Raw genomic sequence first — 72089 nt, forward strand, 5'->3', positions numbered from 1 at the left:
CAATCTCTTCCCTCTACTCGTAGAACAGCCTGGGGAATGTTCCGGCATCCTCCGGGGGCTCACCCGTACTAATGTATTTTTTTTTTAGCAATTCAACACCTTCTCTCCTTTAATATCAACATGCTCCAGAAATTCAATGTCACTCATATTGTCCTCACCGTCATCAAGTTCCCTCCCATTAGTGAATACAGAAAATAAATATACATTGAGGACATCACTCACTTCCACAGCCTCCAGGCACATTTTCTCACCTTTATCTACCCTCAGTCCTGCACTCACTCCTGTCAGCCTTTTGTTCTTCGCATAATTGAAGAATACCTGGGTGCTTTTCTTCAGCCTACTCGCCAAGGTCTTCTCATGCCCTGTTCTTGTTCTCATCAGCCTTTTCTTAAGCTCCTTTCTTGCCACCCTATATACCGCAAGAGACCCATCTGATTCATTGCTTCCTAATCTTAATGTATGCTGCCTTCTTCCACGTGACTAGATTTTCCACCTCACGTCACCCATGGCTCCTTCACCTTACCATTCTTTGTCTTCCTCACCGAGACAAATTTATCTCTGACATTCTGCAAGAGATCCTTAAAGATCGACTACATGTCCATAGTACATTTCCCTGCAAAAACATCATCCCAATTCACACCAGCAAGTTCTAGCCTTACAGCCTCGTAATTTGCCCTTGCCCAACTAAAACTGTTCCTTTCCTTGCTGATTCTATCCTTTTCCATGATAATGCTAAAGGTTAGGGAGCGGTGATCACTGTCCCCCAGATTCTCACTCACTGAGAAATGTGCGTCCTGACGCAGTTCATTACCAATTCTAGATCTTGTATGGCATTTCCCCTAGTCGGCCTGTCAACATACCGTGACGGAAATCCGTCCTGGACACACTTAACAAACTCTGCCTCGTCTGAACCATTGGAATTAATCAAGTGCCACTCAATATTAGGGAAGTTAAAGTCAGCCATGATAACAACCCTGTTATTTTTGCACCTTTCCAAAACCTGCCTCCCAATCTGTTGATCGGTATCTCTGCTGCTGCCAGGGGGCCTATAGAATACTCCCAATAGAGTAACTGCTCCCTTCCGGTCCGTTATTTCCACCCATACTGACTCAAAAGAGGATCCTGCTGCATGACCCACGCTTTTTGTAGCTATAATAGTGTCCCTAACCAGTAATGCCACCCCTACTCCCATTCCCTCCCCCATCCTTTTTAGAGCACTGAAAACCGGGAATATTGAGAATCCATTCCTGTCCTGGTGCCAGCCAAGTCTCTGTAATGACCACTACATTATAATTCCAAGTTCTATCCAAGCTCTCAGTTCATTACCTTTGTACCTAATGCTTCTTGCATTGAAGTACACGCACTTTAGCCGTTCTACCTTACTACATTTACACCCTTTATTCTGCTTTTCTTTCCTCAAAGCCTCTTTTTATGTTAGTTCTGACTTTATTCCATGCACTATATTTGCATTTCTCGCATGACATTTATCATCCTCCATCTCACTATTTGCTTAAACAGTCTGGTTCCCCTCTCCCTGAAAATCTAGTTTAGCCACCCCCCCCCCCCCCCGAGGCAACACTAGCAAACCTTCCTGCAAGGCTGTTAGTACCCCCTCAAGTTCAGATGCAACCCGGCCCGTCGGAACAGGTCCCACTTTCCTTTGACAAGGCCCTATTGTCCAGAAACATATAGCTCTCCTTCCTGCACCAACTCCTTAGCCACGGATTTAGCTGCATCATCTTCTTATTTCCAGCCTCACTAGCACGTAGCATTGGTAGCAATCCAGAGATTGCAACCCTAGAGGTCCTGTCGTTAAACTTTGCACGTAACTCCCTAAACTTTCTTTGCAGGACCTCTTCCTTCTTCCTATCCAGGTCATTGGTCCCTGCATGGACCACTACATCTGGCTGCTCACCTTCCCTGTTGAGAATACGGAGAACTCGATCCGAAATATCGCGGACCCTGTCACCAGGGAGGAAACAGACCATCGGAATTCTCGATCTCACCCACTGAACCTCCTATCTGTCCCTCTAACTATAGAATCACCTGTCACTGCTGCTCTCCTCTTTTCCCTCGTTCCCTTCTGAGCTGAGAGTCTAATCTCGGTGCCAGAGTCGTGACTACTGCAACTTGTCCCTGGCAGGACGTCCACTTGTGGAATGTGTGAGTTCGGAATAATTATAGCGAAGGTGTTACAGCCCAACTTTAGTGGTTGAGGTCTCAGGATCAGTCACAGAGAGAGTCATTTTCTCTCAGAGCCTGATGTTTGGTGATATATTCGTTTGGAATTTTAATATTGAGGGCAAACTCTTGTCAAGCATGCAGACAAACATTCACCTCCCAGTCTCCACCCAGCTAACGGATATCAGCTGGCAATCGTTTCAAACTCATTAACTTATTTAAACCGAGCTCTCATCCACGGCCCCTTCACACAGAAAACCAGCCACTTCCTAGCAGTTGCTCGTAGCCTTCAGTTATTTTACTGATCTGTTGTGTTAAATATCTATTCTCGCTGGATGTATAGCCCATCGACGCTTGTTAATTTGCAGTTCATTATTAAGATGGTCGCTTACCGCTATATCGTTTTATCGACACAGCCTCAGTATTGAGGAATTCACTTACATTACAAAGACTCACGGGTCATTAAGCCTAAAATGGCTGCCTGTGGAGTATTGTTCAACAGGGGAAACAAAATGGAAGTACATGTGCATATGTTCACTGTGACAGGTGCTCAAGAAGACTGTTGCCAGAGTGGCCTTCATAAGCCGGACAATGTGTACTTGAGATGTGATATGATGTTCATCATCGTCATCAGGTACCAAGTCCAGTTTGAGCTTTGACTGCCATGGCAGTCTCCTGGTTCGGGTCAAGTGGATCAATTGATTTGTATTCATTTCCAGCTCCCTAGCTGCTGTCTCCATCATCAGTTGTCTTTGCCTTCCAATTGCTTTCTTCCCTTCAATGTATCCCATAATTACCGTGCATTCTAACTTCTCTTTCCTAATCACATGTCCAATGAAGTTATGTTGCCTTTTTATGATCCCATACATTATTTCTCTTCTTTTGCTTGCTCTGTTCATGACATTCTAGTTAGATATTCGTTTCGTCCATGATATTCTTTCCATCCTCCTCAAAAACCAGATCTCTGCTGCTTCAATTCGTGTCCTCATGTTACTAGATATTGTCCAGCATTCTGAACTATATAACATAGCTGGATAAACGTAACATTTCAGTACTCTGAGGCGGGGTTGTCATGCCTAGTTTAATGTTGGCCAGTATATTCTTCATTCTTGTAATACTGTATTTTGCCATTCCTATTCTTGTTACTGTGTGCGACTAGAGGTGACTGGAAGTGGACCCACGAGCAGGAGACAGGCACCGTGACATGACACGGAGACGGACTTGGACTCGGAGCCAGGACTTGGAATTGACTTAGACTGGGACTTGACTGGACACGGAGCCTTGACTTGGACAGGACACTCAGAGCCTTGACTTGGACAGGACACTCGGAGCCTTGACTTGGACAGGACAATCGGAGCCTTGACGTGGACAGGACACTCGGAGCCTTCACTTGGACTGGATACTCGGAGCCTTGACTTGGACTGGATACTCGCAGCCTTGACTTGGACTGGGACTCAGAGCCTTGTCTTGGACTGGGGCTCGGAGCCAACAAAACAAAACAACGACAGAGCACTCGCACCCTGGCTCGGAGCCGCGGAAAAACGTCCGGGCCCCCTCAACAGGAAACGAGGTGACAAAAACAAACAATGACAGACCACTCGCATCCCGGCCTATAGCAGCGGTACAAACGGCCGGTCCTGCTCAGCTGGAAACGAGGCGAGAAAAACAAAGAACGACGGACCACTCGCATCCCGGATCAGAGCAGCGGCGAAAAGGCCCGACCCACTCAGCTGGACACGAGACGACAAAAACAAACAACGACAGACAAAGTGTACTTTGACACGGAGAAGGTCGTAAAGACGGTCCCTTATTTTTGGCGGCTCGGAAGACGGATCCTTAATCTCGGCGGCTCGGAAAATCCATCGCCGCCCTGACTCAGGGACTAACCGTCCTCTTGACTCGAAGCAGGAACAACGGATGACAGGCTCTCGATTCGACCACGGTACTACGACCGGCAGGTTCTTGGTTCGACTCATTCCCCGCAGCTGGAACGAGCACGGCCGCACCGCTGAGATGACGAACCAGTAGCGAGCAGATGTAAGACGGCGCTAATATGCTGACCCGTTCGAATAAAGATCAGGTGCCCTAATCAAGGAACCGAGTGGAACGCGAGGAAAAGGAAATTAACTAAACCAAGGAGTTAACCGACCTACGGTGACAATTATTCTTTTGATGTCAATGTCGCACCTGCCAGCTGGTGTCACCCAACTTCCTAAGTTGCAAAATTTCTGTACTTGTTTTATGTATTCCCCGTTTACTCTCAGCCTGCAGATAAGATTTTCCTTCTTTTTGGATGTCTGCATACATTCTGTCCTTTTGCAATTGATATCTGGACCCATTTTTACACTTTCTTCAACAACTTTTGTAATTAACTTTTGCAGTTCTTCCTCTGTATTTGCAATTAACACAGTGTCATCCACATATCCGAAATTATTGATGTTTTACCGCCAACTTTGATTCCCAAGATTTCTCTTATTTCGTTGTAATATTTTTACACATTAAAACAAATCGGGGAGAAAACACACTGTTGTCTAACGCCTCTCTTTATTTTCGTAAACTAACACACTTTTCCGTCTATTCTTAGTAAGATACAAGCTAAAATATGTAAACAATGTGGGTTTGTGAAAGACAAAAGTACAAAAAACGCGATATTGATCTTAAGGATTCTATCAGAACGAGCGATTCAAGTGCAAAAAGATTTGTTTCTTTGTTTTATCGACTACACAAAAGCATTTGATAAAGTGAACCACAATAAGTGATTTGGCTTATTATAGATATTATTTTACATTACCCAAAACATGGGCAATGCTCTATTTGTTTTATCGTGTATAATTTTGTTTACCCTGTTACAGGGCCGATACCATTACATCCGAGAGATGGTAAAGACAATTTGTGAGTATTTTGTCACGACCTGAGGGCATGATTGTTGGGGGAGGCTGGGCAAGCTGCGTCTGTATTACCTGGAGGGCAAAAGGCAGGGGGACGCTGAATAGATGTCCATAAATTCAGAGAGGAGCGTTTACAGGGTGGATGTATTCATTCCTTTCCCCGCGCTTTCATCTAAATTCCATTGAGTAGGCCCAAAGCTACCAAACCGTCCTCATATGTTAACCTCTTCAGTTTCAAACTCATCCTCGTGAACTTCTTCTGGACTCTCTTTCATGACGATACATCCTTTCGGAGATAAAGAGTCCAAAACTGTTGGCAATACTACAAGGAGTATACTGAGCATTATCTCCTTAGTTTTCTATTCAACTTACCTTGAAATAAATATCATCATTGCATTTACCTTATTTGCCGTAAGCTGAAACTGTCCGTTAACCCGCTGGGACCCCATGCATTTCTCAACTTTTCAGCCCCTCCTACTTTTTTCTACCTATGTCGTTGGTACTAGAATGCACCACAATTTCTGGTTGCTTTCCTTCTATTTTCAGGATATTGCTGTCGCATTCAGAAACATCGCTAACCCTGGCAACAGGGAGGCAAAGTACCGTTCGTGTTCCTTTCCACTTTCATAGAATCGCTTCTCTGTCCGCCTAACTGTAGAGTCCCCTTTTTCTGCTGCTTTTCTCTTCCGTTTCCTGCACGTCTGAGCTACAGGGGCAGACTCAGTGCAGAGGAGCTTCCACCAGTACCAGTTCCACCAACCACCCCTACCCCCAAACAGTACTCAAAATGGAGACCTATTGTTCCCTCTCAGCTGCAGTCTCCTGCACTCGCGCACTTCACTGCCCCTCCTTCCCATAGCTCTTCAGGCTTTGACCAAGCAATTTTATGTTGACTTTCATTCCCTTGTTAGCCACGATTGTGTCATGTTGCCTTTAGACTACTTCTATCTTTTTGAGATGTATATATCCTGTGTCTTCCGTATTACCTCAAGAAATTTCAGCAGTTGCTGCGCTGCTGTCATCCCTGTCTGCCTTATTTTTCAGTCAGTTTTAGCCAACTCCTCTCTCACGTCTCTCTCTAAATCCTTTTGCTCCACTGTAATAGCGATATCCTTGATTTTAGCTTCTCATTTTGAAATCTAAAGGTGAATTCGATCATATTGTGATCGCCTTCCCATTAGGGGTATTTTATCTTAGCTCTATAATCAATTAACAACATTCAGTCTTGAATAGCTGATCCCATAACTGGTTTAATCACGAGCTTTACTAAACAGCCGTCTGTTAGGTATTCTTGAAACTCCCGTTCTTGAGATACAACACCAACCTGATTTTTCTACCTACCTGCATATAAAATCCCCCATGGTTATTGAAACATGGCTTCTTTGGCGTGCATTTTCCATTTCCCGTGTAATTTGTAGAACGCATTCTTGCTACTGTTTGGCGGTCTATATATAATATCCATTAAGGTCGTTTTACCTTTGCAGTTCCTTAGATCTACCCAAAACGATTCATCATTTACCGACCTTATGTCACCGTTCTTATGCTTCGATTTCATTTTTTAGCAAGCGAGCCACGCCGCCACCTCTGCCTACCTCCCTGTCCGCCAGTTCGTACAATATATCCTTCGTCTTTAAGCTCCCAGATATTATCCTCTTTCAGTCATGATTCAGAGCTGCCTACATTATACATGCCAAAGTTACTGTGCTGCAAGTACATATCTTAAAGTTAGCGGAGTCAAGGCATATGGGGAGAAGGCAGAATCGAGGGATTGATTGTGGATGACCAGCTATGATCACCGTGAATGGTGGTGATAGCTCGTTGGGCCGAAAGGCCTACTCCTGCACCTGTTGTCTATTGTCTATTATCATCTGCCTTATTACAGATACTGTAGGCATTTAAATATAACACCTTCAGTCCTGTATTCACCCTTGTGGATTTTGCCTGCCTTTGCACGTTGCAATTTCTGATGCTGACTGCACTTTTTCCCCGTCGTGGCAGAGGCCCTATCAGCGGGGGCTGCAAGCACTGTGAAGAGGTTTCTCACACGTCGACGACGGGCATTTAAAAAGAGAGCCTCACGGGCGTTTGGCCATTTCATAGGATCTATCAGCGGGGGTTGCATCGCACTGCAAACGAAATAAAAGTACAGGAGGGGCAAGTGGACTGGCCATTGTTGAGTGTAGGCCAGGGGTGATACATGAAGCGCTGGACTTTGGCTCAAAGGGGGCTTCGGCTCGGAGGAGGCGTTGACTCTGGGTAAGTTTCAGTTAAGGTTTTCCTTTTTGTTTTTCTTTTACTGCACCTGGTAGAATAAATGGCGGTTGTGTATTCTTAATGCCGTTTGTTGTACTCCTGGGCGTCTCAGAGTATCCCAGGGAACTACATCTGCGTGAAGTATATCCGGATGCAACTCCTTGAAGATCGTGTTAGGGAACTGGAGAAGCAGCTGGAAGACATTTCCCGAAAACGGGAGAGGGGGGATATAATTAATCGAAGTTACAGGGAGGTAGTCACCCCGAATTTACAGGAGACGAATAGCTGAGTGACGGTAAGGAGGAATTGCAATATAAATAGGCAGTTAGAGCAGAGCACACCTGTGGGCCTTTCCCCTAAAAAATAAGTATATCACTTTGGATACTCATGGGCGGCAATAAATCTCGGGGGAATGCCGCGGCGACCGGGATGCAGGCACTGAGCATGGGTCCGTGGTGCAGAGAGGAAAGAGAGAAAGAAGAAGGGAGCGTGAGTGATAGGGGACTCAGTAGTGAGGAGAACAGAAAGGAGATTCTGTAGACGTGAACGGGGCACCCGGATGGTATGTAGCTTCCCAGATGCCAGTGTCAGGTAAGTCTCAGATCGCGTCCACAACGGTTTGGAGAGGGGCGGAGAGCAGCCAGATGTCTTGGCAAATATTGGTACCAATGACATAGGAAGGAAAAGCAAAGAGGTCCTGAAAAGAGATTTTAGAGAACTGGGTGAAAAACTGAGAAGCAGGTACTAATTTCTTATTCCTGCCTGTGTCACGCGCCACTGAGGGTAGAAAAAAGATGACTTGGCAGATAAATGCGTGGATGAGAAGCTGGTGCAGTGCGCAGGGGTTCAGATACTCTGGTAATTGGGATATCACTTGAGGAGGTATGAACTTGGGGGGAGTGCTCTCGGAATAGTGGGACTCAGGATAGGATGGATGGTAACAAATTACATATAGCGTGCACTCAGACTGTCAGGAGGAGCACGCAGGTGATGGCACACAGTCGCAGCCAACGGGGTGAATATCAGTACACAAGAGATGCAAAATCAAAAAGGGTAGCAAATGCGGTACTCACTTTGTTGTATCTCAATGCGCGGACAAAATAAATAATATGCATGATTTTGTTGCAGTACTACCGATTGCCAGGTATGATGTTGTGGCCATCATTGAATTCTGGCTGAAGAATAATTGAAGTTGGAAACTTCTGTTGAGGTTTCACGTTGTATCGAAGGAATAGGAAGGTAGGCAGAATGGGAGGCGTGGCTCTACTGGTAAAGAATGAGATCAAATCATTAGAAAGGTATGACATAGGATCGGAAGAGATTGAATCTTTGTGGGTTGAGTTAAGAAACTGCAAGGGTAAAATGATCCTGATGGTACTTATATGCAGGCCTCCCAACAGTGGCTGGGAGGTGGAACACAGATTACTACAGGAAATAGAAAAGGCCTGCCAAAAGGGCAATGTTATAATAGTAATGGAAGTTTTTAACATGCAGGTCAATTTGGAAAATCAGATTGTGAATGTATCTCAAGAAAGTGATTTGGCAGGAGGCTTGTGAAATGAATTTTTAAAGCAGTTTTTTGTTGAACCTAGTAGAGGATAGGCAGGTAGCGTTGAAGAAACTGGTAGGATGCAAGGGGACATACAGATTAGGAGAATGGGCAAGAATGTGGCAAATGAATTTAAATGTTGAAAAATACATGGCCATGCATTTTGGTAGTAGAAATAACTGCGGGAGAAAATCCAACATTCTGAGATGCAAACGACCTTGGGAGTTGTGGTGTAGATCAGCCTAAAGATTAACTTGCATGTTGAGTCGGTGATGAGGAAGGCAAATGCAATGTTTCCATTCATTTCAATAAGTGTAGAATACAGGTGCAGGGATGTGATGCTATGGCTTTGTAAGGCACTGGTGTATTGTGTAACATTCTGAGCTCTTCATCTTATAGGAGACGTGCTGGCATAGGAGAAGTTCCAGAGGAGGTTCATAAGGATGATTCCAGGAACGAAAGGGATATCATACGAGGTAGGTTTGAAGGCTCTGGGTAAGTACTCGCTTGAATTTAGAAGGACGAAACCTGTCGAATGTTGAAAGGCCTCGACTGGGTAGAATTGGAAAGGATGTTTTCCATGTTGGTAGAGTCTACAACAAAAGGGCAAAGCCACAAGAGAAAGGGACGTCCATTCAATACAGAGATGCGGAGAAATTTATTCGGCCAAAGGGTGGTAGATGTGCGGAATTTGTTGCCACCTGAAGCTAATGAGACGAGCTCGTATTTAAGGCAGAGATTCATAGGTTCATCATTGAACATTGCATCAAAGTTATGGGGACAGAACTGAGGAATGGGGTTGAAGAAGAGAAATAAAAGAATCAGCCATGACTGAATGGCGGAAAAGACTCGACGAAGCAAATGGCCTTATTGTGCTCCTGTGTCTTCTGGTCTTATGGCCTCCTTGCTCGGAGTCTCACTACACATCATCTTTCTTTGTAAATCAACTATCTCATCATTACTCCGGTTTCCATCCTATAGAAAAATTAGTTTAATAGCAGCCGTACCTACCTGAATTGACCCCCCTCTGGTCAAGGTGTAACCCGCCAATTTTGGACAGTTCGTAACATCCTTAGGTTTGATTCCAGTCTGTAAATAATGCTGACATCCAATGAAAGGGAAAGCCTGCATTCTATAATTAATCACACATTAGATGGTTCCAAGAATGCTGGAAGCAACTGCAGTGTTGGTAAGCATTGTTTCACCTTGGATGGCCTTCCTTCTCCTTTCACTTACTGCTCCAAAGCATCAGTTCCAGGACATGAGATCCTGATGGCACAAGACGCAGAATCAGCACTTACCAATCAACTTCATAAGGCTTCAGAAGAAAATACGTTCAATACAAAATTGTGGAGCGCATTTGAATGATGACGGACCTGAGTCAATGCTTTAAGGATAGAACGTATTCAGTAAATGGACAAGCACGACGTAATGTTTGTGAAGAGAGAGGTATTGGTGCCAAAGTACACAGCTTCATAAATGTCGTCATGAGATGACAAAGGAAATCTATGGAAGGTAGATCATAGAGTCTAAGCTTTGGAAAGTTATGGAGTAATGTTGCAAAACATTTATTAAACAACACCTGGAGTACTGGGTGCATTTCTAGTTCCCAGAAAATTGGGAACGTTGATCTTGCGCGAGAGAGTCTGCAGAACATTTAACGAGAATGTTGCCTTGGACTGAAGGTCTTTAGTAAAGGAGTGAGATTTGATAGGCTGGTCTTACTTTTCCTGGTGCGAAGATAACGGAGGGGAGATGTGCAATTAAATCAAATCTTTAGCGATGTGACATACGATTGGAAGATGTAATATCTTTGTGGGTCGGATTAAGAAATTACAAAGGTAAGAAAATCCTGATGGAGTTTTGTAGCAGCTTGTGGTTGAACTCATGGGTGAGGAGCAATTCTGTATTGGGTGCTGTGTAATGAACCGGATATGATTCGGGAGCTTAAGGTAATGGAACACTTCAGGCGCAGTGTATCTAGAATTCACCCTGTAATTTCAGAGGGAGAAGCTAAAGTCGGATGTATCTCTACTACCTTGCATACAGAGAAATTCAGTGTCCTGCGAGGGGAGCTGGCCAGGGTTAATTGGCAGGGGCATCAGCAGGGAGGACGGCAGGGCAGCAATGGCTAGAGTTTCTGGGAGCAATATAGAAGGCGTGAGATTGCTAAATCCCAAAGAAGATATTTTCTAAAGGCAAGGTGACACAACCGACGCGTCAAGGGAAGTCATAGCCAACATAAAAGTCAAAGAGACGGCATACAATAGAGCAAACATGGATGGGAAGTTCGAGGATTGGAAAACTTTTTTATCAACAACAGAAGGGAAGTAAAATAAGACTATGGGGAGAATACCAATTATGAAAGTCAGCTAGCCGATAATACCAAATAGGTTACGAAAAGCTTTTCAGATATATAAAGAATAAAGGAGATGCAGAAGTAGTTATTATATCACTGGAAAAAATGACACTAGAGATATAGTAACCGGAGAGAACGAAATGGCGGACGAACTCAATAAGTATGTTGCCTTGGTCTTCACTATGGAAAGCGCTGGTAGTATCCTGGAAGTTCAACAATGTGATGGCGCTGCAGTGAATGCACTTTCTATTACTAGGGTGATGGTGCTAGGAAATAGGAAAGTCTGAAGATAGATAAGTCACCTGGACCTGATGGACTACGACACAGGTTTCTAAAGTATGTAGTGGATGAAAGTGTAGAATATTAGTAATGGTTTTTTAAAAAATCATCGATTCCAGCATGGTTCCAAATTACCGGAAAATTGTAAGTACACTCTTCAGAGGCAGAAGAAAGAAAATTATAAGTAGGCAGCCTGGTCTCAGTGCTAGGGATGATGCTGGAATCGATTGTCAAGGATGTAGTTTCAGGGTACATGGAGGCACATGACAAATTAATTCAAAAATGGCATGGTTTCCTGACGTGATTATTTTGTCTGATACATCAGTTGGAATTATTTGAAAAAATAACAAGCTGGGTACACCTCTGCCTTCAATTATGATGGCAGAATATACTATTAATGGTCGGACTGTTGGCAGTGTGGAGGATCAGAGGGATCATGGGGTCCTGGTCCATATGACGCTCAAAGCAGCTGCACAGGTTGACTCTGTGGTTAATCGTGGAATTGAATTTAGGAGCCGAGAGGTAATGTTGCAGATATATAGGAACCTGGTGAGACCCCACTTCGTGTACTGTGCTTTGTTCTGGTCGCTTCACTTCAGGAAAGATGTGGAAGCCATAGAAATGGTGCAGAGGAGAATTACAAGGATGTTGCGTGGATTGGGGAGCATGCCTTATGAAAACAGGTTGAGTGAACTTGGCCGCTTCTCCTTGGAGGGACGGACGATGAGAGGTGACCTAATACCTAATAGAGGTATATAAGATGATGAAAGGCATTGATCGTGTGGATAGCCAGAGGCTTTTCCCCCGGGCTGAAATGGTTGCCACAAGAGGACACAGGTTTAAGGTGCTGGGGAGGAGGTACAGAGGAGATGTCAGGGGTAAGTTTTTTTACTCAGAGAGTGGTGAGTGCGTGGAATGGACTGCAGGCAACGGTGGTGAATGCGAATACGATAGAGTCTTCTTTCGGATGTGTACATGGAGCTTAGAAAAATTTAGAGTTATGGGTAAACCTAGTAAATTCTAAGGTAGGGACATGTTCGGCACAACTTTGTGGGCCGAAAGGCCTGTATTGTGCTGTACGTATTCTTTGTTTCTGTGTATCTAGACAAAGGTGTTTCGGTGGAAGTATTTTATTAGTAAAAATACACAAAAATAATAGCAATGCAAATATACAGATAATATACGTAATCAGTACTAAACCTAAAAGTGTGCATATAATAATAATCAATAAGAAATAAGCTCTATCGTTGTCTACGGGATAATGAATTGTCAGATGGAAATATAAAGTTAAGTTCAGTTCATGCAGGCTGCGGTAGTTGTTGGCCGCAGTGTTTCAATTGTTGGAGAGAGAGAGAACAGTTAAAGCTATTCACTTGTCAACTTTCCTTTACGATTTTATTCCGTCGATGCGTTGTTGCTGTGGCCATTCACGTATGACCCCTCCGTCCTTTAGATAGACCGTTCTTCCGTGGTGGACTCGTCTCCCAGACAAGGGTGGACACACACACAAGCCCACAACGGTCTTGCTACAAAAGCCCTGTGAGTTAAAATTTACCGACCCTCCGTTCGGTTTCAGGTCTCCCACCCTGTCTCGTTGGGGCTCTGATGTTCACTAGCGTTTCTCCTGGTGCGTCTGAGGGGTGTTACCCAGACCTCACTTTTATCCCCACTCACGGGGTCTCAGGTGTCAATCAGGTTGAGATGATGTAACCTATCAAATCAGCCCATTCTGTTTACCCCCTGAGGGGCTTAAATGAATATAACAGTACCAAGTACACAAACCTTCTCCAAAAGACAATAGCAGTAATCAATGGTTTCGCTCTCTTTTGTTGGTAGGAGACATTCCACTTTGTGTATCTCTGAGTTGTCTCTCTCTCATTAATTTTCATGAGCTTTTATCAATAACTGCCCTGGCAGAGTCCCTTTTGTCTCTCTGACTTCCTTGATAACAGCATCAAAATAGTAGCGATTTGCGATTCTCCAAAAGGGGGGGGGCGGCATTGGCGATTCTGTACCCTTCTGCCCTTCAGCGTTGTTCATTATTCGTAACAATATGGAATATTGCCTTTCATCAAACGTGGGGTTCAGTTTAAAGCTGAGAAGTAATGTTACAGTTATATATGAACTTGGTCCGTCACCACCACCTCCCCCCTACGCTCTCCGGAGTACGGTGCTCAGTTCTGGTCACTTCATAACAAGAAGGATGTGGATACTACAGAAAGGGTGCGGAGGAGATTTACAAGGATGTTGCCTGGATTGGGGAGCGTGCCCAATGAGAAGCGGTTGCATGCACTTGGCCTTTTCCCCTTGGTGTGACGGAGGCTGAAGGGTGACCTGAGAGAGGTGTATCAGATGATGTCTCAGGACTAAGATATTTTTAAGGTGCGTGAAAGCAGATACAGAGGAGATGTCAAGGGGTATCTTTTTTTTACGTAGAGAGTAGTAAGAGGGTGGAATGGGCTGCCGGCGATGGTGGAGGAGAATACCATAGGGTCTTTTAAGAGATTCCTGTATAGGTACATGGAGCATAGAAAAATAGAGGGCAACGGGTAGCACTAGGTAATTTCTAAAAGTACATGTTCCACACAGCGTTGTGGACCGAAGGGCCTGCATTGAGCTGCACTTTTTTTTATGTTTCTATACTTCTCACCCTTATCTGGGTTGAACGCCATCTGCCGCTTCTCAGTCCAGTTTTGCATCCTATCTACGTGACGCTGCAAACTCTGACAGACCTCCAAACCATCCACAAAACACCCAAACTTTGTGTCATCAGCAAATTGCTAAGACAACCCTCCACTTCCTCATCCAGGTCATTTATAAAATTCAAAAAGCGAAGGGGTCCCAGAAGAGATCCCTGGTCAAGGACATTCATGCAGAATATGGCATATCTAAAACCACTCTTTGCCTTCGGTGGCAAGCCAATTCTGGATCCACAAAGCAAGATCCCCTTGGATCCCATGCCGCCTTACTTTGTCAACAAGCCTTGCCTGCGGTACCTTATCAAATGCCTTGCTGAAATCCATATACACTACGACTACTGCTCTAGCTTCATCAACGTGTTTAGTCACATCCTCAAAAAATCAATCTGGCTCGTAAGGCATGACCTGTATTTGACAAAGCCATGCGGACTATTCCTAATCATATTATGCCTATCCAAACCTTTAAAAAATCCTGCTTCTTAGGATCTTTTTTTATCAACTTACGAACCACTTACGACTCACTGGTCTATAATTTTCTGGGCTATCTCTACTCACTTTCTTGAATAATAAATTCCTTTTCTTAAATAAACTTCCTTACTTGAGTAAACTCCCTTCCTAAATCACTCCCAAGTGCACATTCCACTGCTCATGAAGGCAAGCGTGCCAAATGTCTTCTTCAGCACCAATCATAGGGAATGAAGGGATTTTCAAGTTTTTGTGCAACATTCCTTAAAGATTAAATTGCAGGTGGAGTGCAAATATGATGTTGGCATTCGTGTAAAAAGGACTAGAATATAGAAACATAGAAAACCTACAGCACACTACAACCCCTTCGGCCCACAAAGCTGTGCCAAACATGTGCCTACCTTCGAAATAACCAAGCTTACCTATAACCCTCTTATTTTACGATGCTCCATGTACCTATCTAAAAGTCTCTTAGAAGACCCTATCGTATCCCGCTGCACCACCGTAGCCGGCAGCCCATTCCACGCATTCGCCACTCTCTGAGTAAAACACTTACCCCTGACATCTACTCTGTACCTACGCCCCTGCACAATAAACATGTGTCCTCTTGTGACAGCCCTGAAAAAAAGCCTGTGAGTACCCACACGATCAATATCTCTCATCATCTTTTACACCTCTATCAGGTCACCTCTCATCCTCCGTCGCTCCGTTCACTCAACTTATTCTCATAAGGCATGCTCCCCAATACAGGCAACACCCTTGTAATGTTCCTCTGCACCCTTTCTATGGCTTCTACATCCTTCCTATAGTGAGGTGACCAGAACTGAGCACAGTATTCCAAGTGGGATTGACCAGGGTCCTATAAGATGAAATGTAATGTTGTCTTTAATAAAGACTGGTGAGGTTTCAGGTGGAGAATCGTAATCAGTGCTTGGCCCCTTATCTTAGAAGAGATGTACTGAGATTTGGGAAATTTCAAAGGATATTCACTAAAATGACTCCAGGATTGAACGGCTTGTCATATGAAAAGTGTTTAACGGCTCTGGACCTGTATTCTCTCGATTCAGATGTTTCCGATGGTGGCAGAGACTAGGACCAGAGGATGTTGACAAATGGCCGTCTTCTCCCGCTGTTCGTTATGGTGTTATGGTCTTATGGTTCTGGGGAGAAGGCACGAGAATGGCTTTAAGATGAGTTGAAGGAATGGCGGGAAATATTCGATAGGTGGAATGGCTTAATTCTGTCCCTACATCTTATGGACCTATGGCCTGTTTCTGTGCCAAAGAACTGGTTGACTCAGTGACACTGACTCTCACAACACCAGGTACATACAATGCTGAGCCGAAGATATTTATGCTTTTTTTTCTATCATATGCGTTGTGCACAAAGCAAAGTATTGAAATTTTACATTTATTGCCAGTACTTTTATTGATTGCAGACCGTTCAATAAATCCATACATTAACTCAACGCTTCTAATCCTAAAATATCAGAAGATTCATATTGAAACATTTATTTCATTCCAACAAGTGGATAGATTGTAAGTTCGGTGTCCACGACTGCAGCGGGATGTTATTGCATTATTTCAATATAAGTAAATTTGAGAAAGTAACACCAGTTTAGGACTTAAACGTGGAATCGCAGAGCAATGGAGCGCGATATCAAACAGAGGATCTTAGAAGTACAAATATGTAGTTGGTTGACAGCAGCAGTATCAACAGTCAGGATGGTGATAAAAGTTGTTTGTTACGTTGTCTTCCTTCAGATGGACCGCCGCGTATAGGGGTAGAGACATTATGTTGCACTTGTATGTCATTCGTGACGCCATATTTCCAGCAATGTCTCCAGTTTTATTCAGTCTATAACAGCAAAGCTGTGGTTAAACTGAAAACAAAGAATGCAGGCATGTGCCAGCAAGTAGAGGCCCGAGTTTACGGAGCTCGACCTTACAGAATTTCTTAAAGTATGAGAGGCACGGACAATAATTCTACCCAATGTCAAGATAGCCCAATATTAGTGGATATAGATTGCGGGTGAGACGGGAATGATTCAAAGGAATCTGAGAGGCAACTTCTTCACAGAGAGTGTGGGGAGTATATCTAACAAGATGACAGAAGACGTGAATAAGCATGTGCAATAGTATAATTCAAAACACTTGCAGAGGTACATGGAATGGCGCAGTATCTGGGGATTTGGTCCGAACGCAGGCATTTGTGGTTAGCTGTATCGATTGCCATGGCCAAAGGGTCTGAATCGGCGCCGAATTGCTCTTTGAATGAGAGAATCTGTGGTGCAAAAGGCCAGTACATATGGATCCGCATCATTTAAAATTTCCTGTCATCCACTTTACCCATAATGTGCTTCTTGGTGTTTCTCTCCGGAGTGACTGCAATAATAAAACACTTCGGTGCAAAAATGCAGAGCAGCAATCCAAAACTGGAGGCCAAGATTGCAAACACTTCAACCGCAACCGTGTATTTCCCAGGAGAGCTCACAGAGGCCGGAATAAAAGTGACCCAAACCGCACAAAAGATGAGCATGCTGAATGTTATACATTTTGCCTCGTTAAAGTTATCCGGCAGCGTCCGTGCGAGAAAGGCCAGAACAAAACAGATACACGATAACAGGGCGATATAACCCGACGCCGAGTAGAAAGCTGCAGAAGAGCCTGTATCACATTCTAAAATTACCCTCTCCCGGTAATATTTAGTGTTGATCACGGGGAAAGGCGGTTCAACGATGAGCCAAAGCACACATATTAAAACCTGCACGGACACCAGGAGGAAGACACTTAACCTCTGCTGTCTTTGACCAAACCATTTCATCCTGTTACTGCTGGGATGCGTTGCCTTAAATGCCGTCAGCACCAGAATGGTTTTGACCAGAACACAAGAGATACACATGACAAACGAGACACCAAACGCCGTGCGGCGTAAAATACAGGACCAGTGTGACGGTTCGCCAATGAATGTGATCGAGCATAAAAAACAGCAACTTAGCGCAAATAGAAGGAGGAAGCTCAGCTCAGAGTTGTTAGCTTTAACCAGAGGTGTGTCTCGATGTTTAAAGAATAGACACGCTGTCAGTCCAGACATGCACACGCCAACCAGAGCGAGTAACACCAACACCATGCCCAGGATTTCGGTAAAACCCAGATACTCTATTTTCTTCGGGATGCATTGATCTTTCCGATCGTTGGACCAGTACAGGGGAGGGCACTTCATGCAGTCTGCCGAGTCTGTGAAAACCAAACGCGACCATTCCATCATTGAGGGGACGCTTCGGGAATCACTTTGGTTAAACGTTAGATTCCAACATGTATATCTGCTTACCTGTAGTGTTAGTAATTTCTCCATCTGCACAGGACTTGCAGTCAAAACAGCAAATTGGTTGTCCTTTCCTTGCTATCTTTCTTGTACCAGGAGAACAACTTTCGGAACAGACTGCCCGGGGAATCTTGAAGGAAGACACCGACAATATCTTGTTATATGCATGTGGAATGTACACACTGCCGTCCCAATGTGTGGAGTTTGTCTGTGACTCTGTTACTTTTACAGATATACTGTATTTGGAACTTACCCTGATTACCAGTTCCCACAAACACTGCATCTAATGTTCCTTTCAGAGTTGCTGTTGGATACATGTCGAAGGTCGTTTCAAAGACGATTAGCTGATTGTATTCTGCTCTTCCACATTCAATACAGAGGAAGAGCATAATTAGATATTTTCCGCATTACCTTATCTGTGCCTTTCTGTTGTTAATCATTCAACCTTTGGAAAGTTTAGTGCATATTCCCTTTTACTTACACACTTCAGAATTCTACACAGCTGTAACAAATGTTTGTGCTATTGTGTACGATATTGTTCCTGCGGTTACAAAGTTGAAATAACAAGCCAGTCATGTGAAATAAACGCTACTATCATAATGCATGGTGAATTTAACTTTTGGGTAAAAAGGTAAAACCGCCATGAACAATTGTGACCAAAACGTAAAGCTGCCCATTCAGTCTTTTCACACATTTCGAAAGGTTGATACGCAAGTCCATTGCTGCCGACATGTCTTCCCATGGAATCGTTATTCACACCATTCTATTCTCGGGCAATTAGGGATGAACTATAAATGTTGCAACTTTCACAGCTATCCACATCAAAATACGGCTTATTTAACTTTCACTTCTCTTTCTCTTTTTTTAATTTCAAGAGCAGCGAGGTAATTTTGCATTTCTGTAAAATTCTGATTAAATCGTCTTTGCAGCATTGTGTTCATGTCTGGTTTCCTAATTATGGATATCGTGGAAGTTTCAAAGCAGGTATGAAACGAGATTTACTTGACGCTGTCTAGATCAGAAAACATGCCTGACGAGGAACAGTTGACTACACTAAAGCTTTACACTTTGGAGAAGAATGAGAGGCGACTTAATAGGCCTATCTCAGATTATAAGAGGCATTGACAGAATGAACATCCAACGCCTAATCTGAGGGAAGCAATATCCTTTACAACAGACCATTCGTTTGAGATAAATGGAGGACAGTTTACTGGAGAGGTAATCAGAAATAGTGTTTTCACACAGAGACTGGTAAATGACTGGAAAGCACTGCCGTGATTTATGACAACTACTGATACATTGGGGAAAATTAAGCGAATCTTTGATAGGCACATTTGTGAAATAAAACTGGTAAGTTATAGGCTGTTTTGAAGTCAAGACGTAGATTGATTATGGTAAACGCTAAGATTTCCGCACAACGTCGTGAGAAGAAAGACTCTTGCAGTGCTTTATTGCTCTGTGTTCAGTGTTGTAAAAATAAGAAATGCCATCTGCCCATTGTTAAGAATTCCAGTACCTCAAACCTCCATGTTACATTTCTTCCATACGTTATTAGCAGTGCACACGGAGTATTGACTGGTGTGGTGGGTGAAGAGGTGTTAGTGCATCCGCTTTAATACAATGCACGAAAGCCGATACAGTACTACTGAGTCGCAGGCAGTGTGGTGCTGGGCATGGCCTTACATTTCCCACATCAACTGCAAACCCGGTGGAAATTTTCCAGACTTTTCCATGTTAATTGAATTTTATATCAACACTTTAACTGTTCAGGGTTGCTTCCGTATTCATAAAATAACTAGACAAATATAAACCTGTGCAAATTTGAGCAGAGACTTTAAAAGTAAGAGGAACTAGGTATAGCAAATTTTGACAGCATTTTGTCTATGTACTGCATCCTAATCTTCCCTGTCAGGGTTTCCGCTATCTCCCTGTGTTTGAATGATTAATTCATTCGATGTCATCATAAAGTTTGGAAATACCGTGACTGCCCACAACCAGACGTTCTCAGATCGCCAACTGTACGGCAACACGGACGTGATGGCCAGAATAACATGTGCATGGGAAAGCCTTGATTTCTTTAGGAAAGCTTAGTTTTGATATTATGACGTCTATCTTGTGACTAGATATTTTCTGCAAGCTTCTTATAAAGCTTATGTTTGCTTTAAAATATTACTAAATCTGGTTAATGTCATTATGGTTTCTCTACTCCGGAACTTAGTCTCGAGAATTAATCCACTAAATCAACGTGATGACTCGGTTTCTTTGGACTCCGGGTCCCTTCCTTATGTTTAATACATATTAATGCATTTAAATGCATGCAAGTATGCATGTATCCATGTATGCGTATATGTTTGTATGTATTTGTTTTACAGGCGCTGTTGGTTATAATACCTTAGTACTATAACATGGATAATTACGATTTAGCTGTTGTCAAATTTGGCCACTTTCAATAGACAACCATACCTGACGCTTACCACCGCTCCAGACAATCTGATGTAGATTCAGCATAAGTTCTTTACCCGGACGACCTGATCCGTTGTAATATCCAACTGTTTGAACTTCAAGGCTACCGTTTGCATTAATTTTCCAGTTTACAATGTCATAAGCGGCTGTTGGATTGCCTTTCTCATCAAAATGCACCTTCTCTCCAACTTTTGTTGTGAAGTAAATTGACTTCATGTAATGGAGGAGCTAAAAATAGAATTCAAAAGATTGCGTTATGGTCCCTGCATATAAGAAGAGATTTTGTCTTCAAGATTTTATTGCTATATTTGCCTATGACGTTTCCCTCAATGTAACTATCCAAATGTCTCTCATTTACACCTAGCTGGACCACTTCTTCTGGCAGCATATTCCAGATATCGCTAACTTCTTTGTAAAGAAATTTCCTCTTCCCGTCTCTTTTCAGATCTCTCCCTGCTTAGCTGTATCTGTGCCATCTAATTTTATATTCCGTACAGCTTGGGAAAACACTAATGCAGCCCACTTTGGCTATACCTTTCATGATTTCGTAGAGCTCGGTGAATTCACTCTTCATTTTCCAACACTAAAAGGTATGCAGATCCAAACCTTCCCTGTTACTCATGCTCACTGTCTACTTGCGCGCCACTATCAGCTAAATGTCAATTTTATATTAAGGAATAACTTTCCGACCGGCAGGCTCTGCCATTTACTGGACAGGTAATACCCTGGTCTGAATATCAAAATTGCAATAGCCACATTGAAAGGTGCCCACATTATAAATGATGAAGTACAATTCCGTACCTGCCACGGTTTAAAAGTTGAAAGACGTGCACAAGTTTTGTTCGGGAATGGCCCTTTGCCACTTTCACATGAAAGCATGTCGTGAAGCGCATGAGCAAACGCGTAGACTGCTTTATATACAATGTAAGAGTTCCCGTCCATGGTCAAGTCAGTATAGGAATTGTTGATTTGAAGAAGACTCTCATTTCCACTACACTTTGGGAGCCGGCCATTTGAACCGATTTCATTCGTCCCGTTATCGAAACTAGGAGTACACCCGAAGGTGGTCTCCCAGAACTCCACCAATAATGGATTACCGGGAAATCGGGAAGGATGGATTGTGAGCAGGAAGTCCTGCACCCCTGGAATTTCCTGCGCACGCACAGCAGTTCCGATTGCCCCGGTAAGGAAGCTGCGACCACTATCCACAACGACGAAGTCTGCTGTAATCCATGCCTCACTGCCCACCCACTGCACGCCGCTGAGGTTTTGCCGCAGAACCTCTGCAAATAAAATGCGCATTTCGCCAGGTCCGGCAAAGGCCACCACGACCTTTGTGGTCGCCTCCTTCATCACTTGCACTACCCTGGTTATCTTCTCCGGAGAGTCCGTTCTGTGAAATGATTCGGAGAAGGCAATGCAAAGCCCAAATTCTTCAGCAGCTTTGACAAAAGCTCTCATTCCCGAGTTGCCATAGTCATCGTTGCTGCTAACGGTTCCAATCCAAGTCCATCCAAATTTCTGAATGAGATGCACAAGTGCCTTGGACTGATGCTCGTCACTTGGAATAGTTCGCTGAAACGTTGGATATTCGTTCTTATCGTTGAGACATGCACACGTAGAAAAGTAGCTGACCTGCATTCAATCAGAATGTTGGGGTGTTGTTTAATGTGCGAGTGTGACTACGAAATACTTGACAATAAATTGGAGGAAGAACGTTCAAACACTAGAAGGTATCAGTGATAAACCTAATTCACTGTTACTGTTAATTAAAAACAAGTTAGTTCCGTTTACGTCACAGTGACCACTGTAAGTTTAAACCAGATCTTACCAGTGGTATTCTGAAAGAGCCAGTTGTTCTTGCCACGGCGATGGACACCGAGGACTCAGCGCCACCAACGATTCCGGAGATTCTGAGAGGCCCCTCACACACTTTATCGACGTATGTTTCCTCCTGCCCATTCACCAGAGCCAGAGCAACCTTTGTCGCAATCTTGGGGGAACCGCAGTCATCGTAAATCCTGTAACCCAGTGTGATGTTCGGAAGAAGACTCTCGTCTCTGTTTATTTCCTCAATTGTAAAAATCATGGTCTGTAAGAAGCGGAATCCCCTTAAATCAAAACTGAAAATCACCACAGGTTGGATTTGGAACTGGAATTGGTTTACTATATACCAAAATGGAATCAGAGTGATCTTTTCATTTCAATAAAGGTTTTAAACTCTCGTCTATCAATAAATAAAACCGATTAATTAAAACCCACTAGTGTGTTGTAGATCATTTCTGGAAAGATTTCCATGCCGTGTTTTAATAATGCAAAACGAGCCAGGCCCCCGATTAACTATTGTATACAAATGCAAGCACGCCAGTCATAATGAATCGGGATGGCAAACAAGAGGTTTTATTTTGCTCCTTTTATTTGGAATGTTAGACCTTGCACCACCCGTTGTCAATACAGTAGCTCAGAGGGTAATTGTGCCTTTATCCCACCCGCTCACACTCATTTTTTGTTTCATCTGAATCTGAGATAGAGCGAAGTTACCGTCTGAGTCTCCGACTTTTGATACAACAGAAGTTAACGTATCAGTGAACCTGTCGGTGTTCATTTGAGGTCAGGTAAATGTCAGAATAGTAAGTCTATCCCTTGAAGACTTTATTTATTTAGATGTTTCGAATTGCTAAATTATTATTGATACACTGCTACATCTGCAGATAATGGTGCCCTTTATTTTTGACTTAATTGACAATATTCAGGTTTCGTCATGTGAACACCTCGTTCAATAACGCAATCGCCAAAGCATCTTAATCTATAATTACCGGCTAAGTAATTAGGTACACCTGCACAGCGGCTCGATAATGCCTATCACCTGGCAGCGATTCAACGCATAAAAGAATGCAGACATTGTCAAGTGGTTTAGTTGTGTTCAAGCCAAATATCAAAATGGGGAAAAATGTCAACTAAGTGACTTTGACAGTGTGATCTCCCATTTCATGCAAAAAAAACACTGGATAGTTTACTGTGAACTGTGCGATGAACAAAAAAAAAAATCTTGTGCGCGGCAGTCCTGTAGGCAAAAGCACGTTGCTGATGAGAGAACATAGAGGAGAATGGCCAGATTTGTACAAGTTGACAGGAAGGCGAGGGTAACTCAGATAACCAATCGTTACGACAGTGCTGTGCAGATGCGTATCTATGAACTCACAACACTTCAAACCTGAAACCTGGGCCACGGCAGCAGAAGACCTCAGTGTCCATTTTAATCGTTCCAGATTGTACGTAATAGTGTGGCCACTGAATAGATTGGTAACATCACTAACATTAAAGGACATGTATTTTCTTATCTCCGCCGATAGCTCGCAAAGTAAGACGCATGGTACGGATTTCCCCATGTGCATTTACCTCGGAGATCAGTGAACAAAGAATAAAACTTCTCTGTAAAATTTCATCGTGAGTTTCTTCAGCAAAGAATAATACAGTGCGGTTAATCAAAGCCACAACCGGTCATGTAATTAACTAACCTTTTACATATAGTTTCTTCTGTTCTTTTGGTGAATATATTTATCGGCTGGAGACTGTTTAAGTGCACAGTAAATATTCCCCCAAGTACAACGTCACCATCCTTAGAAATGTTGGCAAGTTGGATTCTTTCCCGAAGCCTGCAGTTTAACGTATCTGAATCCAGTGGAAGAGCCGACCCCACGAGTACTCCGAAAACAAAGTGAAACATTGCAGTCATGAAGATGGCAACAATTCACTCTGGTCTTTTGGTGTACTAATGCCGATTCCAAACACGAATCCGACTTTAAATACGGAAGAGGATATTCTCAAAGGGAAACTGCACCTGCCAGGAAAAAAAACGAACATCGCTAGTGAATACAGCTGTTTTGTGACACTGAGATACATCGTATGTGAGAGTTGCCAAGTGATCATTTAAGCTGGAAGGCAAATGCCGTCCTTGATGATAATTAAATGGAGTAAAAAATAACACATAACAAGAATTTAGCCTCACAACAATAGTGTTTTAAGAACATTGATTCGAACAACTCAAAAGAGTCTCTGTGTTGTTTCAACCTCAAAGGTCAATGTCAAAGTAAAATTTATTATCAAACTACTTATATATTACCTATATAGCACCTCCAGATTACTGTTCTGCACGCACTAGAATCAGTACAATACAACTTATGAAAACCTACACATGAACAAATACCGACACACTATCAATTTGCAAAAGAAGAAAATTTGTGCAAATAAAAACATAAGTTGTTTTTGAGTTCCGTAGATTAGGAACACGCTGAAGTGGCCTGAGAGGCCGTCTCGAATTCGAAAGCCTAAGATATCGAGGATCTGGAGACGGGCGGATCGAGGGTCGGTGTCACGGCAAAAGACTTACGTGTCGTCGAGGAGGCCGGAAGGTCTTTCGCTGTGAGCCCGAAGACCCGAACTCTTTGCGATGTTCGGGCACAAAGCTACTGAAAAAAATGAAGAAACGGACTCTTTAACATCATAAACCAGAGGGTTGTTGTTCTCTCTCCCGCTCGCTGTGAAAATGGGGGACATCTCCCTCTTCCTTAATAGGGAGAGAGATAAGATGTGGTTTATCCAATATCGGGTGAAATGCGATAGTGTTTGGGGTAACTGCAAAGTGAGTGTCTTTGCTATCGCCTAGCTCATGCTTGTGCTCTGTCGCGGGTGCGTTTTTTTGCTGGGGGGTGGATTGCTGTTCGCTGCCGCTTACGTCCGACTGGGGCAGCTGAGAGTGAGGACTTTGGGGTTCTCACGTTTAATTGTTATTCATTCTTTGGGGTACTTCTCTGTTTTAGTGGATGTTTGCGAAGAAAAATAATTCAAAATGTATATTTCTTCCTGGGTCTGGTCAAGTGGTATGGCATGTACACATGCCAATTCGCCACTCTGTCCGCACCTCCAGTTAATCTTACTGGAAAAATGGTAAGCAACCCTGTGACGTAAACAATCGGATGTGAAAACGCATTTCAAGGCCTTTTACCCACATTTGTTCTTTACCTGTTCTTCTGAAGCAAAATTTTTACAAACGGCTCGTTGCGTTAGGAGCAGGCACTATAGCATTTGTAGCAGAAGAAGAAACTGGAGGATAGCGGCATGTCCTTTCCCTGAGCCAAAATCTCTTTCCAACGGAAATTAGGTATTCCATCTTTGAAAGGGAGTGTCTGGCCATTAGGTCGGCCGTTGACAGCTTCCGGTGCTATTTACTTGGCAGGCAATTTGACCTTTACACAGATCACAGAGCGTTGACATGGAGACAGACAATGAATGACCGTCATTCCAGAGCGACGAAGTGGTACCTAGGGCTCCAAGCCTTCAGATTCCGTGTCCAGCATAAAGCAGGCAAATGAAATGTTACGACAGACCACCTGTGTCGACTGTTGAGCATTGTCGCCGCAGGAGAGAGAGTGGTAAGTTGACGGGGAGCACGGCAACCGCTTTCACACGACCATTCACTCATCAAAAAAAATTGCATTGGCATTCAGTCGTCTTTGTGGTGTGTATAAGCACTTTATTGTCTTCCCCGGCATGTTCCGCATATGTCATGTGTATGCTGCATGTAATGTCGAATCACCTATTTATTTTGTAAAGTGATTATAACTATATTGTAGGGTGCATCATATTCCAATGTGTAGTCTTAAGTAAACCGCTGGTAATTAACGATGGCATGCCCTTGAGCCTAAAAAGATGAGTTCTTCCCTCTCGGTATGAGAGAGGTAGGGGCTGTCAGGAGTTCATATTAGGCAAGAATAAGTACGGGGCTATTATTTTGTTTTCTGTTACATATAATTTCGTAAATATTGTTTTGTTGTTTTTTTTTTCTTTACACGGTTTTCACTATTCTTGTAAGATTGATTTTCGACGCACCTAATAAAGACCGTTATATTAAAGTGCTAAGCGATTACAGCCATTTTATCTTTTGTTATTACCCCCGATTTTAACAGTCTCCAACTCCATAAGACCATAATACCATACGATGGAAGCAGAGGTAGGCCATTCTCCCCATTGAATCCTCTCCTCCATTCAATCAAGGGCTGATCCAATTCTTCCAGTCATTCCGACTCCCCTGTCTTCACCCCTTACCCTTTGATGCCCTGGCTAATCAATAACCTATCTATCTCTGCCTTAAATACACCCAGTGACTTGGCCACCACAGCCGCTCGTGGCAGCAAAACAGGATGACCAGGTGAAATCAGAGTTATAGGTTTTGAGCCAGGTGTAACACGAGATGAGAGGAATGTTAGATGAGTGGTTCACAAGCAAATGGATGGCCTCGCAGTGGTCAGCACGATCATATGTGCAGAATGTGTGCACGCTCTGACCATTCTAGACCTGCAAGAGACACCCGTCAATGGTGGTGATGCAGAGGACCGTATAAGGTGGCTCAGTAGGGAGGCCAAGGTGTGCACAGAGAGAACTGTCCAGTAAGTTGCCTGCTTAGCCTACTGTCCGTGGAGAGGCTTCGACGTATGGAGAAGATGATTTTTTTTTTGCTTTGTTCTGATTTTCCTTTAAGTCCTTGTCCGTGATATATCTTGGTGAAAACAAAGATCGGCTAACTAAGCCAGTTGTTTAATAAACGACGTGACTGGGAAAACTACAGAGGAATCTAGCTAAGAAATATATTATGATCTATTGTTGAATGTGATAGCATGAGATATTTGCACTGTACATATCAGACCAAATTAGTCGACTGAAAGAGAAAAAAATGTTCTGAATCCTGCAAATGGTTTTGTAAATCCACGTGCTAGTGAGACCAGAAAAAGAAAGATAATGAGGTGACTAAGGGTATGTAACAGGAGGGTGGGATGCAGAATCGTGGTCTATTGGGTTTCTTTCCACGAACATATGGATCTTTACAGGTGGTTTGCACCTGAACTGTTGGGATTTATTTTTATTTCAGGATGGTTTTCTAGTAAAACTAATAGGGTTAAATGATAACTGCAGGGGATGGGAATAGATAGTGGAGTAATTAACCATACAACCATATAACAATTACAGCACGGAAACAGGCTATCTCGGCCCTTCTATTCCGTGCCGAACATTTACTCTCACCTCGTCCCACTGACCCACACTCAGCCCATAAACCTCCATTCTTTCCTGTCCATATACCTATCCAATTTTACTTTAAATGACAATGCCGAATCTGCCTCTACCACTTCTACCGAAAGCTCGTTCCACACCGCTACCTCTGAGTAAAGAAATTCCCCCTCGTGTTACTCTTAAACTTTTGCTCCCTAACTTTCAACTCATGTCCTCTTGTTTGAATCTCCCCCTATTCTCAATGGAAAAAGCCTATCCACGTCAACTCTATCTACACCCCTCATAATTTTAAGTACCTCTATCAAGTCCCCCCTCAACCTTCTACGCTTCGAAGAATAAAGACCTAACTTGTTCAATCTTTCCCTGCAACTTAGGTGCTGAAACCCAGGTAACAATCTAGTAAATCTTCTCTGTATTCTCTCTTTTTTGCTAACATCTTTCCTATAATTCGGTGACCTGAACTGTACACAATACTCCAAATTCGGCCTTACCAATGCCTTGTTCAATTTTAACATTACATACCAACTCCCATACTCAATGCTCTGATTTATAAAGGCCAGCATACAAAAGCTTTCTTCACCACCCTATCCACATGAGATTCCACCTTCAGGGAACTATACACCATCATTCCTAGATCACTCTGTTCTACTGCATTCTTCAATGCCCTGAAATTTACCATGTATGTCCTATTTGGATTATTCCCACCATAATGTAGCACCTCACACATCAGCATTAAACTCCATCTGTCATCGTTCAGATCACTCTTCTAACTGGCCTAAATCTCTCTACAAACTTTGAAAACCTACTTCATTGTCCACAACGCCACCTACCTTAGTATCATCTGCATACTTACTAATCCAATTTACATGACCTTCCACGCACAAATCCAGGTTGACTGTTCCTAATCAGACCCTGTCTATCCGGATAATTTTATATAGCATTTCTAATAATATTTTCCGTTAATTTACTCACCAGTGACGTCAAACCAGTAGGCCTATAATTGCTAGGTTTACACTTAAACCCTTTTTAAACAATGAACCCACATGAGCAATATGCTAATTGTCCGACACCATCCCTGTTTCTAATGACATCTGAAATATTTCTGTCAGAGCCCCTGCTATTTCTATACTAACCTCCCACAAGATCCCAGAAAATATTCTGTCAGGAACCGGAGATTTATCCACTTTTATATTCCTTAAAAGCGCCAGTACTTCCTCCTCTTTAATCGTCATAGTTTCCATAACTTTCCTACTTGTTTCCTTTGGCTTACAAAATTCAATATCCTTCTCCTTAGTGAATACCGAAGAAAGGAAATTGTTCAAAATCTCCCCCGTCTCTTTCGGCTCTGATTCTGTAAGGGACCAATTTTATCCCTCACTATCCTTTTGCCGTTAATATAACTGTAGAAACCCTTCGGATTTAGTTTCACCTTACTTGCCAAAGCAACCTCGTATCATCTTTCAGCTTTTCTAATTTATTTTTTAAGATTCTTCTTACATTGTTTATATTCCTCGAGCACCTCATTTACTCCAAGCTGCCTATATTTATTGTAGACATATCTCCTTTTCCTAACCAAGTTTCCAATATCCCTTGAAAACCATGGCTCTATCAAACTTTTAACCTTTCCTTTCAACCTAACAGGAACATAAAGTTTCCGTACCCTCAAAATATCAACTTTAAATGACCGACATTTCTCTATTACATCCTTCCCATGAAACAAATTGTCCCAATCCACTCCTTCTAAATCCTTTCGCATCTCCTCAAAGTTAGCCTTTCTTCAATCAAAAATATCAACCCTGGGTCCAGTCCTATCCTTCTCCATACTTTAAAGTGGAAACCCTGAAGAATAAAGTTAAGAGAAAAGGTGAGGATATATAAGGCCCTTACAACATTAGACAAACGAACAAAAGTAAAACAAAATCTACATGAAATTCGCCCACAGTGTTGTGCCGACCATGTAATCTACTCTAGAAAATGGCTAGAATTTCCCTAGCACATAGCCCTCTATTTTTCCTAATTCCGTTTACCTATCTAAGAGTCTCTTAAAAGACCCTATTGCAACAGCCTCTAACACCACCGGTGGCAGTGCGTTCAAGGCACCCACCATTCTCTGTGTGAAAAACCTACATCTGACATCCCCCGTGTATCTACTTCCAAGCACCTTAAAAATGTGTGTTAGCAATTTCGGTACTGAGAAAAGCCTCTGGCTATCCACACGATCAATGTCTCTCATTATCGCATAAACATGTATCAGGTCAGCTCTCAGTCTCCTTTGCTCTAAGGAGAAAAGGTCAAATTCACTCAACGTATTCTCATAAGGTATACTCTCTAATCCAGGCAACATCCTTCTGAATTTCTTTTGCACTCTTTCTACAGTATCCACACTCTTCCTGTAATGAGGTGACAGAAACTAAACAGAGTACTCCAAGTGGGGTGGAACAATGATCTTATATAGCTCCAACATTACCTTACGGCTCTTCAACTCAGTCCCGATGCTGATGAATGTCAAAACACCAGGCACCCTCTTAACAAAAATTGTCAACCTGTGCAGCAGGTTTGAGTGCCCTATGGACACGGATCCCTTTAGCTCGCTGATCCTCCACACTGCAAGAGTCTTACCATGAATATTGTATTCTGTCTTCAATTTTGACCGACAAATAGGAACCACTTCATACTTATTTGAATTGAGCTCCATCTTCCACTTCTCAGCCCAGTTCTGCATCCTCGTAATGTCTCGCTGTCACCCATGGTAATCCTTCAGACTATCCACAATACAGCAAACTTTTTTTTGTCATTAACATACTTACTAATCAGCCTTTCAATTTCAATATCCAGGTCAGGATACGAAGCACAAAGAACAGTGGTTCCAAAACAGATTCTGCAGAATACTGCGGGTCTCTGTCTGACTTGCAGAATATGAACCATCTGTAAACGACGCTTTCCCTCCTGTGTACAAGTTGATTCTGGAACCACATAGCAAAGTCCAAGTGGATCCCATGCCTCCTTAATTTGTAAATATTTGCATGGGAAAACTTATCAAATGCCTTACTGAAATCCATATACACTACATCCACTGTTCAACATTCATCAGCGTGTTTTGTTAAATCCTCGAACTATTCTATTAAGCTCGTAAGGCATGACCTGCAAAGCCTCTCTCAATGTTCGCTTGGAATTGCTTTGTTAGCCATAGTTGTGTCATTTGGCTTTTAGACTATCTCATTCTCTTTGGGATGTATACATCCTTTTTCTTCCGAGTTGCTTCCATAAATTCCAGCCATTGCTACCCTGCTGTCATTCTTGTCAGTGTTCGTTCCCAATGAATACTAGCCAACTCCTATTTCATGCTTCATTAATCCCTATGTAATGCAATGTAATACTGATATGTATGTCTTTGGGTTTTATCGAGCTGCAATTGATTTAATAACCTAATTTCGTCAAATTTAGTAATTAGATGGCAGGTTTAGAGGAAGACAACTATAAAGTAGACCGAGAGAGTCCCTCATGTTTATTTTGAAAACGCCGGTTGTTTTCATTTTCCTTTCTTGATAGATAATGATTATAGTACGCTAGCTTCATCACATTTTGTAGGAATTACACTAATATTAAGTGTAGTTTATGGATATCCCAGCGAAGGTGGGGCCTTTACAGAACAGGCGGTTTGCACTTGAACTGGAGGGTGTCTATTATCCTGGCGGGAAGGTTTGCAATGCTGCACGGTGGGGATTAAACTGGAGTTGCAGAAGTATGGGAACCAGAGCGCCAGAACAGTTAGGAGAGAGGCAGTAGAGGTAAATGTTGGTAAGACCTCAGGCAAAGTTAGGAATCGAAAGGTTGGAGCATACGGCAGAATTCTACCAGCATATTCTCTGTGGTGCTTTGGATTTCCAGCATCTGCGGACTTTCTCGTGTTTATGATTAGTCATAATCTGTCGCTTTGTGTTTTCGTCCAGAGTGATTACGATAATAAAACACTTCGGTGCAAAATTACAAAGCAGCAATCCAAATCCCGAGTCCCGGAAGGCAAATACTTCACTCCTATTTCCCGTGAGGGCTCACGAAGGCCGGATTAAACATTAAAACTGACTGCTCCAGCTAAATAGACCACGTTTTGCCCTGTCCCTGTCTCGTGCTGATACTCCAGTCTCCATTGCCATCACTCTTTCCACGCGTCCAATCCATCCATCCACACACCAGCCTCATCATTCTCAGTTCCCTTTCCCTCCTACCTTTCCTTCATTTATTCCATGCTTCAGCATCTTATCCTGATAGATTCCATCATCCCCGTTAAAACTCCCACCTTACTCCTCCCAGCCTCTGACACCATTCCCACTCTCCACAATTCCACCTGTCTTTCGCGCGTGAATCTGGTTAATCCTTCCCTTGATCCCTTTCTTATACTCTCACACAGGCTATCTTCCTTCTGTCTTTTTGGTTAGTAGCGGAAGCGACGCAACTGTACATTTCTCTCCCAGATCAGTTCGACTTCATGAGTTCATCTAGCAGTTTATCTGTTGATCTAAATTCGTCTGATAAATATTTACTAAAGCAATTCTAGGCGTGACGGATTGCAGTGAAAAGTTTAGATTGGCGAAGATGGAATTCAGCTCCTTGGAGCAAAGTAGATCAGGAAAAGTTCTGTAACAGCATATTATCATCTATGGTGGAGAAAAGGGAAGCTTACAGAGGCTACATACATCACCAAATGATTCTAGTTGAGACATGGGTTACTGATCTTGACCAGGCAGAGAACTGGTGCATTCAATACTCAGACACGATTGTTATTGTCCTGTTATTGTCCTGAAACGGAATACATGAACATACAAATCAAAACAGTGGCACACTTAACCGTTTATTGATTAAAATTGTCACTAACTCTCGCAAAGAAATTGATTGCATCCTGTGCAAAATTGTATTCATAGTAAACTACTTATTTCCAACTGCAAGTAAACGCGTCATTAAATTCAGAGTCAATTGTTGCAATCATAAACGCGTTATCAAACCACAAGACATATTGATGTATATCTTTTAAACATTCCGCTCTTCCTACTTTACCCATAATGTACTTCTTTGTGTTTTTTTCCGGAAAGATTACGATAATATAACACTTCGGTGCAAAAATGCAAAACAGCAATCCAAAACTGGAGGCCAGGATGGCAAACACTTCAACCGCCACCGTGTATTTCCCAGGAGAACTCACAGAGGCCGGAATAAAAGTGACCCAAACCGCACAAAAAATGAGCATGCTGAACGTTATACATTTTGCCTCGTTGAAGTTATCTGGCAGCTTCCGTGCAAGAAAGGCCAAGACAAAAGAGATACACGATAACAGGGCGATATATCCCGACGCCGAGTAGAAGGCTGCAGATGATCCTGTGTCACATTCTAAAATTATCGTCTCGCGGTAATATTTGATGTTGATCACTGGGAAAGGAGGCTCAATGAGCAGCCAAAGCACACATATTAAACACTGCACGGCCGCCAAGACGAAGACACTTATCCTCTGTTGTCTGGGACCAAACCATTTCATCCAGTTATTGCTGGGATGATTTGCCTTAAATGCCGTCAGCACCAGGATCGTTTTAACCAGAACACACGAGATACACAGAACAAACGAGACACCAAATGCTGTGCGGCGTAATACACAAGACCATACTGACGGTTTGCCAATGAATGTGACTGAGCACAAGAAACAGCAGCTTAACGCAAATAGAAGGAGGAAACTCAGCTCAGAATTGTTAGCTTTAACCAGAGGTGTGTCTCGATGTCGAAAGAAGATACCCGCTGTGAGACCAGATATGCACACTCCTACCAGAGAGATAATCGTTAATACCATGCCCAGGATTTCGTTAAACGACAAATACTCTATGTTCTTCGGGATGCATTGATCTTTCCGTTCGTTAGACCAAAACATCGGAGGACACTTGATGCATTCTGTAGAGTCTAATAAAAACAAATTCCGTCATTACATGGTTGAGAAAGATGTGTTAAGAAAATTAGTGCAATTGCCATACTTCAACATATATTTCCGCTCACCAGAAGTGTTACTAATTTCTCCATCCGCACAGGAAGCGCAGTCGAAACAACAGATAGGTTGTCCTTTCCTGGCCGCTTTTCTTGTTCCAGGGGAACAACTTTCAGAACACACTGCCCGGGGAATCTTAAAGAAAGGAACACAGGCAATATTTTATTTCCTATTTCGAATGGAGCTCGTTGCCCTGCTACTGAGTGGAGCTCTTTTGTGACCCAGACTGGGGTAGCAATATGAATGTGTACTTTTTCATTAAAATTCTGTGTAAAGAAGCTCGTAATTGTGTAACAGTCTTATGCTGCAAATGATCAACCTGCTTTCTAATTCATTGGAAACTCCGTAGAAAATTCACAAGCTTTTCCGTGTTCGTGTATATTATTTTCAGAAAATATTTTAACTTTTCACAGCTACTTTACTATTATTAGAAGAAGGATGTCAAATGTTAGCCAGTGCAAGATAGAACTGAGAGCTGAGAAAGAGAGAGGATCCAATTATGGCCGATCTGATGGACAGCAATTTGTGTGTCTGAGTCGGTGTCGCCAATCTGTACCATTCAGGGGTTTCACATCCTCCCCGAGTCCGAATGATCCACTGATCCGTGGCATCACAAAGCTGGAAAGCACCACTGTTGCCCACAACCAGATGTTCAGGTACCAATAACTGCAAAGGAAGACGGAAGGTGTGGCGAGAGAGCCAATTGGGGAAAAAGAATTCTTCGCTTTCTTTTCAGTATCAAACTAGATCTGTAACCTGAGTAACTATTTCTTGCAAGCTTGTGCAATTTAAGTTTGAAGTAAGTAAATATAGTTGAAAGTTTTACCAAATACATTTAACGTCATTATATTTGACGCTGCGCTGGAATTTAATCCACATGATCAACGTGGCGACTAGGTTCAAATAGACTCCCAGCCCCTTTATTGTTTTGATAGCATTATTTTCATTCGTTATACTATCCATTATAGCATGGATAATTAAGATTTAACAGTTAACTAAATTGGCCACTTTTAAAAAGTAACCATACCTCACGTTTACCACCGCTCCAGACAATGTGACGTGGGTTCAGCTCAAGTTCTTCACCCGGAGGCGCTGATCCATTGTAATATCCAACTTTCCGAACTTCCAGGCTACCGTCCGAATTCATTTGCCAGTTTACAATGTCATAAGCGGCTGTTGGATTTCCTTCTTCATCAAAATGCACCTTCTCCCCAACTTGCGTCGTGAAGGAAATTGATTTCATGTAATAGAGGAGCTAAAATAAATTCCAAGAGAATTTCTAACGGTTATTATCGAGAAGAAACGAAATTGTCTTTAAAAAATTATCGCCAAATAACGATATCTGTGGCATGAATTAGCAAGTTTGTTTCTACTGAGAATGACCGAGTGATGCAACACAGACAAACTGTCTAAGATCCAAAATGCCATGCTAATCATAACACTCACCCTGCTGGTCCGAGCTCCCTGCGTTCGTCCCATATTTATAGCAGGACTCTCCATCCATGTAAATCTGAAAAAGCTGCTTAGATCTTGCCATTTCATCCGCCTCGAACACTTCCTCAGTCAACTTATCCCAGTTGCTCACTACCCTCTATGCAAACTATTGGTCAGTCACTTGTCATTCATTTTCTCCCCATTTTAACCTCAGGCAAGATATCACAGGACAAAGGACCAATGCATTGCGTCTTAACCACACACACACACACACACACACACACACACACACACACACACACACTCACACACACACACACACACACACACACACACACACACACACACACACACACACACACACACACACACACACACACACACACACACAGAGTTCCATACGGACTCCAGCTTTAAAAAAAAACTTTACTTTAGAGGGCAGAGCAAACCAGAAAGAAGACAATTTCTGCGACGTCACCAATAAGTTAGATAACTACATAATAGTTGACCGGCTCCTAAATACCATTCATAACTAATCAATGCCAACATGCCTAAAGGCCGCTTCACCGTCCTGTTGACAAGCGCAGCCACTATATGCGAAAGTGCATGCTAATATCTCTCTATTCTGCAAAACTCGCAATTGCCTTGCCATTCACTTTTTAAGTAATATCCTGTTTAGAATGTCCAAAATGCATCACCTATATTGTACGATGCCTTAATAAGTGTTTCTCTTTAAGCATTTCAAAACTGAACATTGTTCCTTCTTTCATGATATTGCAAAGAACAACTGTTCCTTTAGCTGTCCAGACCTTAAATCTAGCATCCAGGTTATTCGGCGTAAAATCACAGTCATATGCACACTATTTAAGAATTACCATATTTCTCTCTAGTTTATATTCGTTTATAGTAGTTTTCCATATTTTAAGAGTCCATTTCATCCATAAGTTATCAGTAGTATTTATTTACCTTTCTATGTTGTTATCAGCCAAAATTGCCTGTATGGAGATGAAAGGTATCTTCCCTTCAATGTATCAGTATTCGGCTCTTACCGGTATTTGCAGATGCGACATTATGTTAATAGGAGGGGTGAAAAATGTAACCGAGGCAAGTACATGTTAGATAGAACTATTTAGAAAAGCATATAATTCGGATAATGGTAGTAGAATCATTTCAAGCGTGTTTAAGGGTCTGTCAAATCTTAAAACACACTCGACTTCATACATTAAAACAAAATGGGAGAAGGAAGTAGGGATAACTATATCTGAGGAAGAATGGACAATAATATGGAGGCATCAATTGAATTGTACCAATTCACAGAAATGGAGGGAGTTTGGGTGGAATGACCTGATAAGATAATTTATTACACCCTCACAGAAATCTCATTATGATAGTAACCTCCCTGTTTGCTGGAGAAATTGTGGAAATCAAAGTGCAAACTATTACCATATTTTCTGAAATATCCCTGTTACCAAAGGCTATTGGAGTGGGATACTCAATGCCCTACAAGACATTTATAAATGTGAATACCCTTAGAAAGTAAGACCATATATTTTGGGTATATACCTCAAGAATGGTTGAAAAGAGATAAATATTTAATGAATATACTGCTGGTGGCTTGCAAAAGTACCCTTACCAGGAAATGATTATCACAGCAGAGCCCATCATTAAACACAAGGACGGAAATTTCAAAGGACATTTACAAAATGGAGAAGATAACAGCATCCGTCAATGATAAATTGAAATAATTTGATTCATACTGGGAAAAATGCTTTAACTACATAACACTGCATAGACTGATTTTATTCTCACAGATCAATGATTATATTCTTTAAAAGAAAAACAGATCACTACCTACTTGTATATAGTTTTCCTTTACTTTGTTCTTTCTTTTTCTTTCTTTTCTTTTCTATAAATGTATACCTCAAATAAATACTGTATGGAAATTTATGGCAAACATTAATATATGATTAGACATACAGTATCTGAAATATACTTTATGGAAATGTTTGTATGGTGCTGAATTTCAATTAAAGAAAACCAAATTGCAAAATAATGCAAGATGTCTTAAAATGGATGAAGTGTAATGGAATCGGTTCCATACCTGCCATGTTTGAAAGGTTGAAAATCGTGCACATGTGTTGTTCACAAATGGCCCTTTTCCTCTTTCACATGAAAACATGTCATGAAGCGCATGAGCAAAAGCGTACACCGCTTTATATACATTATAAGAGTTCCCGTCCAAGGTCATGTCGGTATACGCGTTGTTGATTTGATGCAAACTCTCACTTCCGCTACACAACGTGAGAGCGCCAAATGAACTGACTGCGTCCGTCAGGTTTTGCAAACTTAGAGTACACTTGAAGGTGGTTTCCCAGAACTCCCTTACCAATGAGTTACCGGGAAATCTAGAAGGATGGACTGTGAGCAGGAAGTCTCTCATCCCTGAAACTTTTACTGCAGGCAGTGCAGTCCCGATTGCTGCGGCAGAGAAGTGCCGCCCTCTATCTACATTTACGAAGTCCGCTGTTATCCAACCCTCACTACCCACCCACTGCACGCCACTGAGGTTTTGTCGTAGAACCTCCTCAAATAAAATGCGCATTTCCCCAAGTGAAGCAAAGGCTACCACAACCTTTGTGGTCGCTTTTTTGATCACTTGCACTATCCTGGTGATCTTCTCTGCCGGGTCCGTTCTGTGAAATGATTCGGAAAAGGCAATGCAAACCCCAAACTCATGAGTAGCTTCTACAAATGCTCTCATCCCCGAATTGCCATAGTCATCGTCGCTGTTAATTGTTCCAATCCAAGTCCATCCAAACCTCTGAATCACATGTGCCAGCGCCTTGGACTGATGCTCGTCACTTGGAATAGTTCGATGAAAAGTCGGATATTCGTTCCTGTCGCTGAGACAGACACACGTTGAAAGGTAACTGACCTGCATTAAATTAGACAGTTAGACTTTAAATTAATGTGTGGGTTTTGACAGTTAAAATATTTCACTTTGCTTTCAGTGGTTACTATTTCATGTACACCTGCTCTCTAATGCAAACATCTAATTAGCCAATAATGCGGCAAGAACCTTGTGTACAAAAACATACAGACATAGAATTATGGTAAAGTATAGTACATACACATGCCCTTCGTCCTACCTAGTCCATTCCGAAAGCACTTAAACTGCCTAGTACTGTCGGACTGCACCGTGACAGTAACCCTACCTTCCCCTCCCATCCATGCACTTACCCAAACTTCGCTTAAACGTTCAAATTCCGCTCGAAGTCACCGCTTGTGTTGGCAGTTCATCCACACTCTGACGATACTCTTGAGTAAAGAAGTTTCCCCTGCTGTTCCCTTTAAACCTTTCAACTTCCACCATTAACACGTGACCTCTGATTGAGGTCGCAGCCAACCACAACTGCATATTCTACTCATATTTTTGAGTACCTCTATTCTCTACGTTCGAAGAAATAAGGTCACAACCAAGTAATTCTTTCCTTGAAGCATACCCGGATTCACCCAGGTAAATTTTCTCTGTACTCATCAAACCTTATGTGTACATCTCCACATCTCTGTGTATCTTTACTGCAGGTAAGTGAAGAAAAGTGCTCACAATACTCCAAATTAGGCCTCGGCAACATCTTATACAACTCCTACATACCATCGCGTATTCCCCACTCAATACTTTGATCTTTGAAGGCCAATACGCCAGAAGGTTTCTTTATCAACCTCTCTAACAATGACGCCGCTTTCAACGAATTCCCAAAACCCCTTGTTCTACACACTCTTCAGTACCGTAATGGTCACGATGATTAGAAATGCAACACGTTACACTTCTGCATTAAATTCCATCCGTCAGTCTTCAGCCCATATATCCACTTTATGCAGATCCAACTGATGGCCTTCCTTGCTACTCACTACCTCCCAGATCTTGGTTTTATCCGCAAATTTGTTGATCGAGTTGTTTACATTTTTATTCAGATCATTGTTACAGATAACAGACAACAGCAGACCCCGCGCAGATCACTATGGCACTCCACTAGTCATAGGTCTCAATGTCTAATCCAATTTACTACGTCATCTTGAACGTCGAGCAACTGAACATTCTTGATCTACATCCCATGAGCGACCTTGTGAAATGGTTGACAAATGTTCAGGTAACCAACATCCACAGATTTCTCTTCATACACTTTCCTGGTATCTTCCTCGAAAAACTCCATACGATTCATCAGACATGACCTACCACGCACGAAGCCATTCTGACTACATTTAATCAATCCAAGTCTATCCAAGTACTTAAATTTCCGGTCCTCTATAATACTTTTAAACAACTTTTCCGTAACTGTTGTCAGACACAACGGCCTATAATTTCCTGGTTTATTTTTAGAGCCTTTCATAAACGGCGGAACAACATTAACTAGCCTCCTGTCCTCTGGTACCTCTTCTGTCGCTAAGCACGATTTAAATGTCTTTACTAGTACACTCTCCCCTCCCCCACAGGGTCCGAGGGAACGTCTGCTAGGCGCTGGGGATTAATCCACACGATTTTCCTTCAGGACAGAAACTCCCATCTTCTCTACACTCTGTTTACGATCCATAAAGTCGTTGCCACTTTGCAGCACCACTATCGACCCTGTGTTTGTCTCCCTGAGAAAATGCAAGGCAAAAGATATATTTAAAATTTCCCTGCTGATTGGCTGGGATTGCTCCGCATAACAGGCTCTGCACTTCACAAAGAATGGTCCGAAAAGCAAAATTCATCCAGTGAGCGGCAGTACCTTGGGCAAAACGGCTTGATAATTGGACATGTCAGAGTAGAAAGGTCTGGTTAGCAGGCAGGAAGGGAAAAGTTAAGCAAATAACTACACGTTTCAACAGTTATGTATCAAAGTGCATCTCTGAAAGCACACGTTTAACAACAGCAGAAGACCACGAACATGCACTCAGTCATACTTTGCTATGTATAGTAGGTACACAAAGTGGCCACTGACGGTAATTCGAATAAAATAAGTGCAAACACCACAAGGTGGTTAGTAATAAAAGTTAAGATCGGTATCATTCAGTATACATTGGAGTTTACATCTCCTGACTACAATTATTTTTAAACAATTCTCACCAGCGGTATTCTGAAAGGTCCGGCAGTCTTCGCAATGGCCATGGACACCGAAGACCCAGCTCCACCAACGATCCCAGGGATATTCAGAGGCCCGTCGCACAGTTGGTTAACGTATGTTTCCTCCTGACCGTTCACCAGAGCCAATACAACCTTTGTTGAAATCTCGGGGGAGTTGCAGTCATCGTGAATCCTGTAGCCTAGTGTGATGTTCGGGAGGAGTTTCTCATCTCTGTTTATTTCTTCAATTGTAAATATCATTGTCTGCAACATGCGGAATCCCAGTAAATTAAAACTGAAAATCAACCAAAGATTAGCATTGGAGTTGAAGTTGGTTTGTTATATTTACCGCGATGTAGTCAGAGAAGATGCTTCTATTTTCCTTGAAATATTCATTTCAATGATATTGTTCGTAGTACAGTAATAGGATAGTAGCCACACAGTTCTCCTTCCTGCCAATATTCCACAGAGCAAAGAACTACTAGAGACACAACTATGTGTATTTAAATCGTAAACCATTTAATATGACAAAAACAAGTTCAGCAAAAAATCATCACACTTTCGAAATTGAAACAATAAAGCATAACCACCAAAAATGAACTGACCTTTTACATCTGGTTTCTTCTGTTCGGTTGGTAAATGAATTTATCTGCTGGATACTGCGAAAGTGCACACTGAACATCCCTCCTAGTACAACGTCCCCATCTTTAGATATGTTGGGGAGCTGGATTCTTTCTCGAAGCCTGCAATTTAGCGCATCTAAACCCAGTGTAAAAGATGAGCCTACAAGGACTCTGAACAGAAAATGAAACATTGCAGTAATGCAGTAGCTACTACTGACTGAATACTGCAGCTTATATTCCTATATATTTGTCATACGATGACTATGAGTTTAATACACAAGAGCATACCCACAACAGGGAACTATACCTGCAAGAAATTAATCAACGTCTCAAAGGAGTATAACTAATTTTACGAAATTGCGATATATCCAATGTGCTAATTAAAACGATATAATCTAAACTGGAAGATAAATGCAGAGCGGCAAATTAAATACACCCAACAATTGAGCGCATCAAAAAATGACTTTGTCTAATAACGATAATTCTTTATTAACGCTGTGGACTTAAACAAATCAAAGATTAACCAGGCAGCTACAAGGAATCACTTTGGTATTTACTTTCACAAATAAGACTATAAGACCATAAGACATAGAAGTACAATTGGCCATTCAGTACATCAAGCCAGTTTCGCCATCACATCATGATTGAGACCAGATCACACTCAACCCCATACACCTGAATTCTCGCCATATCCTTCGATGCACTAACAAATCAGAAAACGATAATCTTCGGCCTAACATATTCGCACGGACATGGCCTCCACCTCAGTCTATAGCAAAGCATTCCAGAGGTCTACTTCTCTTTAGCTATTAAAAATATAATTACTTACCTCTTTCCTAAAGGGTCAGCTCTCATGTTTAAGACCGTGCCCCTTAAGTCTAGAAACCCCCACCATAGAAAACCCCCTCTACATATCCACATTATCTAGATATCCAACATTCGACAGGTCTTAATTAGATCTCCCCACCTTCTATTAATTTCCAGTGAGTGCAGGGCCAAAACTGCCAGGCGGCCCTCATATGTTAACACAAAATACTCTGCGGATGCCGGGGTCAAAGCAACACGTACAACACGCTGGAGGAAACGAACAGTCAGCGTTTCGGACCGACATCCTGACGAAGTGTCTCGGCCCGAAACATAGACTTCGTTTCCAAAGATGCTGCACAACCTGCTGAGCTCCTCCAGCATGTTGTACGTGGTCCTCATATGCTAACCCCTCCATTCCAGGAATCATGCTCGTGAACCTCCTCTGAACTATCTCCAATCATAACACACCCTTTCTGAGGTATGGGGCAAAAGCTATTGATAATGCTGCAAGTGCGGCCTGCCTAGTGTCTTAGAAAGCCTCAGCAAGATCTTTTTGCTCTTACGTTATATTCCGCTTGAAATAAACGACAACAATGCTTTTGCCCTCTTTACCACAAACACAACCTGTAAATTAACCTTCCGAGAATTTTGCACGGGGACTCCCAAGTCCCTCTGAAACGTCTCCCCATTTATATAAAAATCTGCATAATTGGTTTAAGTTGTTTTTTGCTTTTTTACTTACCGCTGTCGTTTGTGAACTTCTTTCTCTATGGGACATAGCTATCCTGCGCTTTATCAACTATTCGCAGAAACTTCAGCCATCTCAGCATTGCCTTCATCCCCGCCAAAGCTCTCCTCCAGTCCACCTTGGTAGGCTCCTCTCTCATGACTCTGCAATTTCCTTTATTCTATTACAATACTGATACATGTTACTTAAGGTTCTCCCTCTCGAATTGCAGTATCGATTCAATCATCTTATTATCACTGCCTCCAAAAAGGATTCCTTTACGTTAAGTTCCCTCATAAGCTATGGCATATTGTAAAACACCCAATCTAAGATCGACCTTCCCCGAGTAGACTCAAGCACAAGCTGATCTAAAAAGTAGGCATACAACAAATTCCCTCTCTTGCGATCCAACACTATCCTCATTTTCCCAAACCCCTTCCAAATTAATGCCCGCCATTACAATTGTGTCACCACCGTTTCCAATTCCCTTTACAATCTCAATCCCATATTTTTGGCTATATTTGGAGGCCAATATACTATACTATACTATACTATACTATACTATACTGTATTTTTACCCTTTCAGTTTCTTAACTCCATCCATAAAGATTCAATATTCTCTGACACTATGTCACCTCTTTATAAATATGTAATTATAACCTTTACCAACAGAGCCACACTACTGCCTCTGCCTTTCTGCTTGACCTTCCGATACAATGTATGACCTTTGACGGTGTGCTCCTAGCTCCTGGCTCCTAATCAGACGAGGGGATTAAGGCCCCATTCATGAAGTAATAGCAAGATGGGGGATTGCCAGACCGGACCATGACAGTTAAGACTATTAGAGAGGGTTTAAATTAGAATTGCTTGGGGGTTGTAACCGAACTGAAGTGACGGAGGAATTTTCTGCAAAGAACTGTGCAATGCTACTGTGGAAAACTAGGCAGTCACTATTCGTAATTCTGTGGCAATGCCCTGGTGAATCGATCGAGGAGCTGTTTCCCAAGTCAATTGCCGTTCAGCCCAAGTCTGTAAGCAAAGGTTTCAGCTTTTTTCCATGTTCCAATTAACTGTACTATGGCAAAAAAAAACTGCTGGTGGCCATCGTACTTTTGATTTTTCAAGACCAACATAAAATGGAAGCCAAAACGGTCCTGCATCATAACCCAACCTACTATACTTGGAAGGTTTATGTCTGTGGCCAGGAAAACTATGTCCTCACCCTGCAAGTTTGTAATTGACTTGTGTTGATGCATCAGGAGTGGCATTACAGCATTCAATGAAATCTGCCGTTTACAGGAGTCACCAGGGCAAGGACACGGGTATGGTCTGAACTCAGAGAGTTCATAATGGTCTGCTTTTTCTGTATGTGGTAGCGTTATTTCACAACCTGAAGAGGCATACGTACAGGGAAACATTATAGAGTTAGCCACATTTTCCATGGTCAAGTTACGAATGGAACCCAAAGGGCCCCTGCAGATGAGACAGCATGTGAACTTAGGACGACATTTGCTGCAGACAAGGTGGCCACTCTGGCACAGAAGAACTGATGGCAGCCGATAGTCAAAGCAAGCTGGACACTCAAAAAGACTTGCTAAATCACTGTTGGAAACTGTGGTTCATGTCAATGCAGGTGTAGGGATACACTTTGATGTACCTGTAGGGAGTGCAGTGGCAGTCTGACGACTTCTTTCTGCACCGCAAGGCAAAAAGAAAATGCACCTTATTTTTAAGAATGCCCTGTCAATCGCCCTAACCACACCGAGCAGGTACGCACCTTAATCGGCTCTCGCTCGGTTCGGCGCCTTTTGTCCAGAGAGAAAACAACCGCCGCCGTTTTTCAAGACCTAATCACTGATGTGCTGAGGGAGTTTAATAATCGCTTTGTGTTCATCTACCTAAATGATATCTTGATATTTTCTATCAGCCCCCAGAAACACATTCACCATGTCCGCCTAGTCCTCCAGATACTGTGGGATAGCAAGATTTTTGTGACGGCGGAGAAATGTGAGTTCCACGTCCCTTCGGTCAGCTTCCAGGGTTACACCATCGAGAGCGGGCAGGTGAGGGTAGATCTCGAGAAGATCTGGAAGGTGGAAGAATGGCCCAGACGCAAGCAACTTCAGCGGTTTTTGGGATTTACAAACTTTTATCGCCCATTTATCAGGGATTACAGTCGGATCCGGGGTAGGGACAGTCCTGTCCAGTCGATCATGTCCGGACGGAAAGTTTCATTCCTGTGCCTTCTTTTCTAGCCGGCTATTCCCCGCCGAGCGGAATTACGAGGTGGGGAAACGGGAACTACTGGCGTCAAGCTAGCATTGGAGGAGTGGAGGCAATAGCTGGAGGGGGCAGAACACCCGTTTATTGTTTGGACTGATCGTAAGAACATGGTATATATTCACAACGCCAAACGTTTGAACTCCCTGCAGGCCGGTTGGGATTTTTTTTTGGACGGTTCAAGTTTTCCATCACAAACCGTCCAGTATCCAAGAACGGAAAGCCGGACGCGCTCTCCCGCCAATACAACTCCAAGGAGGTCCACAGAGACTAACCTCCCACCATCCTGTGTGGTGGCAACACTCACTTGGGAGATTTAGTCCATAGTACAGGAAGCTTAATGGGATGACCCTGACCCCGGCAATGGAACCGCCGATCGCCCTTTTGTGCCTAATTCCGTCAGATCTCAGGTTCTCCGGTGGGGGCGCACATCTCATTACGCCTGCTACCCCTGTAATCATCGGGCACTGTCTCCCATGAAAAGACACTTTTGCTGGCCTTCCATGGAGCCGGATACCTGTTCCTATGTCTCTGCATTTGTGTCTGTGCCCGTGGAAAAGCCTCCCACCGTAACCTGCGGGATTCCTTCGTCCCCTCCCTGTCGCTGGTCTTCGTTGGACGCACAACGCCGTAGATTCCTTCACCTGCCTTCCCCCTTCACAGGGAAACACCACCGTGCTCACCATGGTAGACCGGTTCTCCAAGAAAGTGCACTTTGTAGCTCTCCCTAAACTCCTTTCTGCTCAAGAAACTGCAGACTTCTCGTCCGCCATGTCTTCCGCCTCCACAGAACCTCCGCGGACATTGTCTCCGATCGACGTCCCCAATTCATCTCACAGGTATGGAAGGCCTTCTGTCAAGCTTTAGGTGCCCCGGTCAGCCTGTCATCCGGCTTCCACACACAGACGAACGGGTCAACCAGGACGTGGAGACGACGCTCCGATGTATAAAAACCAACAACCCGTCTACCTGGAGTTGAGTACACTCACAACTCTCTGGTTAGTACTGCCATCGGAAGGTCTCCGTTTGAGTGCTTCCTTGGGTCACAACCCCCACTGTTCCCCGCGCAAGAAGAGGAAATTGCAGTGCAGTCTGTTCAAGCCCAATTCGATCAGTGCCGCATGTTTTGGGAGTACACACGGAGTGCCCTGCTCAGATCAGCAGATCGCAATAGGATGATTGCCGATCGATAGCGGACGGCTGCGCCTTAGCATCGACCTGGGCAGATGGTGTGGCTTTCATCTAAAGACATCCCTATCAAAAACGAACCTAAGAAATTCGCCCCTCGCTTCCTGGGATCTTTCGAGGTCGAAAGTATCATCAACCCCACAGCAGTCCGATTTAAGTTACCAAGATCTATACACATCCACCCTACTTTTCATGGTTCCAATTAAAAACACTCTCTGTTATCCCCTTGTGTCCTCCGACCGAAACCCCTGCACCACCTGGATCATCGACAACCATCCGGCATACACTGTCCGACGGCTACTGGATGTGTACCGTCGGGGAAGAGGCCTCCAATTCCTGTTCGACTGGGAAGTGTGCAGCCCAGAGGAGCGTTTCTGGGTTCCACGCTCCTTCATTCTGGACTCCGGACGAGCCTGGAGGAACGCCTAGAGGCTTCATTTAAGGGGGTGTCCTGTCATGGACCTGTCTGGTAATTCCTCATCTTATTATTACAGCCTTATTGGGCCTTAATCCCTCATCTGATTTCCAGTCATTCCCAGCTCCACTAATTACAGCACACCTGGTTCCCATTATCGAACAAAGGATAAAACTCGTGTGTCATCGCCATGCTTTGCCAGTTCATTGGTCTGCTCTAGTGTGAGTAAAACTCGTTTCCTCATTCCGTAGAAATGTCAGTTCTAAGCTCCGTATCATTTCCTGAATACACCGCGTAAACCTTATCTCTGTGTACAGACTGTTCTGGATACTGATTCCCATTTCGCGACGGTGCCTTATGACTCTGCCTCCGCGCCTGTGTCCTGCACTTGTGTTCGTCCTCAGCCTCGACCTTGCACCAATTGCAAGCCTTCCCGACAGGATATTGGTCTCCCTGGAATTCAAGTGAAACCCGTCATTTTTGTACAGGTCATACCTTCCCAGAACAGGTCCCAATCATCCAGAAATCTGCATGCCAGCCGCATGCTTCAATCCTTCAGCCACGCATTTATCTTCCACCTCATTCTCTTCCTATGCCCACTGTTACGTGGCACAGGCAATAATTCCAAGAGTACTACCTTTGAAGTACTGCTTCTCAACTTCTTTCCGAACTCCCTGTAATCTTTCTTCAGGACCTCCTCCCTTTTCCTACCTATGTCGTTGATACCACTATGTACCAAGACTTCTAGCTGTTCTCCTTCCCACTTCAAGGTATCGTGGACGCGATCAGGAACATTCCGGACCCTGGCACCTGGGACGCAAACTATCATCCGCGTTTCTCTCCTGCGTCCACATAATCGCCTATCTGACCCCCTAACTATAGAGTCCCTAATCACTTCTGCCATCTTCTTCCTTTCTCTACCCATCTGAGCCACAAGGCCAGACTCTGTGCCAGTTGCTTCCCCCAGTTGGGCCGTTCCCCTCCTCCAACAGTACTCAAGTAGGTATATTGATTGTTAAGGGTGACTACCACTGAGGACTCTCTAGTACCTGCTTCTTGCCTCTCCTGTGGTCTCGGGGTGACCACCTACCAATAGCTCCTCTCTATCACCTCCTCACTCTCGCTGACCAGAAGCAGGTCATCGAGCTGCAGCTACACTTTCCTAACGCGGTCTCTAAGGAGCTGCAGCTCGTTGCACCTGGTGCAGATGTGGTCATCCGGGAGGCCGGGAGTGCTTCGGATCTCCTACATCTGACAACTAGCAACGAAAACACGCCTCACACGCATACCCTCTGTCTTAATTTTAAACAGATAACCTACCTGCCCTCGACCATTTGTCGCCTAAGTCCCGTTGTGCCAAAGCCTTCCTATTCTGTCTCCCACCACTCCATTGCCTGCTCGACCGACGCCCGCTCTGTAAATATGTCTCTGTTTTAAACTCTTACTGCTGTTTTCACTGACCGAACTCTGCGGGCTTGCGCAGTCTGAACCAGTTCAAACCGCTCAAGAAATAGCCGTCACCTTTCTTAATCTCTGCTTGGTTTTCAACTCTTCCCGCTGCCCTCACTGACCGAGCTCCAAGCGCTTGCGCAGTCGTGCCCCCTTGAAACCGCTGAAGATATGAAATAGAAATTTTCTATTTCAATTATTATTTTCTGAACACACTTTAAATGTTCATATTTACTGTACTATACCTAGAAGAACAACGTCAAAACATAAGTACAGCAAGATTTAATTGAGAACTGAGAAAGTAAGAGGAACAAGATTGGCAGATTTATTGCAGAGGTAATCACAGTATGTATAAAGCCGGTGTGCTCAATCTCTCCGTCTCAGGAGACTCGCATTCCCCCTGAATATGATTGATCAATTGAAACGACGTCAACACAATGGGCGCATTTGCGATAGTGCCCAGAACTAGCTGTTCGCTGACAACTGCCCATAAAGAAAGGCCGAAGAAGAGAAACCACCTGGAGCAACAACTTGTGAAAAGAACATTGAGTTCTCCAGCACTATATCGTTCTTTTTCAAGCTCCATCTGTATTATGATAAACATTTCTTGCAATATTCTAATACAGCCAAAGTTTGCATACGTTAAATTAAATTTAATACGTTATCGTATCCTGTTCAGGTCAATTAGTCGCTCTGAAGCAGAATATATTCTCTGATATTAATCCAATTAACCAATGAGATCACCAGGTTCAAGTAGACTGGCAGTCACTTTACTGAGTTTCTAAGAGTGTTATGTTATTCCATCTGTGTTTAATTATATTACCTTACCGTTATAGCATGGGTAACTATGATTAAACAGTAAACGACATTGGCCACTTTCAATAGACGAACATACCTGATGCTTACTAGCGCTCCAGATTATTTGATATGTGTTCAGCACTATTTCTTTTCCCGGGGACGCTAATTCATTCTGATATCCAACTGTCCGAACTTCATTGTTACCGTCCGTATTGATTTGCCAATTCATAAGACCATAACCGGCTGTTGTATTGCGTTTCTGATCGCAATGCACTTTCTCCCCGATTGTTGTTCTGAAGTAAGTAAATTTAGTCTAAGCGAAGAGCTAAAAATAAAGTGCAAGAGATTTCTTTAAGATTCTTGTATATTAAATGCAGCAGATTTCCTCATGTTTCTTGCACTGAAGAAAATATTTTGCTTTCAAGTATTTATCGTCCAATGAGCAGTATGTGAGGCAGGACCTTAAAGGTTTGCATCTTCTTGGCGTCATAGACCAAGGCAGCAGACACAAAGCGCGTTCCGTACAAGAGGACCGAGCCAGACAAGGCATTCTCGTTGCTTGTCCCAGATGCCTGATTTCAGAGCAGTGTTCTCCTGAATATTCCATGTAACTATCTAAGTTGTTCTTGAATATTGCAATTGTATCTGCCTGAATAACTTGCTCGGGTAGTCCTTTCCAGGTACGCAATGTTCCATGTGACAACCAGTTAACCCTTACATCTCAGCAACGACTTCCATGTGCAAACATTTTGACCCTTCTCCTAAACTGTATCCTTTGACTGTTGAAGTCTAGCATGCTAAACAGCTCTTTCATCACACTGTATACATTCGCGGGAACTCTCAGCAAAATTGCACTTTTACTTCAAGGGCAGATCGAGGACGACAGCAGAAGCGTGTGGACGTCAGCAAGTGAGACTGGCGCGAACAATTTAAATGGAGACAGGTTTTTCTTCACTGGTTTGATCGAGGAACGACTGCGCAAGCTCGTGGACGTCTGCCAGTTAGCCCTGCATGAAATGGACTTCCCGCTATTCTGGGGCTGTGTCGTCTGGTCTAAGATACTCCCATCACAAGAAACACCCATTCCATATCTACTCTATCAAGGCCTTTCACCATTCGATAGGTTTCAATTAGATCAGCAGTCATCTTAATTCCATGGAGTACAGGCCGAAAACTATCAAACGATCTTCATATGACAACGCGTTAAATCGTACAATCATTTTCATGAACATCCTTTGAACCCTCTCCAGCTTCAATACATCCTTTCAAAGATAAGAGACCAAAACCCTTCAAAATTGTGCAAGAGAGGCTTCATCAGTGTTTTTTAAAGTTTCAACTTTATATCCTAACTTTTATATTCTGGTCCTCTTGAATTGAACGCCAACATCACATTTGCGTTCCTTACCACAGACACAACGGGCTAATTGACATTTTGGAATCCTGCGCAAGGACTCCCAAATCTCTGTGCCTCCGATTTTTGTATTTTCTCTCTCTTTGGAAAATAGGCAACACTTTCATTTCTTGTATCACAGCGCATGACCATACACATCCCGACACCCTATTCCATCTGCCACTTCTTTGCCCATGCTCCTACACTGTCTACGTTTATGAGCCTCCCTATTCGCTGAGAACTACCTGCCACTTCACGGATCTTCGTATCGTCTGCAAACCTTGCAGAAAAATTCCATCACTGAAATCACTAACATTTAACCTAAAACGAACCTGTCCCAGCACAGATGCCGGTGGAACATTACTAGCCAGCAGATCCCAACCAGAAAATGCTGCCTTTATTCCTACTCTTTAATTCCTGCCAATTAGCCACTGTTTTATCCACGCTAAAATCTTACCTGTAAAATCATGCGCCCATAGCCTGTTAAACAGGATGAGGGAGTTTATTAAACGCTTTTTTAAAATCCTAGTACACAACATCAACTATACATCCTTTGCCTATCCTAGGTTTTATTCCTCCTAAGAAATCAAGCAGATTTGTCAGGAAAGATTTCCCATTGACTAAAACATAATGACTGCCATCTATTTAATAATGTGCCACCAAGTGCTCCGAAACCACATCCTTAACAACAGATACGAATTTCGTGCCAACCATTTTGGTCAGAGTAACTGGCTTATAATTTCTTTTCCTTTCTTCTGGCTCTCTCCCTGCTTGATGAGTGGAGTGATATTTACAATTTTCCAAACTTCCAGAACCATTTAGCAATCTGCCTTTTCCATCCCCTGTTGAAACTTGTGGACTGCATACGTCCGACTGTTTAGAGATTACTTCGCTCTATCCCTAACGATTCAACACCTTCAGATCATATGTCACCTCTTCCTAATGATTTAATTTATATGTTTCCAACAGAGGCACGTCACCCCTTTGCCTTTCTGCTTATCCTTTCGATAAAATATGCATCCTTGAATATTAAACCACCCCTCAACCCAGCTATAACCGTCTTTCAGCCATGATATGGAGTTACTTACAGCATCATATTTCCCAATCTGTAATTGTGCTGCAAGTTTATTGATCTTATTCCAATTATTGAAGGTGTTCAAATATAATACCTTCAGTCCTGCATTCATCCTTTTCGATTTTCTCCACCTTTTACGTTGTGACACATCTTGTTAGCTGCATTTTTCCTCTCCTTGCCTCTCCTTCTGAGGCGTTTCAGTACACGTTGGCTCTGATTGTAACCCAACTCGCTAATTTTCAATACTATCACACCAGTTCTCATGACCCTGCAAAATTACTTCAAATCCACCCGATCAACTGTCCCCAACCTGCCCTCAAAAATTCTGGGTCCTCTCTGGTTTAGGTGTGAACATTTTGTACAGCTCATACTTTCTTCAGAATATATCCCAATGATCCATCAATCTTACCCCTGTTCATTGCACCCGTTCCTGAGCCACGCATTCATTAGTCACAGCATCCTATTCTAACCCTCACTGGCACGTGGCATAGGCAGCAATCCAGAGGTTACTACCCTGGAGGCCCTGTATCTGAGCTTCCTACCTAGCTCCTTAAAACCTCTCTTCAGAACTCTTCACCGTGTCCACCTTTGTCACTCGTGCCAATATGTGCCAAGTCGTCTGGCTGATCACCCTCACCCTTGAGAATTCCGTGGACCCGATCTGAGACATCCCTGAATCTGGTTCCAGGAAATCAATATAGATGTTTTCTATCTCTCCCACAGAACCACGTGTCTGCTCCTCTGACAAAAGGATCTTCTAAGAACACTGCACTGCCCTACATTTCTTTTACGTTTCTCTTGTGAATGTTGTTTACGTGATGCTGCGTGCCTGTGATGCTGCTGCAAGTAACTTCCATTCATGCATAAATGCACCTGCACACTTGAGAATGATCTAGCCGCTGACGTTGACATTAACAATATGTTCTTCCGCTACAACTATTTGTAATGCCTCTCCTTTATCTGTTGGCCTGCTTAATCTTTATATAAGTATCGAAACAAGTTGCGGGATCGTTTTCTCCCGATATCTGCCCACTTGTTCAGTTCTTCAGACTCGCCACTGAGAACGGAGTACATATTTTGACATCACTTGCTGCTCTGCGTTCGAACTTACATTCAGAGTGTGTAGTGCGTTGCTATCTACTGATATCTTTTTACTGTTACCGAGCAATTCAGAGTATTTTTCCTTTATTTGATTTGACAATGCTGAACTTGGTCTCTGATATACTGCATATTTCCCACAATGTTTGCCTACCGGTTTAATTAAACAATGAACCATTTGCTAATCACCTGATAATTAAAACAAAAATAGCAGTATTCATTTGGGTCTTTACCAATTTCTGCAAAGCGCAGTTTTCCACTGAGAGTATCTTCGTCAGTACTTAAAATAATTGCGTGACACTTATATAGCGATTCTGAACAGAAGTCTGCAGTCACAAGTCGCCGATTTCATTAATGCTATGTTGCAGCTGATGTTCAGAGTTTTAGTAGTGTGGTCTTTTGCACTGGGTTCGGGTGAACTAACCTGCAGGCTTCGGGAAAGTGTCCAGCTCCCCAATATCTCTAAGGATGGGGATGTTGTTCTTGGGGGAATATTCCCTGTGCACTTTAGCGGTATTCATCAGATAAATTTATTCACCAAACAAAAAGAAGAAAAAGGATGTAAAAGGTGAGTTTATTTCAGATATGACGGCATGCAGTTCTGATTAATGTTTCTCAGTTTTCTGTCAAGAACAATATTACCAGTACATTCTGGTAAGCGTAGTTCCTATTTGGAGACACATCGGGTTGAAGATGCCGAATGTCGCTAAAAGGGGCAAACTCTGCATTTGTGGAGGGAAATGGACAGGCGACGTTTCCAGACTGTTCACTCTGATTTCTAAAGAGACTTGACCCGAAACGCCTGTCTTGCTAAAAGTGCAAATTCTGGGGCTTGTTTAAATTTCATTATTAACTTGTACGGTGCTAAACAAATTGAAGGATTTCTTGATGGAAATTATTGGAGTGCTTAGAGTTCAGAGCTCTTCCCTCACCTTCATCTATGGTTTATTTTCAGTTTTGATCTAATGGCCTTCCGCATGTTACAGACCATGATTTTTACAATTGAGGAAATAAACAGGGATAAGCGACTCCTCCCGAACATTACGCTGGGCTATAAGATTCACGATGACTGTGACTCCCCCGAGATTGCCACAAAGGTTACTCTGGCTCTGCTGAACGGTCAAGAGAAAATATACGCCGGTCCAGTGTGTGACGGGCCTCTCGATATCTCTGGGATCGTTGGTGGCGCTGGATCCTCGGTGTCTATCGCTGTTGCAAGAACGACCGGTCCTTTTAGAATACCACTGGTGAGAGTTGTTTACAACTGTTGTGGTAACTATGGCGTACAGGGAATTGATAGTTTATCGGGGATGATGTGGTAGTTTTAACACTGATACCTTTCCGTATTTAAAATTTTGTCACTCCTATTAATGAAGAATATTTGACAGTGTCACACCCGCACATTAATCCACACACCTAATGTCTGATTGAATGCAGGTCAGCTACTTTTCAACGTGCATGTGTCTCAGTGACAAGAACGAGTATCCAACTTTTCATCGAACTATCCCAAGTGACGAACATCAGTCCAAAGTGCTGGGGCATCTCGTTCAGATGTTTGGATGGACATGGATTGGAACCATTAACAGCGACGATGACTATGGCAACTCCGGAATAAAGGCCTTTATAGAAACAGCTGTGGATTTCGGTGTCTGCATTGCCTTCTCGGAATCATTTCACAGAACGGACCCCGGACAGAAAATCACCAGGATAGTGCAATTGATTAAAGAGACGACAACAAAGGTCGTGGTAGCCTTTGCTGGACCTGGCGAAATGCGCATTTTATTTGAGGAGGTTTTACGTCAAAACCTTAGCGGTTTGCAGTGGGTGGGCAGTGAGGCGTGGATTACAGCGGATATCGCTGGTAAAGATAGGGGACGGCGCTTCCTTGTTGGGGCCATCGGGACTACGGTGCGTGCAGTGGAAATTCCAGAGGTGCGGGACTTCCTACTCAAAGTCCATCCTTCCAGTTTTCCTGGCAATCCATTGGTGAGGGAGTTCTGGGAAACCACGTTCAGGTGTACTCTAAGTTCAGAAAACGAGACAAACATAGTAGGTTCACCTGGCCGGCTCCCGCAGTGCAGTGGAAATGAGAGCTTGCATCAAATCAGCAACACATACACTGATTTGACCATGGACGGGAGCTCTTACATTGTATACAAAGCGGTCTACGCTTTTGCTCATGCGCTTCACGATATGTTTTCATGTGAAAAAGGCAAAGGACCATTCGTGAACAACACATGTGCACTTCTTTCAACTTTTCAACCATGGCAGGTAGGGTGCTGATTCAGTTTCACTGCGTCTGTTGTAAGATATCTTTCAATGTTGCTGATGCAGTTTGGACATTCAGACCAGTGTTACATTTATACAGGTAAATGTTAGGGGACCGACCAGCGTTGTGGAACAGAAAGAGACCTTCCAGTGGAAATGATAAGTTTTATTATGGTGGCCGGGGAATTGTACTGTGTGGTGTGGGGCCGTTTAATACTCTAGCCTTCATTAATTGGAAATTGTGTTTAAGAGTAGAGATACTATTTTGTCTCATGAGGCCGCATTCGGGGTATTCTTGCAAGCTTCGGTCAGCCTGTTAAAAGCAGACTGTAAATCTGGAGTGGCTAGATAACAGTATGAACAGTATGGATATGGTGAAATGATTTCGTCCTTTCTCAAGGGTTCAGGAGTCCAGTACCAGAGGGCAACGATACAAGGTAAAAGAGGTGAAATGCAAAGAGACTTTAGAGACCGCCGCTCTGCACAGAGGGTAGTTAATACCTGGAATGAGTTGCTTAATGTGGTGGCCCAGTCGAGCATCATTGGAGATTTAAGAGGCATTTGGATAGGTACACGAATGAGGTGTCCTGGAGGCATACAGGGCGACCACAGGAATCTGCAACGAGCAGAGTAGATCTCTGGTTAACATGTACCTAATGAGCCGAAACAGTGGTGCGTTACTCCATCACTTTAAATATTAACACAGCTGTCATTTCACGACTGAGTTATGTTATTTCTTCAAATGAAAAACTTTATTTCTGTGCAAGATACGAGGCAATTTGTTCGATTCAGTATGTAAAAACTTACATAAATATATTCCGCTTTATTTTCAGCTCCTCCATTACCTGTCGTCAATTTTCTTCACAACAAAAGTCGGGGAGAAGGTGTATTTTGACGAAAAAGGCAATCCAACAGCCTTGTATGATTTTGTAAACTGGCAAATGAATGCGAAGGGTAGCATTAAATTTCGAAGAATTGGATATTACAATGGATCAGCGCCTTCCGGTAAAAAACTTGTACTGAACCCAGATCACATTTTCTGGAGTGGTGGTAAACGTGAGGTAGGGTTGCCAATGGAAAGTGGGCAACATTGTTTAATCATAATTATCCTCTTTAAAGTTGTAAGAAATTGTAACTAATGCTGCAAGCAAAAATTTTAATAAAGGATATTAGGGATTCAGGGACACTTTGTTAAGTGCCTGGGAGACGATTTCAACCCAGTTAGTCATTTTCTATCGTGTCAGATGATGATAGGTAACTTGTGCATAAGAGTTTTTTAAGTGGATAATCGTTTGAACTGGGGCAGTATCGATCTATCGATCTCAAACTTTGGAGTCCAGTGATACGAACACGCGTTATTACAAGGGTTTCCCCTCGTGGCAGTGGATGATAATGACATCTGTATGTTGTCATGCATGCCCTTCGCTCTCCATGGAGCGTTGAGGTACCGCAATCTTAGCCGTTGGATCTCACTGTAGATCTTATTCTCCCAGCCCGGACGCTGGCTACCCTCACGTGGTTTAGCCCACCTGTCGAAGTGGTGTACGTGGGTATGAAAGCTACCTCATGGAAAATTGTTAGTTACTTCGAGCCTCAGGTGAGAGCTGAGTGTTCGACGGTGACTAAAGGTGAGGGACCCGTCCCGGAATGTACACAATAGGCCCTGTTAACAAAGGTTCTACTGCTGCCTGGATACATGGATATAACACAAAAACACAGTTACCATATAGATTATGTGAGTTATTATCAGAGATTACCTTCAGTGCTAGTGGAACCATAATGGAATTACCTGAAGTTGATGACATTTTAAAGCACATGTAAGCTACATAAGAAGCTTGCAGGAAATACTAACTCGTTTTACAGACGGAATTTAAAAATGGAAAAGAAAAGCAGTGCTGCCATGGGATCAGTGAATCGTTAATCACAGGGAAATAGTGAGACCGCTAGGAGGGAGAAATTAGACACAGCGGCAATGGCATGCAAACTGTTGTTCATCAACTGTCCATACCTGGTTCCTCTCGGTCGCTTTATACTCAATACATTGCTATTTGACAACGTTCAACGTTCCACTAAAAACAAAAATGCAGCTGTATTAATAAAAATGTTTTCAGAAAAAATAGGAGACGTTGGAAAGTTTCCAGGGAGTTTACAAGTGATGAAGAAAATGGAAGGAAAGTTGCAGCAACATGTCACCCAATAGAATTAGCTTCCTTGCACAGACGTTAGAATAAAAACAGCAACATCATCACTGCACCAAGCAGTCAACACACTATGGAAGTTTATCATTAATCACCGAGGAGATTTAACCTGCTCGAGGCCATGCAAACCTTAACAGTAGGAAAATTACATTTCTTACATTTAGAACATAGAACGTGCAGCATCAGAGGAACAAACGACGTTGTTCCGATTTCTTAACGTCCTCTAATATCAATCTGTCTCTTCCCTCGTGCATAGCCCAAAAAATCTCCATTTTTCTTTTATCAATGTGACCATCTAAGAGCCATTTGTTTGCCTCTAATGTATCGGCCTCTGCCCACTCTTCCGGCAGTGTTTTCCAGGAACTGACCATTCTCCATGCATTAAAGATACCTCTGATATCTCACCTAGAGTTTCCTCCACTCGGCCTAACAGTGTGCTCTAGGATTAGTCTTTGCTACGCTGAAATTTGGCGCTGGCCGTACATTCCATTCAGTATATGCCCCATCATGCGCTCCAAAGAGAGAAGACGTCTCTTGTTGAACATGTCCTCACATGACATGTGACAGTTTGTGACACGATATTTAGACAGTATCCTGATAACTCTCTTTTGGACCTTTTCTAAAGCATCCATATATTTCCTATGATGAGAAGGTCGGAACTAAACTAAACACAATATTCCATGTATGATACATCCAAACCTTTAAGGAACTGCAACAATAACTCGGGCGCAAAAATAACAACAACAAAGTCAAGAAAAACGAAGCTTCTGTGAGTCTGGTTGTCTCCTCAAATTTCGGCACATTTTTTTTAGTATATTCGTAAGTGCCCAAGGACGTGATGTTGCATTTAAGTATTACATTGTAGCCAAGCTTGTCGCAGACAGAATATTCGAATAAGCGAAAAGATGAGTGGGAATTATTTTGTTAAAGTGCCGTCGTAATTATTCTGGAACGAAAACGTAAAAACGCTCAAGGAGAACTAGATAACGTGTCAAATAACTTGTTTTTGTTAACGCAATTGGTTGCAGAATAGTTCCACACAGCTGGACGTATATCGACGCCTAAGTTATACAAACAATAAAATATTGCCTGTGTTTCATTCTTTAAGATTCCCCGGGCAGTCTGTTCTGAGAAATGTCCTCCTGGAACAAGAAAAACAGCCAGGCAAGGGCAACCAATTTGCTGTTTTGATTGCACGTCTTGTCCGGATGGAGAAATTAGTAACATTTCAGGTGAATGGAACTGCATGTTTAGGTTCTGACAATTTTCCGCAAGGATTTCCAAAGTGTCATCGTTACCAATGATTTGATTATTTTTCGCAGCCTCCACAGACTGCATCAAGTGTCCTCCACTGTCCTGGTCCAACAAACAGAAAGATAAATGCATCCCGAAGAAAACTGAGTATCTGGCTTTTACCGATGTCCTGGGCATGGTGCTGATGATTACCGCTCTAGTTGGAGTGTGCATGTCTGCACTCGTAGCAGTTCTCTTCTTTAAACATCGAGAAACACCTTTGGTTAAAGCTAACAATTCCGAGCTAAGCTTCCTCCTTTTATTTGCGTTAAGCTGCTGTTTCTTGTGCTCGATCTCATTCATCGGCGAACCATCAGAATGGTCTTGCATGTTACGCCACACAGCATTCGGTGTTTCATTTCTCCTGTGTATCTCCTGTGTTCTGGTCAAAACGATCCTGGTGCTGTCGGCATTTAAGGCAACTCATCCCAGCAGTAACAGGATGAAATGGTTTCGTCAAAGACAGCAGAGGGTAAGTGTCTTCCTCTTGGCATCCGGGCAGGGACTTATATGTGCAGTTTGGTTGCTTATTGGGCCACCTTTCCCTGTGATCAACACCAAATATTACCGCGAGACGATTATTTTAGAATGCGATACAGGATCGTCTGTAGGTTTCTACTTGGCGTCGAGTTATATCGGCGTGTTATCGTGCATTTGTTTTGTCCTGGCCTTTCTCGCACGGAACCTGCCGGATAACTTTAATGAGGCAAAATGTATAACGTTCAGCATGCTCATCTTTTGTGCGGTTTGGCTCACTTTTATTCCGGCCTCTGTGAGTTCTCCTGGGAAATACACAGTGGCGGTTGAAGTGTTTGCCATTCTGGCGTCTACTTTTGGTTTGCTGCTTTGCATTTTTGCACCGAAGTGTTTTATTATCCTCGTAACTCCGGAGAGAAACACAAAGAAGCACATCATAGGTAAAGTGGGATGAAATGATGCTTTAACAGATGAGGATCAATATATCTTCACGCGTAAAATCGCATGTTTATTTTTCCAGGAGCAGACCTAGAACATCAAAAAGCCAGTCACTTGTCAGACTGAATTAAATGGTTTAATATGAGTTCATCATCTTGTACTGGAAACATTGATTTTATTTCCGGGAGTTAGTCAACTGTATGTAATCAATAAACGATTTTTATGCTAATGTTTTGATTTGTGCATTTATGCATTTGACGCCGGTATAGATACTAACATCAATTTCTCAAAATTGACTGTAACTGATCCTGGTTCACTTGGATTTTTAAACTTTTGAAACTTCTCCTGTCAGCCAGGGTTCCCCTCCTCTCTTTAAACATCTTCATCTTTTTAATGCATTTATCTGAGCCTACCCAACAGCTCCCAGAAACTTCAGCCATTACCAATTCTGCCGCCATCCCAGACAGGATCTCTTCCTATTAACGTTGGCCTGCTCCTCTCTTATGCTTCTGCAATTCCGTTTAAGGGACTGCAAGATTTATGCATCTGACATTGTCCTCTCCGGCTCACTTTTAGGGTGTACTCTATCATATAATGATCGCTCCCTCTTAATGGTTCCTTCACTAATTCCCCTTATCAAATCTTGTTCATTAACCATCACCCAATCAAGAAATGCAAGTTTTTTCGTGGGTTCAAACAAACGTTGTTCTAAAAATCCATTTCATAGGCATTCTACAAATTCCCTTTCTTGGGATCCAGCACCAACCTGATTTTGCAAAACAACCTGCATATTGAAATCCCAATGACTGAAATTGCCCTTTTCAGAAGCCTTTTCTCGTTTTCTGTCCCTGTAATTTCTAAACCACATCCTGGCAACCGTTCGTAAGTCTGTACATAGCCCCTAACATGGTGGCTTTACCCTCTGCAGTGTCTTAACTCCATCCTCACGGGCTCTACATCATCCAGCCCCATGTAGTCATGTCATCATGTCATCTCTTTCTAAATATTTAATTTCTGTATTTTCTGGGGGGGGGGGGGCGGGGGGAAAGAGTGTTTCCCAGCAGAGCGGCCGACCTGACCTTCCTTTCAATACAATGAGTGCCTACTGATGTTAAGCTCAGAACTATGATTACTTTGCAGCCATGATTCATTGATTACATAACGTCATATCCCCCAATCTCTAAATACCTTCCAAACCAGCTACATGATTCTATATTCTACGAGCAATCTCACTACACACTGCATCTACTCTAATCCAAGCTGCTCCATCCTGGATCCTATTTTTCCAGTTCTAACGCCCTCTGAGAAATCAGTGTAAACGCTCCCCAGCAGTTCCATCAAAATTGCCCGCAAGGATATCGATCGCCCTTACGTTCAAGGGTAACATAGGAACTTCACTGGAAGAGATCCCAATAATCTAGAATTCTGAAACCTATTCCTGTGCATCATTTCCTTGGAGACATACATTCATTTGCCAAATCGTCCAACTCTTCCCTCCATTGTCCCGTGGTACAGTTGGCAATTCGGATTTTAGTACCCTAAAAGTCCTGCTTTTCAGATTTCTGGCTAACCCACTCTATTGTCCAGTCCGGACTTCCTCCCTTTTCGTACCTATGGCGTTGATAACAACATGCCTGATAACTTCTAGCAGTTTACCCTGCTCCTTTAGAATGATGTGCACCCGAAATGTGACAACCCAGGCACTGGCACCACGGAGGTAAAATACCATTCTGGTGTCTCGAGGTACGTCTCCTTACAGGTAGGTACAAAACAAACACCCAATAGAACACATTATAGAAGAAGACCATCTAACACCCATGTGCAAAAAATAAAAAAGTGAGCACAAAACATTCAGAACTAAACGTCACCGAAGTGAGAACATGGCCACGAAGCCAGTCATCACAGCAGCCGATCTAAGAGCCTATTAGTTGCAGACTACAGACTCAGTTCAGCGCAAAGACGAGAAATCTTCGCCGAGCAGCGAGCTGATGCACGACCGTCCTTTGTCTCCGGCTCTGAAATTCCTACGTCTTCAATCTGGCTCTAAATTTGCCAAACATCGGGTCATTCCCGGACCCGGGTTCTGCCGGGGTTACGTTGTCGTGCCCATACCCCCGACGGGTAGATCTGGCCCACACCGACTTTCCCAATCTGTCACGAGGCTTAAGTCGGTCAAACATCGACACGGTCCTCGCCGATTCAATTCAGCCACACCTCCGATCTGTCGTTTCTAAGGGGCTCCAAGTCCGCTCCAGCAACGGCGGTCCTTCATTAATCGTTACTTGCCCACAGGTCCTGGCCCCGCTGCCTCGCTTCGGCCCGTGGCGCCACGTTACAACCACCATTACTTTGTGGGCATCACTGAGTCCTAGGTGAAAGATAATTACTGCTGGGAACTCAGAAATCAAACATGCTCATCGAATCGGGAGGACAGGCAGGCATGTAGAGCGCGTGGGATGGTGTCGCTGGTGAGATCTGGAAACATATTCTTTTATAGAAGTGCCATAAATGCAGAATAGGTAGAGTACTTCTATATAGGGTTAAGAAACTGCATTGCCCAAAAAGACCCTGATGAGAGTTATATATAAGCTTCCAAACGGTAGCCAAAGTTTCGTATAAAAATTTCAACAAGAGAAAAATTATGTAATTAGGGCAATGTTGCGATAGTCATGGGGAAATCTTGATTTGCAGATAAATTAGGAAAATTAGGTTGATGTTTGATCTCAAGTGACGAAATTTGTACAATTCCTACGAGATAGCTTTTCAGAGCAGCTTGCACATGAACCAATTATGGATAAGTCAATTCTGTATTGGGTGATTGGAGCGAATCAGATTTGATTAAGGAACAAGTGAAAACATCATTAATAGGGAGTGTCCTAAATATGAAAGGATAACGTTTCATTCACGGGATCGTTTCGGTAAACCTCCAGCAAAACGTCTCCAATGCCATAAACTCTTTCAAACCTGCTCACAATATTCAAATGCGGTCTTAACATTGCGTTATGAAGGCTTATTGTTATATCGTTTCTATTTTCTTCCCTTTTCGAGATGAATACCAGCAATTCACTGATCTTTCTCGGTACCAACCCTACAAGTCAAACTTCAGAGAATGTTGCAGCAGGACGCAGAATTCCACATGCACATCAGATTTCTGAATTCGCACCCCTCCCCCCAACCCCATGTTTTGAAAATAGTCTATAGCGTATACTCTGTGTTCTTTCTGCCATTTCTCCATCAATTCGCCATACCTGCCCAAGTCGTTTTACGGACTTTGCTTCTTCAACACCACCTACCCCTCCGTACGTCTAACTTTGAATTGTTTGAAAATGTTATTACAAAAGTATCAATTCGGTCATGCAGATCATTTACAAAGAAAGCGAAAACAGTAAATCCAGCACCTACACCTCCGCAATGTCACTAATAACCGTCAGTCAACCAGAAATGATTTATTCCCAATATATGACCCTGCTGCTTTGCTGCGCTTAGAACCATAGAGTCATAAAATGCTATAGCAAAGAAACAGCCCCTTTGGGCCATCTAATCTTGTGCGAACTATCGATCGACATAATCAGATCGCACTACATACACCTTCCATCAGTGTATCTATTATAATTTCTAATAAATGTTGAAATGAATTCCACATCTACCACTTCGGCAGGCAGTCATTCCCAGTCTCTCACCACACCATGAGTGAAGATGATTTCCCACATGTTCCCTTTAAACAGTTCAGCTGTCACCCTTAACGATGACCTATTCTCATCCAACCTCAGTTGGAAAAAACCTGCTTGAATTTAGCCCATCGCTGCTCCTTAAATTCTGTATACCACTATCAATCTTATAACTCGGGTCCTCAAGATCTGGCTACCTATTTTTGGATTTATCTACACCATTCGGAAGGTATTTATAAACTTCCCATAGGTAGAAGACCAGAACTTCACAAGGTACTCCAAATTAGACTGTACCGACGTTCTGCACAACTTCGACATAACATCCCAACTCCTGCACCCAGTCCTATGAATTAGGAAGGCCAATGAGTCAAACACACTCTTTACGACCCCGTCTATCTGTGATGCCGCTTTTAAGGCACCTTAAATCTGCATCACCAGTTCCTTCTGCTCTACTGTACTCCTCAGTGTCCTGCCCCCACCCCCAACATATAGATCCCGATGTACAAGACCTCAAACTTCTCTCATTTGCCGCATTCCAACTCATTCTTCTAGATGCTGCCGATGCTGTAGCAAACTTTGATAGCTTTCTTCACTCTCCGTTATGTTCCTAAACGATGTCGTCCCCAAATTGGAAGATCCAATTTACTACAGTAGATAACAAACAACAGGGAACCAAGCACCAAACCCTGCGGTACGCCATTAGCCCGAGGACTCCAATCAGAGAGGCAACCATCCAATTCGACCATCTGGTTCTACCCCTAACGCAATTTATCACTGTGCCCTGAATGCCTAACTACTGAACTTTCTTGACCAATCTCAACTGCAAGACATTGAGAAAGCCTTGCTAAAATTAATGTAGATAACATTCAAGGTCTGGCCTTCATCAACTTTCCAGGTAACATCCTCGAAAAACTCAAAGAAAAATTGGTTAGACACGACCTACCGCGCAGTGTTGACTATCCCGAATCCATCCCTGTTCATCCAAATAAGATCCGCTGGAATATTCTCCAATAGCTTAGGCATTACTGATGTCAAGCTCACTGGCCTAGAAATTGTATAACCTTTCTTAAACAATAGAACAACATTTGCGATCCTGGAAATCTCCAAAATGTCACCCATTGCTAAAGACGTTTTAAATATCTCTGCTTGGTCCCCTGCATTTTCTGCATTTGCCTCCACATACTCCAATAGAAGAGATCAGAACACAATACCATAAGGTATAGGAGCAGAAGTAAGCTACTGGACTCATGGAATCTGCTCTGTTATTCCATTATGCCTAATTTAGTGTTCCTCTCAGTCATACTCCCCTGCCTTGACCGCGTTGTATTGGCACCCATTTTACTTGGAAACCTGTTAAACTCTTTTTTAAATATATTCAATTATTTGACCTACATAGTCGTCTGTTCCAATGATTTTCAAAGATACTGTCTTGTCCGGCTGAAGAAATTCCTCTTCATGTCTATTCTAAATGGACATCCCTGTCTGAGACTGTGCCTGACATTGTTAGACCTAAAGAATTTATCCACCTTAATTTGCCGCAAGGGAGCTAATACTGCATCTTCACTAACCTGTCTACGGTGCATGACCTCACTACTATAACGGACTTTATTTAGATTGTGCGACCGTCTCCCTACAAATACCGCTAAAAATAAAACAGAAAACCATTTGGAACCTCTCCAGTCTCTACAACTGCATCCATAGATAAGGATTCTCATCTTCAAGCCGACCAATGTGGTAATTTTGTTCTTACTCAATCTGTCGAAGCCCATTGGTGGATCCTTCACCTCGTCTGCTCCAGCAACCTCAAGCCTTCCTTTAGCCTTCACGACTTCCATCTTAAATATTCTCTCCATTTCTTATTCCTAACGTTACTCATTCGTTCCTACCTGCCTATATCTACAATGCATGCCATTCTTCTTCTTAACCAAAGCCTCAGCTTCTCTCGAAAACCAGGGCTACCGCGTTATCCTTGCCTTTGATAGGAAAATACGACATGGATTGTATACTATTAAAATTTATATGTTTAAGTCCTCCCCGTTACCAAGCATGCCTTTGACAGAAGACTAACCTACGCTTGTCATATCCTTTCTGATATCATCAAGATTGTCTTTTCTCTAATTTATAAACACAAACCGAGGCCTAGTCCTATCCTTCTCCACAATTCTCTTGAAACGAATGGAATTATTATGACCAGATTAAAAAGGTACCCCTACCAACCTCTGGCACCTGTCCTGTGACATTCCCTAAAAGAAGACATAGTAGCGCATACTCTCTAGTTTGTGCCTATATGTATTGATTAAGAAAACATGCTTATCTACATTTGAGAAACTATTTTACATCCAGTTTTTTACAGTATGGGACCCACTATCAATATATGGAGAGTTACCACACCCTTATGCTTCATGCAAAAGTATACGAACTTTCTCCGATTATTTTTTTTCCTTTTAAGACCCCCCGAATATTGGATATTCACTTTCATATTCTTCATTTCCACACATATGGCCTCAGTAGCGGAGCACTCCAGTCTACGCTATCCGAGCACTGCAGTGACATGCTCCCAGAGTAGGAATGCTAAACTTTCTTTAATCTCTCCCGCTCTTTCCATTCCTGACTTACCATGTGGGTTTAATATGCTCCTTTCCCATGTACCTGTTCCAGTCTTTGGTTCCTATCCCCGCTTTCTACTGTAAACGCCCCTGTGAAGGATTAGAAATTCTTTTCTGGACAATATTAGTTCCTCTTTAGTTCAAGTAAAACGGCTCCCACTTTACAGGACGCACCTTCCCTGGAAGAGTCCAATCTCCAGAAATCTGATGCCATCCCTCCTGCACCACTTACTTATCCAAGTGTTACACTGTATTATCTGAACTCTCTTTGCGGGGCCTTGTTACCTTTCCTACCTATGTCATTGGTACTGACGTGGAAAAAGATATCTGTCTGTTTACGCTCCCACTTAAGAATAAAAGTGGATCCGACCCGAGCTGCCCTTATCCTGGCACACAGAGGGCCAGATACCATCTGGGAATCTCGTTTCAGTCCATAGCACTTCCTCTTAGCTTTACTAACCATTGAATCCCATATTACTGGAACTTGATTCTTCTCCACCTTCCGAGGCAGAGAGAGAGATTCCATACCAAAGACTCGACCTCTGTCATCCACACGTATTCAAAGTGGTTTACCGAAGGACCTGTTTCTGTGCCGTGTTATACAGAGGGACGGCTATAGGTTACTCGTCAGTGAATGCAGATCCCTTCTCTCCTTCTTAACGGTCAGCCACTTTCCTGTGACCATTCTCGGTGTCAACACCTCGCGGTATCCATGGTTGACGAATCCTTCATTTTCCCGAATGAAACTGCAAGTCGATGCACCTTTTGCTGATGCAGTCGTCTGGAACACCGGAGCTCCCATGGTTTCCTATATCGCACCAAATAGCATTGCACTCTCCTACCTAGCCTTCACATTTTTCCAACTGAGGATGAGTTGAAAAGAAAGACCAGAAAAAAGACAGACAGAGATAAATGAAGGAATAAATAGATGATAGATAGATAGTCAAATTGATAGCCATTGAGAGAGGATGAATGAAACAAAGAAAAGAATGGATGAGAGAAATCTAAGAGAGATTACCTAATTATGCACAAATGCCCCGACTGCCTCGCAATTCTTTTCATATCTTTATAACATTAGGCACAACCCAACGACTCTCAGTGTTCTTGGCGTGTTGAAGACCCAGCCTGCTACCAACCATTCTTTTAAAATCTCTCTTCCACTCAGGACAACCTTGACAAATGTCTTCTGAAAATCCATGTACACGATATCCAGTGATTATCCTTGGTATATCCTGACTGGTATTTTCTCAGAGAAATCGGATTAATTTCTCAGACGTGATTTGCCTTTAAGAGATCCATACGGACTTCGGCCTGTTTTATCATGGGTTTCCAGATATGCCGAGTTTCATCCTTCATAATAGGCACTAAAACCTTGTCAAACGCTGTAGTCATGCTAAGTTGCTTTAACTCTCCTGCTGATGTGTTGACCACCCTTCAAGAAAGGATAAATCACGTTTGTAATGTTCCAGTCACCGGGTTTTGATATTGCCCAATAGCGGAGCGAGAGACATTGAAACGGGTCGACAGTTCACGGAATTGATGCGAACAGAGTTAAAGGCAAAAGAAAAAAATAAACCTCGGGCAAACAGGACCGTTAGCTTAAACTCTTAAAGGAAAAATTAAACGAGTACTGCGGCGGAGAGGAAAAGCTAAATATCAAAAAAAACTCTAGTTTTTGGATTCAGTTGAATCGACAGTCCCATTTCTCAGGCAAGGCCGAATGCAAGTAGGCAGCGGTTGCTGTGCTGGGCTGAAGCCTTGACAATCAATACGACGGAAAGAATAGAGTTAAATACCATTACAATGAAATAATAATGAGCCGGCATGTTCTTATTCACGACGGCAATTGTATCTGCTGCGCTATCAAATCCGTGGCTATGACAGACATCCCATCTCCAGGCACAGTCCATGAGGTGCCGCAGACATGGATCAGCTGGAAGTCCCGAATGAAAGACTTATCCAAGATGTCCTTCGCCGGGATCCAAGTGCGTTCTTCTCGAGCATACCCTTCTCAATCCACAAAGTACAAGACCTTAACACATACCCGGCAAGATGCCAGGAGGCGCCACACCATATAGACAAGGGAACCATCTACCAGGCACAAAGGAGGGGGAGGTGGGATAAATGGGGCCAGGGGAGAGGTAGTAACCTGCTTGGGCTGGGAAACATGAAATATTGGATGGATCTTTGGTGATGTTGGTAGGCGTAATCTATACTACACCTTGCTGGAAGTCGTTTCCACTACAATTTGCAGCTCTCGACTTTTCGGGTTAGCTCCCTTGAAACCAAGCGGACCTCCTCTCATGGCTTGAATGGTCTTACCTGTCGAGGGAGCCGCATCAGCTGCAGGGAATGTTGCTTCTGGGCGTGCAGCGGATAAGTCCTGGCTGGTCTCTAGTTGCACTTGCAGCCTTGGATCAGTTGTTCCGTAGCAGAACCTCCTTCGCCAATCTCCTGATCAGAGAAAATGTGGCGCTGCACTGGAATCACTTCCGGCATTCAAAGGGAGGCATACTGTGGAGGATGATTGGCGGTTATTGAGGGCAATCTTTGCCCAAACCAAATGGCAGCTCCACGATGTGGGGTTGGAAGAGGCAAGGCAGCGCAAGGTTGTTTCTAACGGCTGGTTCACTCTGTCAGTCTGGCCATTGGATTGGGGATGATAACCAGATGAGAGGTTGGCGGTGGCTCCTACGAGACAGCAGAAAGCCTTCCAAAAGCGGGTCGGGAACTATCGTCAAAGATCAGACATTATCTCCTGAGGAACGGTATGGAGCCTTAACTCATGTTGAACTATGCGTGTGGCGGTCTAACGAGCCAATGTGTGCTTGAGGAGGGCAATGAAGTGGGTAGTCTTGCAAAATCGATCCACAATGACCAGAATCATGGTGTTTCCATTAGACGGGGGCAGTGGAGTATTGAAAACAACTGAGAGGTGGGTCTAGGAGTGGTGGGACACAGACAGTGGACACAACAGTCCCGCGGAATACTGGCGTGATATCTTGTACGAGCGCAGTTGGGACAAGCAGATACAAAGTTGTGGACATCCCGGGACGAGTGGAGCATCCCCATTCCAAAATTTTGGAACGCTTCGCAGCAGGAAGAAGTCCCTCATCCGGGCCTGTGTGCGGCTGTGGGCAGCCCTCACCTCTGCCTCTATTGCCCAGATGACAGGGGCAGCAATACATGAGCGAGGAAGAATCGGCTCTGGATCGGGATTCTCCTCAAATTCGTCGAACTTCCAGGAGAACAAGTCAGCCTTTCTATTTTTGCTGCCGGGACTTTAGTTGAGGAAGAAGTTAAACCGTGTGAAGCAGAGAGTCCACCGGGTTTGACGAGAGTTGATTATGTTTGCACCCTGAATGTAAGAGAGGTTATTGTAATCTGCCCAGACCAAGAATGGATGTTATACCCCCTCCAGCCAATGATGCTATTCCTGCAAGGCCTCCTTACAGGCAGAAATTACCGATTCCCAACATCGTAATTCCTCTCTGTCGGAAACCAGCGACGGGAAGATGGTGCAAGGGTGCGGCCGACTATCTGAAGATGAGCTCTGATAGAGAGCAGCTCCAGTGCCCATATCAGATTTATCCACCTCGACAATGATGGCTGTGACGTGGGCGTTTCAGCAATGGGGCAGTGGTGAAACGTCGCTGTAGTTCCAAAAATGCTTGGCCCGCACCGTCCACCCAGTGGAATCCTGCCGAGGTCTACTTGGTCAGTGCATTTATAGGAGCCGTGATAGAGCTGAAATTGCGGATGAAGCTGTGATAAAAATTCGCACACCCCAAGAAGTGCCGTACCTGTTTGACTATAGGTGTTTTAGCCCACTCAACAAACGCCTCAACTTTGCGAGGGTCTATTTGAACACTGGGTGGGCTAAGTATATAGGCCAAAAACGATACCTGACCTTCATGGAATTCACATTTTTCAGGCTTGACATACAGGTTGTTCTCAAGAAGCCGTCTGCCAACTCTCTGAACATGCAGTGCATGCTCCTGATGAGAACGGGTATTGATAAGGATGTCATATAACTATGCAAACACAAACTGGTTCAACGTTTCCCTGATTAAATCGTCAACCAAGGTCTGGAATACAGCGGGAGCCCCGGCCAAGTGGAATCACCAGATACTCATAGTGGCCATTCTCTTATGTGAACCAGATTTTAAGCATTGAGCAGATCAATTTTGGAAAATATGGTTGTTCTCTGGAGATGTTTAAACGCCGACGCCAGTAGCGGAATAGTGTAGCAGTTCCTCCCAGTGATGTTGTTCAAGGGTCTATACTCGATGCAGGAACGGAGCCTGACATTTCTTTTGCTCACCAAAAAGAAACCCGGTCCTGCTGGAGATGTTGACGGACGAATAAACCCCTTGGCCAACTCCTCCTTGATGGATTCTTCATGGACACCGTTTCAGGACGAGAGAGAGAAAAGATTCGGCCCCATGGAGGGCTTGTACCTGGTGGGAGGTTCATGAAACAGTCGTACAGCCGATGTGGGGGCAGAGTGGTGGCCTTTCTTTTAATGAAAAATACAAGAAGATCCGCATATTTAGCCGGAATTCGAGGCAGAGAAACATCCTTAGCTGACACGGTAGGGGATTCATGGAACGGAGTTTGAGCTCGACCCAGACAGGAGGACAATCATGCTCGTCCCCATTCATGGAATTCTTTCAGAGACCAATCGATCCGTGGATTATGTCGGGAGGAGCAGAGGAGACCAAGTACCAGGGGCAGTTCAGGCGAATCAACCAGGTGAAAGATAATTCTTCATGCTGTTTGTCTTTCAGTACCAGTTGGATGGGATCAGTGGAAAGGTTGATTTGGCCGGTGCCCAGAGGTCAGCACTCCAGCGCCTTGTTCTTTTCTCATAATACCTGAGTTGGAACTCCCAGTCTTTGAGCTACAGAGATGTCTGTGAGATTCCCAGCTGCGCCGAAGTCGATAGATCACTTAAATTTATATGCCTGCGAGCAGTACACAATTAGGGAAAGCTCACTGAAGAAAGAACCGACACGTTAGAATTCCCCACTCTGCTGACGGGTATTCTCCTTTCCTGGACGTTTCAAACTTGCCGCCTGGAAGTGTCCTGGATCGCCACAATTCAGTCTGGAAATCTGTTTTCTTCCACCATTCTTGTTCCTCCTGAGACGGGTGCATGCATCCTACTTGAACAAGCTCCTCCATGGACCTGGTGCTGGGTGTTAAGGAACAGTGAGAGGGCAGAGAAAGATGGTGACTAGATGGCGCGTCGGAAACTTAAAACATGCTTTCACAGCGCCACTCTGTTACCTGGTCGTCAAATGGAATAGCCAGATTAATCAAGTCATCTATACTATCCTGCTCGTCCTGGACAGCGATCTTATGTCGGAACCCAGAGTTACGTCCTCGCTGGAAGGCGTATTTTTAACCGCGTAGTCTCGCACTGATCCACAGCCTCGGCGCAGGTCCAAGAGTCGGTAGGAAGCTTCATGTTCCGGTACTGGAAGGTCAAAATCCCTCCGTAACTCGCCACCAAATTTCGGAACGACAAGGCTGTGGGGCATCCTTGCTCCCATAAAGTGTTCAACAGGCTGAAGGAAGTCCGTCTAGAAGATTGGCCTCGTACACCAGTTTTCGGGCATCATCAGAAAACGATCTTGCTGGGCTTGGAATATCAGGTCGCATTGGGTGTTAAAATTCCCTCAACCATCGAAATCACCAGAATATCTGACTGGTGGTGCAAAACTTTTTTCCAGTACTGACACGGGTGTCTGTTCGGTCCGAATGCGGGTGTCAGCTCAGGTCCAGGTGCGGCAGATATTCCCGGGGCAGTAGAAAACGAGGACCTTCAACATGCTTTGAGTGGGACTGAGGCAGCCAGAGGCTGCTGAATGCGTTGGTGAGAATGTTAGCAGCTGACAGCTCACGCTGAATATCCACAGCAAGTTCGTGGCTGGTGGCCATGAGCGCGGAAGTTGCCCGAATGTACTCCCTCCACCACGACCCCTTGCTTTCTGCAGGCAAGCCAATTCTGAATCCATCTGGCCAAACTTCCCTGGATCCCATACCTTCTGACTTTTTGAATAAGCTTACCGTAGTATGGAACCTTATCAAATGCTTTACTAAAATCCATGTAGATAACATCCCTCATCTATTTGCCTAGTCACCTGCTCAAAGAACACTATCAGGCTTTTCCGACACGATCTGCCCTTCACAAAGTCATGCTGGCTGTCCCTGATCCGACCATGTTTCTCTAAATGCCCATAGATCCTATCTCTAAGAAACTTTCCCAACTGTTTCCCCACTACAGACGTAAGACTCTCTGGTCTGTAATTGCCCGGACTACTATCTTTTTTGAACAAAGGGACAACATTTGCCTCCCTCCAGTCCTCCGGTACCATTCCCCTGGACAACGAGGTCATAAAGATCCTAGCCAGAGGCTCATCAATCTCTTCCCTCTACTCGTAGAACAGCCTGGGGAATATTCCGGCATCCTCCGGGGGCTCACCCGTACTAATGTATTTTTTTTAGCAATTCAACACCTTCTCTCCTTTAATATCAACATGCTCCAGAAATTCAATGTCACTCATATTGTCCTCACCGTCATCAAGTTCCCTCCCATTAGTGAATACAGAAAATAAATATACATTGAGGACATCACTCACTTCCACAGCCTCCAGGCACATTTTCTCACCTTTATCTACCCTCAATCCTGCACTCACTCCTGTCAGCCTTTTGTTCTTCGCATAATTGAAGAATACCTGGGTGCTTTTCTTCAGCCTACTCGCCAAGGTCTTCTCATGCCCTGTTCTTCTTCTCATCAGCCTTTTCTTAAGCTCCTTTCTTGCCACCCTATATACCGCAAGAGTACCATCTGATTCATTGCTTCCTAATCTTAATGTATGCTGCCTTCTTCCACGTGACTAGATTTTCCACCTCACGTCACCCATGGTTCCTTCACCTTACCATTCTTTGTCTTCCTCACCGAGACAAATTTATCTCTGACATTCTGCAAGAGATCCTTAAAGATCGACTACATGTCCATAGTACATTTCCCTGCAAAAACATCATCCCAATTCACACCAGCAAGTTCTAGCCTTACAGCCTCGTAATTTGCCCTTGCCCAACTAAAACTGTTCCTTTCCTTGCTGATTCTATCCTTTTCCATGTTAATGCTAAAGGTTAGGGAGCGGTGATCTCTGTCCCCCAGATTCTCACTCA

The 72089-nt window shown here is 43.3% G+C and overlaps 3 protein-coding genes and 1 pseudogene across 3 annotated transcripts; 1 reads left to right on the plus strand and 3 right to left on the minus strand.

Moving 5' to 3' along the window:
- Nucleotides 1-16995: 16995 nt before the first annotated feature.
- On the minus strand, nucleotides 16996-22582 carry LOC132404234 (extracellular calcium-sensing receptor-like). The gene is made up of 5 exons (XM_059988343.1): nucleotides 22292-22582; nucleotides 21262-22095; nucleotides 20461-20688; nucleotides 18004-18127; nucleotides 16996-17909 (listed from the first exon to the last, which is right to left on the minus strand). Exons 1-5 carry the CDS (start codon nucleotides 22547-22549, stop codon nucleotides 16996-16998), a joined length of 2358 nt encoding a protein of 785 aa, XP_059844326.1. The 5' UTR covers nucleotides 22550-22582.
- Nucleotides 22583-32452: 9870 nt separating this feature from the next.
- Nucleotides 32453-40382, minus strand: LOC132403139 (extracellular calcium-sensing receptor-like). The gene is made up of 5 exons (XM_059986448.1): nucleotides 40092-40382; nucleotides 37083-37916; nucleotides 34575-34802; nucleotides 33559-33682; nucleotides 32453-33465 (listed from the first exon to the last, which is right to left on the minus strand). The coding sequence occupies exons 1-5, from the start codon at nucleotides 40359-40361 to the stop codon at nucleotides 32453-32455; spliced, it is 2469 nt and encodes an 822-aa protein (XP_059842431.1). The 5' UTR covers nucleotides 40362-40382.
- Nucleotides 40383-43086: 2704 nt separating this feature from the next.
- LOC132403143 (E3 ubiquitin-protein ligase SIAH1-like) lies at nucleotides 43087-44962 on the minus strand (annotated as a pseudogene).
- A 247-nt stretch (nucleotides 44963-45209) lies between these two features.
- On the plus strand, nucleotides 45210-58628 carry LOC132403147 (extracellular calcium-sensing receptor-like). The gene is made up of 8 exons (XM_059986475.1): nucleotides 45210-45364; nucleotides 48414-48418; nucleotides 49243-49375; nucleotides 52894-53185; nucleotides 53376-54209; nucleotides 55040-55267; nucleotides 57513-57636; nucleotides 57727-58628. Exons 1-8 carry the CDS (start codon nucleotides 45210-45212, stop codon nucleotides 58626-58628), a joined length of 2673 nt encoding a protein of 890 aa, XP_059842458.1.
- Nucleotides 58629-72089: the final 13461 nt, after the last annotated feature.

Source organism: Hypanus sabinus, chromosome 2, assembly GCF_030144855.1.
Source record: "Hypanus sabinus isolate sHypSab1 chromosome 2, sHypSab1.hap1, whole genome shotgun sequence".
NCBI lineage: Eukaryota > Metazoa > Chordata > Chondrichthyes > Myliobatiformes > Dasyatidae > Hypanus > Hypanus sabinus.

Coding starts and splice junctions, on each gene's coding strand:
- LOC132403147 (XM_059986475.1), top strand. CDS start 45,210: ATGGTAGACCGGTTCTCCAAGAAAGTGCACTTTGTAGCTCTCCCTAAA. Junction 53,186..53,375: donor GTCCTTTTAGAATACCACTG/GTGAGAGTTGTT, acceptor GATTGAATGCAG/GTCAGCTACTTTTCAACGTG. Junction 54,210..55,039: donor CAACTTTTCAACCATGGCAG/GTAGGGTGCTGA, acceptor CTTTATTTTCAG/CTCCTCCATTACCTGTCGTC.
- LOC132403139 (XM_059986448.1), bottom strand. CDS start 40,361: ATGTTGCAGACAATGATATTTACAATTGAAGAAATAAACAGAGATGAG. Junction 37,917..40,091: donor GACCTTTCAGAATACCGCTG/GTGAGAATTGTT, acceptor AATTTAATGCAG/GTCAGTTACCTTTCAACGTG. Junction 34,803..37,082: donor CAACCTTTCAAACATGGCAG/GTATGGAACCGA, acceptor AATTTATTTTAG/CTCCTCTATTACATGAAATC.
- LOC132404234 (XM_059988343.1), bottom strand. CDS start 22,549: ATGATTTTTACAATTGAGGAAATAAACAGAGACGAGAGTCTTCTTCCG. Junction 18,128..20,460: donor GGAGCGGTGGTAAGCGTCAG/GTATGGTTGTCT, acceptor TCTTCCTTCAAG/ATTCCCCGGGCAGTCTGTTC. Junction 17,910..18,003: donor AGAAATTACTAACACTACAG/GTAAGCAGATAT, acceptor TGGTTTTCACAG/ACTCGGCAGACTGCATGAAG.